Source organism: Helianthus annuus, chromosome 16 (genome assembly GCF_002127325.2).
Source record: "Helianthus annuus cultivar XRQ/B chromosome 16, HanXRQr2.0-SUNRISE, whole genome shotgun sequence".
Taxonomy (NCBI): Eukaryota; Viridiplantae; Streptophyta; class Magnoliopsida; order Asterales; family Asteraceae; genus Helianthus; species Helianthus annuus.
This window is the reverse complement of record NC_035448.2, coordinates 189,925,826-189,995,518: the sequence shown is the minus strand read 5'-3', so window position 1 is coordinate 189,995,518 and position 69,693 is coordinate 189,925,826. Positions and strand designations below refer to the sequence as shown.

The 69,693-nt window shown below is 37.9% G+C and overlaps 7 protein-coding genes and 2 long non-coding RNA genes across 16 annotated transcripts in view; 8 read left to right on the top strand and 1 right to left on the bottom strand.

Moving 5' to 3' along the window:
- LOC110920488 (F-box/FBD/LRR-repeat protein At1g13570) overlaps nucleotides 1-2,083 on the top strand; it is a 2,309-nt gene extending 226 nt beyond the window's left edge. The window contains exons 2-4 of one of the 3 annotated variants that reach the window (XM_022164711.2): nucleotides 169-937; nucleotides 1,040-1,204; nucleotides 1,669-2,083. In XM_022164711.2, coding sequence (XP_022020403.1) covers nucleotides 179-937; nucleotides 1,040-1,204; nucleotides 1,669-1,941 — 1,197 coding nt within the window. In that variant the 5' untranslated portion in view covers nucleotides 169-178 and the 3' untranslated portion in view covers nucleotides 1,942-2,083. Of the gene's footprint in view, nucleotides 938-1,039; nucleotides 1,205-1,668 lie in introns of all 3 variants that reach the window. The other 2 variants (XM_022164712.1, XM_022164710.2) reach the window with 2 other exon arrangements.
- A 7,067-nt stretch (nucleotides 2,084-9,150) lies between these two features.
- Nucleotides 9,151-12,108, top strand: LOC110920494 (F-box/FBD/LRR-repeat protein At1g13570). Of its 2 annotated transcripts, XM_022164721.2 has the most exons (5): nucleotides 9,151-9,539; nucleotides 9,965-10,302; nucleotides 10,564-11,385; nucleotides 11,500-11,664; nucleotides 11,734-12,108. In XM_022164721.2, exons 3-5 carry the CDS (start codon nucleotides 10,762-10,764, stop codon nucleotides 11,995-11,997), a joined length of 1,053 nt encoding a protein of 350 aa, XP_022020413.1. In that variant the 5' UTR covers nucleotides 9,151-9,539; nucleotides 9,965-10,302; nucleotides 10,564-10,761; the 3' UTR covers nucleotides 11,998-12,108. The 2 variants fall into 2 exon arrangements, with proteins under 2 accessions (XP_022020413.1, XP_022020414.1); XM_022164722.2 differs by lacking the exon at nucleotides 9,965-10,302.
- A 3,967-nt stretch (nucleotides 12,109-16,075) lies between these two features.
- On the top strand, nucleotides 16,076-19,168 carry LOC110920490 (F-box/FBD/LRR-repeat protein At1g13570). The gene is made up of 4 exons (XM_022164714.2): nucleotides 16,076-16,428; nucleotides 17,438-18,227; nucleotides 18,435-18,602; nucleotides 18,671-19,168. Exons 2-4 carry the CDS (start codon nucleotides 17,442-17,444, stop codon nucleotides 18,938-18,940), a joined length of 1,224 nt encoding a protein of 407 aa, XP_022020406.1. The 5' UTR covers nucleotides 16,076-16,428; nucleotides 17,438-17,441; the 3' UTR covers nucleotides 18,941-19,168.
- A 2,735-nt stretch (nucleotides 19,169-21,903) lies between these two features.
- Nucleotides 21,904-26,186, bottom strand: LOC110920495. 3 transcript variants are annotated; one of them, XR_004883268.1, is made up of 6 exons: nucleotides 26,009-26,186; nucleotides 25,298-25,465; nucleotides 25,120-25,191; nucleotides 23,647-24,198; nucleotides 23,001-23,255; nucleotides 21,904-22,113 (listed from the first exon to the last, which is right to left on the bottom strand). It is a non-coding gene; the product is annotated as an uncharacterized LOC110920495 (long non-coding RNA). The 3 variants fall into 3 exon arrangements; XR_004883269.1 differs by having other exon boundaries at nucleotides 23,668-24,198; XR_002581733.2 differs by having other exon boundaries at nucleotides 25,298-25,460.
- A 290-nt stretch (nucleotides 26,187-26,476) lies between these two features.
- Nucleotides 26,477-30,100, top strand: LOC110920492 (F-box/FBD/LRR-repeat protein At1g13570-like). 3 transcript variants are annotated; one of them, XM_022164719.2, is made up of 4 exons: nucleotides 26,477-26,663; nucleotides 27,671-27,851; nucleotides 29,436-29,606; nucleotides 29,683-30,100. In XM_022164719.2, the coding sequence occupies exons 2-4, from the start codon at nucleotides 27,675-27,677 to the stop codon at nucleotides 29,944-29,946; spliced, it is 612 nt and encodes a 203-aa protein (XP_022020411.1). In that variant the 5' UTR covers nucleotides 26,477-26,663; nucleotides 27,671-27,674; the 3' UTR covers nucleotides 29,947-30,100. The 3 variants fall into 3 exon arrangements, with proteins under 3 accessions (XP_022020411.1, XP_022020410.1, XP_022020408.1); XM_022164718.2 differs by having other exon boundaries at nucleotides 27,671-27,980; XM_022164716.2 differs by having other exon boundaries at nucleotides 27,671-28,454.
- Nucleotides 30,101-34,919: 4,819 nt separating this feature from the next.
- LOC110920226 (F-box/FBD/LRR-repeat protein At1g13570-like) lies at nucleotides 34,920-36,550 on the top strand. Its single transcript, XM_022164451.2, has 4 exons — nucleotides 34,920-35,023; nucleotides 35,182-35,944; nucleotides 36,022-36,177; nucleotides 36,263-36,550. Exons 2-4 carry the CDS (start codon nucleotides 35,186-35,188, stop codon nucleotides 36,527-36,529), a joined length of 1,182 nt encoding a protein of 393 aa, XP_022020143.1. The 5' UTR covers nucleotides 34,920-35,023; nucleotides 35,182-35,185; the 3' UTR covers nucleotides 36,530-36,550.
- A 3,691-nt stretch (nucleotides 36,551-40,241) lies between these two features.
- Nucleotides 40,242-41,786, top strand: LOC110920491 (F-box/FBD/LRR-repeat protein At1g13570-like). The gene is made up of 3 exons (XM_022164715.2): nucleotides 40,242-41,024; nucleotides 41,127-41,300; nucleotides 41,371-41,786. Exons 1-3 carry the CDS (start codon nucleotides 40,269-40,271, stop codon nucleotides 41,629-41,631), a joined length of 1,191 nt encoding a protein of 396 aa, XP_022020407.2. The 5' UTR covers nucleotides 40,242-40,268; the 3' UTR covers nucleotides 41,632-41,786.
- Nucleotides 41,787-64,128: 22,342 nt separating this feature from the next.
- LOC110920227 (F-box/FBD/LRR-repeat protein At1g13570) lies at nucleotides 64,129-64,914 on the top strand. The gene has a single exon (XM_022164452.1). The coding sequence runs from the start codon at nucleotides 64,129-64,131 to the stop codon at nucleotides 64,912-64,914; it is 786 nt and encodes a 261-aa protein (XP_022020144.1).
- Nucleotides 64,915-65,337: 423 nt separating this feature from the next.
- Nucleotides 65,338-67,645, top strand: LOC110920498. Its single transcript, XR_002581736.2, has 3 exons — nucleotides 65,338-66,306; nucleotides 67,022-67,189; nucleotides 67,260-67,645. It is a non-coding gene; the product is annotated as an uncharacterized LOC110920498 (long non-coding RNA).
- The last annotated feature ends 2,048 nt before the right edge of the window (nucleotides 67,646-69,693 follow it).

The following is a 69,693-nucleotide window of genomic DNA, read 5'->3' as shown; positions in this document are numbered from 1 at the left end:
AGATTTTGTAAATCTAGGTTTTGGAGACCATCCCCAAATGTCCATTAATTTTGTCTATCTTCATACTTCAATTATTTCCTTCGTAAACTGGGTTTCAAATCTGTTTAGAAGGTCAGATGGATAGTTTATATCATATATGTTTATTATTAACATATGCCTATTTGTTAGAATAATAATTATGGAACTCAGTCACTTTGCACCACAAGATTTTATTAGCCACATGCCTGATCATGTGATAACTAATATCCTGGATCTATTGCCGTTACAAGATGCGGTGAGGACTAGTATCTTGTCGAAAAGCTGGAGGTTTAAGTGGACTATGCTTAGCCAACTCATATTCGATGTCGACTTCTTTGAGTATTTATCAAAAACCCAAGGCGAGAATAATCATGTTAGAATTATAAGTAGGATTCTTCATCAGCTTAGAGGTTCCATCACAAAATTTTTCCTCGACGGAGGCATGTTGGATGCTAATCATATTAATCGCTGGATTTTGTTCTTGTCGCGAAAAGGAATTAAGGACCTCACTCTTATCAACTGGGGTCCAACACCACTTAACTTGCCTACCCATCTTTTCTTTTGTGTAGAGTTGAAACATTTGAAACTTTCTAACTGTTATTTCAACCCTCCACCTACTTTTCATGGTTTTCCAAACCTATTGAGTTTAGAGTTGTGTGTGGATTTTGAAGAGAACATTCAACTTAGCGAATTTTTTGCTCGGTGTGCCTTACTTGAGAATTTGACCATTGATAATCTCTTTGAACATGTCAAAGTTGTACAAGTAACTGAGATTGCAAAGATTGAAAATCTCAAAATATTATCTTTGGAATTATGTGATCTTGACAATATGAGCATCACAAGTTCCGGTACTATCTTTGAGCTTGTGGGTTCTCTTCCGAAACTTCAAGAGCTTCATTTGGGTTTCCATTACTGCACGGTAAGGTTAAGTTGGGTGTTTGAGGTTTACGGAAACATAGTCTTGTTTTATTCATTATATTGCAACAACGTTTTTTGAATTATCTTACCACATTTCTTGTAGTTGAGAGAAGGTGGTGCTAAAAAGACTTGCCCTACCGTCTTTCCCTGCCTCAAGGCTCTTAAATTATCATGTATATGTTTAGACAATGGTATGAAGTTATCATGTGCTTTTGAATTGATTAGGAGCTTTCCGAATCTGCAGATCCTTGAAATCGCACGTGAGTTGGTATGTATCACACTGCTCGTTTTAATGGTTGTAAAATCCTGACTAGCCTCCGATTAGTCAGTCGCCACTTATCGCTAGTCGGAGGTTCGCCGAGTAATTTTTTTATAATCGGCCAATTAATCAGTAGGTGGTCAACAATGGTCAAATTCAGTCCTAATTAGCCAAAAATCGGTGGCATTCTAGCGATTCCGGCCAGATTCTTGACCAACGAGATTCTTGACCAACACCTGTATCCTATCTGCTTGAAAATATTGGTCGAAGGTGTTAAAACATGTCTACTTAAAAAAATACATATAAAAATGTTTGTATATACATATAAAATTGAAAATTACATATAGAATCTCAATCTGATTAATCGCTAGTCAGTACCCCATCGGCCGATTAGTGCCTAGCGATTCTTACAACACTGCTCGTTTTATAATCTTGTATATAGTTTAGCTTTTGAATACTACTTATTGTTGCAGGATGATATCTCGACATCTGCAATTTGTTCCCCGGAGGTAGACTACAATACAACGACGTTGTTGCACCTTCGAAGTGTGATGTTTGAATGCTTGAAAGGTTCAGAGAATGAACTATGTTTGATAAAGTATTTACTTGCGTGCTCCCCTTTCTTAAAAAAGATTGTTATTCGCTGCTCGTTCATTGGGTCGGATGAAAAGTTTATGTTTGCTAAGAAGTTGTTGATGCTCCATCGAGCCTCGCCTGTAGCTGAAATCGATCTCTTTCGGTTTTAGTTGTTTTGAACCTCTCTTATACTTGATGCATAATTGTACGAATCTATGGCCCAATTGTGTAATATGCTCTAAATAGCGGCAAGGAGAAATGAAAGACGTTTTTGTTAGTCTACTATGAATTAAGCTGACGTTTGGTTTCTCACTTTGGGATGAATCACAATGGATATGAAATTGATACTTGGTAGCAAATGTTTTGGTCGGATGAACGGGTTGGATAGAAACCAAAAGTTATCGGGCTGCAATCTATTCGGCCTGATAGCAGGCGAGTCTTAGTCGGTGGCCGGGAGTTGTGGTAAATGATCCAATAATCATTGTCGTCTCACACTTCACATTGTTAAAAATTATAATAAACTAGAATTACAACCCGCCGCAATGCGGCGGGGATTCTTTAATTATAACTAAGTCGATTTAGGACGCGCACGTTATGTTGAACCTGTCAAACGGGAAAAAATAGACGATGTAAAAACGTTCACCCACACACGTACGTTGCGTCGTGTTAACTCGCAAAATTTAGAATGAAACGTAAAAACGCTAAACCAAAGACGCACGTTGCGATGTGTTAAGTCACAAAATTTTGAACGAAGCATAAAGCGAAAAAATTTGCGGAAAATGAAAACTATAAAGGACCAAAGTTGAAAGTAAAAAAAATTGTGAAGATAGATTGTAAAAGATAAAAAATTTTGTGTTAAAAGTAAAAAAAAAAAAAACAAATAGTTTTGGGTTAAAAGTAATTTATGAAACACTTTTGGGTGAAAAGTAAAAAAAGCAATTTTTTTTTTTTGAAAACCCTTAAAGCCAAGGTTACAACAACCATATGCATAACCATTTTTCTTTGAAAAAACCCCCCAAAGCCAAGATTACAACACATAAGTAAAAAAAATCAAAGTGGTTAACTTACCATATACTAAAACTTTAAACTTAAATTGTGAAAGAGTAAATCTTTAGGGTTAAAAAGGAAACAAATATTAAAAATTTTAAACTTAAATTGTCAAAGAATAAAACTTTAGGGTAAATTGTGAAAGATTAAAAGTTTAGAGTTAAAAAAGAAACAAAGATTAAAAGTTTATACTTAAATGATCAAACATTAAAACTTTAGGGTTAAAAATGAAGATTTCTATATTTTTTTTTGGAAAGCTCCCATAGCTAATGTTACAACACCTATATGCATAGTTATCTTGCTTCTTTATAAGTGTATAATATGCTTCACTCGTTGGTTGTTAAAGTAGGCCGTGTGACGTGTGTGGTGGGGTTGGGTCGTCAACTTTTTTTAGGCATTTGGATTAGGATTTAATGATGGGTTTAGTGGTGTTTATGTTGAGACTTAGACGGAAAAAATGTGCTTGCAAAAAGAAATTGCATAAAAAAGTTGATGCTAAGCACGAAAATAAAAGAATCACCAACATGATATATCCGTATTATAAATTTGATATACCTATATTAGAAATTATAGACTTTGAGAAAAATGCAATTTGCGTCCCTGTAGTATGTGTCAAACATCAACCTGAGCCCCTAAATGCAAATTTTGGTTTTTTAAGCCCCTAACCTTATAAATTCATAACAGTTTGAATCCTTCTGTCACACTGCCGTTTGTTTGACTGTTTGACCCAGGGGTAAGACCGTCTTTTTGCATATATTCATAACACTTTGAGTCCCTGTGGTATGAGTGAAACATCAACCTGAGCCCCTAAATTCTTTTCTTGCTTTTTTTCTCAAAATTTTTTTTTTACTAAATAATACAAACACCATGAAATAACCCATCTACTACTTCTCTCTCTCTCTCTCTAATTATCCTACCACCAGCAACTACCCCCATCACCAGCATAATCCACCTGCCACCACCACCTATCTGCCACCACCACCACTTCACCTAAACTTCATCGGATCACCTAAACTCCATGATCAGCCTCACTGTAAACAACATATGGCAGGTAAAATGGTCATGTACTAACAAAGGTTAAATACTAAAGTGATTCTAACAAAGATCAAGCTGTTGTCCATGATCAGCCTCACCGTGTAACATTCAAATTTCAACTCTTCTAAATGGTCCTAACACATGACGTTTGTAATTTGTGTTTGCTTATTTGGTATGTCATGAAAACAAAAATGTGTGTTTGCATTTGTGAAGTACACAATATACTGGATTGATATGATAACAAAATTACATCTACTACATATACCCATTAAAGAAAATTACACATGACATCAGGTATTTAAACTTAACATATTTCTCTGTTTGTTCTTTACACTTGTATTTGTTAATTGTTACTTTTCTTGTTTCCATCCAACACGTATTGATACAATACGGTTTAAAAAGGAAACAGAGCAAACAATAATCAAAACAGAGCAAACAATCTTAAAGTTGAAAAGGAAACTCTATAACAAGTTATTGCACCAACTAGCTACAATGAGCAATTATGCAATAATTGAATATTACACTTAATGAACTCATCAAAGTTCACACAGTAATCTACAATTATCTACAGCTCAAGAACAAAAAAACTGGAACCTAACAACTACACACCGACAGATGCCAAATCCAACTAATCAACAATAGATTTTCAACATCAGCATTATCATTATCATTAGCATTAGCAATAGCAATAGCAGTTAATATGTATACCTGTCCAGGTGTTAACGGTCCAGAAACCACCATTTTCGTTGCAGAAAACTAGATTCAAATTGAGAAATCGGCAATGGCAGTAACAGAGACTCGAATTCAAATCAAGTCAAGTGACGATGCATAAGCGCATCGATGATTGGATGGAGCAAGAGGCAGTGGTATAAATTTGAGTAACTGTATTAAAGGAAGTGTGGAGAGAGAGAGAGAAAGAGGATAATGAGACCCTAACTACTACTGCTGGTAGTAGAGAAAAAGGAGAGATGCAACAAGAGAAGAAAGATAGAAGAAATTGGGGGGTTTTACAAGGGAAGAGATGACAAAAGACGGTCTTACCCCTGGGTCAAACAATCAAACAAACGGTAGTGTGATAGAAGGACTCAAAGTGTTATGAATTTATAAGGTCAGGGGCTCAAAAAACCAAAATTTGCATTTAGGGACTCAGGTTGATGTTTGACACATACCACAGGGACGCAAATTGCATTTTTCTCTATAGTGTTTCAATCCAAAGTTATCCATATGGATAACAAAGATGGTCCATGAAATGAAACCATTAAGAGCATCATCTCTCAATAAGAGCATCATCAATAGCTAATTTTTTCTTGTTTTTAGAGGATGATGTGGCATTTATATCCATTTCTACTATTATGGGTTGTGTTTGTGAGTTCCATTTTTTATCATGCATTCTACTTCACATACAAGAAAAAATTGGAAGAAAGTGGCACTGGGTGGGGCCAAATGGGGTTGGGTGTCTTTCTCTCTCTATATATACACATATATATAAATATGTAATTAAAATTAAATGTAAAAGGTGGTGATGATGTGACAATGTTTTTAAGTGTTTTTGTGTTTTCTTATTGGGTGGGTTTTTGATGTTTTTGAACGGTGAGTGTTTTTCTGATGTGACAACTGACTGGACATGTTTTTGTTGTTTTTAATGGTTCCTATTGTGGATGCTCTAACTTTAGATTTTTACATATAATTAGAAAGGAAAATTATCAAAATTTCACTTGGCCAACTCAACTTATCAAAATGTCACCCTCATGCGTCCATGGGCGGACTTATCCGGTATGGGAAGCGTCTGACAGTAAAGTTGAAGAGTCTATGAATGAGGTGGTTACGTGTGTCCAACAAAGAAGAGTCCACATGTGTGTTTTCTCTATCTAGAATTATTTGTTATTATCTCTTCCGAAGCGTCAGTGGTTGACTCTTCTGCCCGAAGCGTCAGTGGACTCTTCCGCCCGAAGCGTCAGTGGACTCTTCCGAAGTTTCAGTGGACTCTTCCGAAGCGTCAGCCAAAATGGGAGGAGTCGGCCGAGCAATGGGAGGAGTCAGCCAACCTTTATGTCGGACATGTGTCAGCTCCTCATACATGGACTCTTCAAGTGACAAACGAACACCTCCCATAGTGCAGGAGTCCGTCCAAGGGAGCTTGAGGCTGACAATTTGGTAATGTTGGTTGGTCAAGTGACAATTTGGTAATTTTCCCTAATTAAAATACCCTTTAACATCTAGGCTGACAATTTGATAATGTTGGTTGGTCAAGTAACAATTTAGTAATTTTCCATAATTAAAATACCCTTTAACATCACATGTATAATTTTAAGAACCGGTCATATATAATTTAATACGATTTTTACAACTTTGGAGTGGATGTATAATTTTACATAAAGTAGTAGAAAAAACAAATACATAATAAATACTCAATAAAATATAAAAATTAGTAAGTATATAACGTCATATTATTAGAAAACTAGAAAATCTGAAAAGCAACAGAGTTTTAGAGATAAGCAACAGAGTTTTAGAGATCTTTTGAGGTGCACAGATGAGGGGGAGCGGCTGAGGGTGAAGGAGATATACAAGAAGGCAAAAAGGGAAGCGAAAAAGGCGGTGACTGAGGCAAAAAACACAGCATATAAACAAATATATGAACGTTTGGAAACGAAAGAGGGGGACCTTGAAATGTTCAAGATTTCCAAAGCTAGGGAGCGAAGAAGACAAGATCTAGGAGTAGTAAAGTTCATCAAAGGAGAGGATGGACGTGTTTTGGTCAAGGCACATGACATTAAGTTGAGATGGCAAACCTACTTCCACAATCTTTTCAACGATGGAAGGGCATACCAACAAGATAGCGGCAATCCCATGACTCAAAGGCGACAACGGAATAATTGCTACTGTAGGAGGATCACACATGAAGAGGTGAGGATGGCACTTAGGAGGATGGGAAGAGGCAAGGCAGTGGGTCTGGATAACATACCGATTGAGGTGTGGAAGTGTTTGGGGGAAGAAGGAGTCCGATGGTTAACATTTTTGTTCAATCTTATCTTCAAGACTGGAAAAATGCCAGATCAATGGAGGAGTAGTGTCGTGGTGCCTTTATACAAGAATAAAGGAGACGTCCAATGTTGTGGGAACTACAGAGGAATCAAACTGCTAAGTCATACTATGAAGCTCTGGGAGAGGATAATTGAAACTAGAATTAGAAGAGAAACTCAGGTTTCAGTAAATCAATTTGGATTCATGAAAGGGAGGTCAACTACAGAAGCGATACATATTCTAAGAAGGTTGATGGAAAAATATAGAGCGAAGAAGCAAGATTTACATATGGTGTTTATCGACCTTGAAAAGGCATATGACACTGTCCCACGTCAACTGATTTGGGATACTTTGGAAGGTCGAGGGCTACCGGGGAAGTATATAGACATAATTAAGGATACATACGATAGAACAGAGACTAGTGTCCGCGCCCCTGTAGGAGATACAAACTCCTTTCCGGTGGAGGTAGGACTCCATCAAGGGTCTGCGTTGAGCCCTTTTCTTTTTGCGGTTGTCTTGGATGAGTTGTCCAAGTTGATCCAGGAGACAGTTCCGTGGTGCATGCTTTTTGCAGATGATATTGTGTTGATTGCAGAGTCTAAAAACTGCCTGAACGAGAGGGTAGAGGAGTGGCGAGTAGCTTTAGAGAGCAAGGGCCTAAGAATTAGTCGATCTAAGACTGAGTATCTACACTGCGATTTCAGTGGTCTAGCCGATGACGATAACACCCAAATCACCATTGAGGATCAGTTGGTCCCGCAGGCAACTAAATTTAAGTATCTGGGGTCATTTGTACAAAGAGATGGTGGCATAGATAGTGATGTAACCCATCGCATACAGGCTGGCTGGTGTAGATGGAGGGCAGCCAGAGGGGTATTATGCGATAGGAGGTTCCCAACTAAACTAAAGGGGAAATTTTACAGGGTAGCAATTAGGCCTGCTATGCTATATGGAACAGACTGTTGGGCTATTAAGAAGACACAAGCGCGCAAAATGGAGGTGGCAGAGATGAGGATGCTGAGGTGGATGTGTGGAAACACGAGGTTAGATCGAATAAGAAATGTAGTTTTTAGGGAAAGGTTAGGAGTGGCTAGTATATCAGATAAGATTAAGGAGGGGAGATTGAGATGGTTTGGGCATGTGAAGCGGAGGGAAACGACGGCACCAGTTAGAGTAGTGGAAAATCTCACTGTGGAGGGGAAGAGAGGAAGAGGTAGACCCAAACTGACATGGGATGAGCAAATTAGGCATGATTTATTAGAGTTGCACCTTTCTGAGGACATGACCCAAGATAAGACTTCGTGGAGGCGTAGAATTAGGGTTAAAGACTTCTAGAAGATATCGCAGTAGGGTCTTAGGTCTATTTAGGGACGTAGATTCTTCTTATCTTTTAAGTGACTTTACAGGTGATTGTCGTCTTGTGTTTATACCCATATGATGTTGTATGCTACAATACATGTCTAACACTATATTGTGTCACTCTCTGATCACTTTCTTGATATGTTGGTTTGTTGTGTGTTGGTATACTCTCTGACTTCTTATTTATATATTTTATATATATAAATATATATATATATATATATATAAATATATATATATATATATATATATATATATATATATATTTTGACTTGGTGCGCTGGTAGGTTAATGATTTTCGAGCCGGGGGTCTCTCTGGAAGCAGCCTCTCTATCTTTAGGGATGGAGGCAAGGTCTGTCTACATCCCACCCTTCCCAGACCCTATAAGTAGCTTTGCTATTTGTGGGATATACTGGGTATGGTTGTTGTTGTTGTAGAAAATCTGAAAAATTATATAAAAATTGAAAAACCTGAACCAAAAAGATTTGTTAGCTCAGACTAGTGGGTATGGGGAGGCTTATCCCCATAAGGATAGGCCGCCACGTCAGCGCCACGTAGGAGAGGCTTGCAGAGAATGAACCTAAGGGGTGGAGGATGGAGCCCCACACAATATAAGTTATTTGTTGTTTTAGAGAGAGACAGGATAGAGAAAGAAGAGAGAGAGAGAGATGAAGGCCCGTCATCTTCGTCTTGCTGCAGCCGGTTATCACAAGCCGGGCCAAGGGGGGCGGTGTGGGGGACCGGCGCCAGGCCTAAACCGGCCCCCATACCCCTTGGTCTCATGCAAGTTTAAACACCATTTCTTCTCGTTTTCTCTCTCCACCTCAACTTCTCTAAACTAAACCACTCTCTCTCTCCACCTAAGTTAAATTTCTCTCTCCACCTCAACTTCTCTAAAAAACCTCTTCGAAAGGTCTTCCTCATACAGATGTCGCCTTGCCTCTTCAAAACTCTTCAAGCTCCACTTCTCAACCTGCACATCTTCAAACCTCAGAAACACTAGCCCCATCTCCACTTCTCCAGCAGAGATCTCACCTCCTCAGCTTCCCCCTCCACCTCCGCCACACCTCCGCCTCCCCTCCGCTACCCCCTCCACCTCCGCCACACCTCCGCTACCACCTCCACCTCCGCTACCCCCTCCACCCCGCCGCACCTCCGCTACCCCTTCCACCTCCGCCGCACCTCCACTACCCCCTCCACCTCCGTCGTTCACCCATCTCCACCTCTGCCGTCGCGTTTTCCCCTCAACTGCTGCCGTCGTTCACCCATCTCCACCTCTGCCATCTCCGTCGACAAACTCCTCAGGTATGTTTTTTTTTTTTCAGAATTGAAGTTATTTTTTGTTTCAGATTATAAGTTCTATGTTTCTTTTTAGATTATAAGTTATATGTTTTTTTTCTGATCATATGTGGTTTAGGTTTAATTTCAAGGTTATTTGTTTGCATTTTTTCAGATTATATGTTTTTTTTTTTCAGATTATATGCTAAAATTTGGTGCTAGTTTGCTTAATTTTGGTGTTAGTTTGCAGAATTTTGATGTTAGTTTGCTGAATTTTGGTGTTAGTTTGTAGAATTTTGATGTTAATTTGCTGAATTTTGGTGTTACTTTGCTGAATTTTTGATGTTACTTTGCTAAATTTTGGTGTTAGTTTGCTGATTTTTTATTGTTATTCATGCCTACTATTTGAGTAGTTTGCAGAAGTTAAAAACCAAACATTCTTCTTCTTGCAGAATGTAGAGGTTTGGTCCACCTCTTCTGGTTCAGATGTCTGTAGATGTGGTCCGCAAACTGCAGACATTTTACCTCTGAAAAAACAAACAGCACCTAAACTAAACCCCCCTCTCTCTCTCTCTCTCCTCCACCTTAGTTAAATACACCTCAAGTTTGGTCTCATTTAAAAGCAGTTTACTTTTACTTTCATCCAGTATGATCTATCTACCCTCCTTCCTTTTTAGTTTCTCTGCATAGTTTCAATATTTCAAATTCCTGAACCGGTTCAACCAACCGCCATAACCAGCCGACTATCTGGAAGCTGATGATTGATGAACCGGACTGCCAGTGACTCTTGGTTTGTGAATCTTGTGTTTTGGATATACATTTCTCTGTTGAAACACAACCGTCTTTTAAACAAATCAATCCCTTTAACCTTTCATGATCAACTTTTTGTTATATATTTTACCCTTAATTTCGTTCAAATATGAAACTTAAGTATTTATTTTGTAAACTCAATTATATTATATTTCTCTTGCATAACATATGTTTTGACTCATTATCATGGCTATTTATTCCATCTATTAATGTCTGTCATTAATACAAGTCTTTTTCTTAGAATAATGGAACTGTATCACAAGAGACATAAAACATCCAAGTTTGCACCACAAGACTTTATCAGCGACATGCCAGATATTGTGAGGACCGGTGTTTTGTCAAGAAACTGGAGGTTTAAGTGGACTATGCTTAGATATTGCCGTTACAAGATGCTGTGAGGACCGGTGTTTTGTCAAGAAACTGGAGGTTTAAGTGGACTATGCTTAGCCAACTTGTATTTGATGACGACTTCTTTAAGTATTTATCAAAAACACAAGGCAAGAACAATCATGTTAGAATTATAAGTAGGATTCTTCATCATCTTAGAGGTTCCATCACAAAATTTGTCCTCTTCTTAGACGACGTGTTGGTTTTGGATGCTAAACATATTAGACGTTGGATTAGGTTCTTGTCACCAAAAGGGATTAAGGACCTCTCTATTAATAATTCGGATGTAACACTACTTAACTTGCCTACCCATCTTTTCTCTTGTTTAGAATTGGAACATTTGAAACTTTATAATTGTTATTTCAATCCTCCACCTACTTTTCATGGTTTTCCAAACCTATTGAGCTTAGACTTGTTTGTGGAAATTGAAGAGGACTTTGAAGTTGGGAAGTTTTTGACGGGGTGTCCGTTACTTGAGGATTTGACCATGGATGGTCTGTTTGAAGTAGGCAAAGTAAAGGTAGTTGAGATTGCAAAACTTGAAAATCTCAAAATATTATCTTTGAAATTTTATGATCTTGACGATACAAGCGTCATGAGTTCCAGTACTATCTTTGAACTTTTGGGATCTCTTCCAAAACTTCAAGAACTTGATTTGGATTTTCAAGACTGCCAAGTAAGGATAAGTTGTGTCTTTAAAGTTTACTTTACAGAAAAATTGTCTCATTTTACGGCATATTCATTATATTGCGAAAAGGCTTTATGAATTATCAGACCACTTTTCTTGTAGTTGAGAGAAGGTGGTGCTAAAAAGAGGTTCTCTACCGTCTTTCCCTGCCTCAAGGCTCTTAAGTTATCTATATATTTAGACAACGGTATGAATCTATCACGTGCTTTTGAATTGATTAGGAGCTTTCCAAATCTGCAAACACTTGAAATCACAACAACTGATTTGGTATGTATCATATTGCTTGTCTTGTTAGCTTTATAAAGTTTTGCATTTTAATACTAGTTATTCTTGCAGTATGATGTGCAGACACATGCAATTTGTTCTCAAGAGGTAGAATACAACACGATGGAGTTGTTACGAAGTGTGACGTTTGAATATTTGAAAGGTTCTGAGAATGAAGTGTGTTTGATAAAGTATTTACTTGCGTGTTCACCTTTCCTAAAAAGTATTGTTATTCGTCCCTACTCGTACCTTGCGTATGGTAAGAAGTTGATGTTTGCTACGAAGTTGTTGAACCTCTATCGAGCCTCTCCTGTAGTTGAAATCAGTATCTCTTAATTCTAGTTGTTTTGAATCAACTAACTTCTTAGTCTATTAGATGCATATTTGTATGAATTTATGGCCCGATTTTGTAATATGCTTTTACTAGTGGCAACAAGAATTCAATAATCCTAGAAATAAATTTAGAGATAATAATTTTACAAATATAAGTTTAATGCTGAATTAATCTTATAATAATCCTAGACATAAATTTAGAGATAATAATTTTACAAATATAAGTTTAATGCTGAATTAATCATTTCAACAGAATTAGGGTGACACTTGGTTTCTTACTTTGGAATAGATTGATAGTTAAGGTTTTGATCATGTTAATGGGTTGGACCGAAACCAAAAGTGATCTGGCTGAATCTGGGCTATGTTACACACAACAATTATGACTTATTCAACAAAAATGGGTTGATTTGGGTAAAGGAATTTGGTCATGGGTCAACTTGGGTTTACTCAAATGATACAACGGTTCAATTTGGGTTCTTATATCATGCAACAGATCAAAACAGGTGGATCTTAGGTTGAAGGGTGTGGGGGCATGGGTTGGGTCATTAATCGCCACACAGGACTATTAATGGATTGTTATATCACCCTCTTGCCTCATCCAACTTGGTTGGTATGGATTATTAGGCTATAGGGTGTAGTCATGACCACCGTGACTCTCCACGTCAGTGCCATGTCACCCACCTCTAACCCACCATCTAAAACCAATACCCCAAGGGTGTAATCATGACCCAAACCACTATCCCCTTATTTATTTTAATTTATCTTTGTCTAAAGAAAAAAGAAATGATTTCTTGAAAAATGAAAGGAGGACCATAGTTGCCATGGTTTAATCCATGCAAACCATGGTGGATCATGCAAGGGGATAGTGTAGTCTTCCATTCATGTTCACGTATGTCCCAACCATGACCACCACACCCTTTAGCCTTAAACCATGGCAACCATGACCCCCATTTCCTTTTTCAATATTTCCTTTTCCTTTTTCACAAAAATAAATTAAAATAAGACAATGGTAGTTTGTGCCATGACCACACCCTTAAAGTAGTGGTTTTGGATGATGGATTGGAAGTAGGTGACATGACGCTAATGTGGAGGGTCATGATGACCATGAGAGTTATGACCACATCCTATAGCCTTATAAGACTTGTTAGGGGTGAGCGCCACCCATCACCCCTATGAGTCACTGCACCGCCTCCAGCTCCTAAATTGATGGTTTAAATAAGGGGGTGTTTGTTTTTTCTTCAAACATCTTCAAGGGGGCTCATGTCTGCAGGCGCACAGACGTTACACTTGAAGACTGTTTGTTTTTTTTTTTCTTTTAAATAGATCTGAACTCAGCTTTTTTTCATCTTAAAAAATAAGCTATGCACCTCCTTCTTAAAACATCTTCACACCTCCCTCTTCTCCCCCCTCATCAGCCCCTCCCACCGCCGCTCCTCCTCCTTCTTCGACCTCCCTCTTATCCTCCGGCGACCTACCTCCTCCTCCGACGACCTCCCTCTTCTCCTCCGGCGACCTACCTCTTCTCCGACCTCCCTCCTCCTCTGGCGACCTACCTCCTTCTCCGGTGACCAGCTCCTTCTCCGACCTCCCTCTTCTCCTCCGCTGGATCGAAGCGGAATGTGAATGTTTCGTCATTGTTTGATGCGCTTCAGACCTGTATCAACTTATAAAAACAAACAGTATTATATTTTCAGCTTGCAGATCTTCGGACCACATCTTCAGTTGCAGACATAAAAACAGATGAAATCAGCTTGCAGACAATTTATGTCTGCAAAAACAAACAGCACCTAAGTTTCCAACACTTGTGTAAATCAAACTTAATAATGTAACTAGATTTGTTCATGTCGCATGTTGTAGCGAAACAGAGCAAATGATAAGGTAAAACAAACGTTATTTGAAAAGAAACATCTTGTTTAGAAAGCTAAACTGTCAAAAAATCGATTCAGTTTATTATCGTACTGTTTTATGATACCAAATAAATACTCTATTTTGAGTACGTGTTTGTTTTTAACAAAACTTATACGGGAATATCAAGGGAAAAAAATAACGAATCTAAGTTATTAATAAAATATCTAATTAACTAAAAAGGAAATATGATTTAGAAAAGAAAAAATAATTACTAAAAATAGAAAATAAGTAATAGAGGAAATATGGTTTAAGAAAAAAAAATATGTTAAAAAGTGAAAAGCAAATATAATAATAAAGTATTACACTATTAAATTAATAAATAATTAAAAAAATATAGATTATTATAAAATTAAAATTACCATTCATGTACCTTCGTTAACAATATATATATAATATATAATTTTCACACTACCCATTCACATAATAGTGAGCTTTACTATTAATCAAAGTTCAAAAATATTCAAATTGATGGATTAAAAAAGTTTCAAGTTTCAACATATGTTGTGAAGCCGTGACTAGCGTTCAGATGGAGAGCTGTGACCGGCAATAGATGAGGAGGAGTCGGCGGCAGGTAGTTCGCGGTGATAGTCTTACGTTTGTCTGGTGAGCCCAATCGATGAATTTCAATTGCTACTATTTCTTTTTCCAAAAATACTTGAAAATTTGTGAGCCTTAGGCGAATTGAAAATACGGGCCTTAAAATTTAAAAGTTTTCAAAGAATATAAAAAACCTTAAAATATATGAAAATGAATTAAAAACTAGTGAGAATCACCCGCATTTGCGACGGGCCTGTGTAAACCAAAGGATTTTGGAATCTCAGGGAGGACGGGGTGTCTTCGGGGACTCACCTCGGGGATCCCTTTTGCCGATTAGGTGGGTACCGCCGTTAAGGCGGGGGAGTGAATCGGGGAAGAGAGAGGTAGGCAAAGGGGTGGCGGCTCACCGAAGGAGAGAGGGGAAAGGTGGTGGGGCCAGCCCACTTTCAACCAATCAAATGCTTTCCTTTTTTTTTTTTTTTTTTTTTAAAAAAAAAAAACCCAATTCACCTAATAGGGGAGTGGCGCCATCAAATGGGGGTGTTAGGGGAGTTTAAGAGGGGAGTTGACGTGGCACACGGGGATTGGTTTGACGTAAGAGAGGGGACTCACCTATTAGGTGAGCACCCCCTTCACCCTTAAAAATAACACCTCAAACCCGTGTTTGCACATAAATACGGAAAAGTTACTTCGTAATTTAAAAAACAGTGTGCCGCCTGTATTTGTGCACCAGTACATGAACCAATGAACTTATTTTTTTAAACCACCTTATTGGACCACAAATTCTCTTTAATATGGTAGGGCTTGAGTTGATAGCATGAGTTGACACGTGGAGTTGGAGCCTCCTACCGGTGAGTGACGTGTTCGTAGAGTATGACGGGGCTTAGATTGAAGGCATGGCTTGACAGTTTATTAAAAAAAAGAAATTAAAAAAAATTAAAAAAATACATACAACATTAAAAAAAACCTAAAATTTTTTAATTACAAAATAAAAAAAAAAACTAAAAACGATTACAAAATAAAAAAAAAAACCTAAAAATTACAAAATAAACCAAAAAATGATTACAGAATAAAAAAAACCTAGAGCGTTAGCCGTTAGGTAAATTTCAAAAAGCGCGAGCTTGTCGAACGGCCTTCGCTCCTTGCCCCGAAACTCAATGTTCGCCACCGCCACCCGGTTCTCGTGGCTTAACTCGCCACTCGGAACGGTTGGAATTTAAAATTCAAACACCCGCTATGACATGGCAGTGGACAGCGAATAGGAGACCGCCACATCGGATCTCAAGCCCGCCCCACGCCCGACTTCAAACTCAAGCACCAAGAGCCACGCCCCAACCCAAATACACCCGGGATGATGGCTTAAAGATTTTCCCCCAAGCCACATACCCCAGTCTTACACATGCAAAGAGTGTGCCACCTGGATGATCTTTAAATGTTCGAATGAGTCATCAAAGCAATCTGTTATTATATTTTTATTTAATCGGGCTGATCACCTTTATCGAAGAATGATAATTGAAGGTAATTGGGCCGCTACACTTTACATTAAATGTAATTGATTGTCATTGGACCAAATATTCCACTGATATTTCAAACATATCAAATTCACTCCGTTAATTGTTCCGATGGACTTTAGGTAATTCTTTGGAAAAGTGCGTTTTATAACTTTCTAAACTTAAATAATTAAACTTTTAATTTTTTTACCTAAACATTTAATTTACAATTTCAAAACTTAATAATCTAAAAATCTCCTTCAAAACTCAACCCAAACACCCCTAAATCCGCCATTAAACCCAATTACATTGATCCCCAAACACCCCCTAAGTCCGCCATTTTACACACCAACTAAAATAAGCCTTATAAAGCAACGGTCTCACCATTTTACACACCAAAACCCATAATAAACTCAAAACGACCCTTGAAGTTCAAATAATCATCATTCCGGCAGCAATCACTATTCACTCGTCGGAGTCGACGGTTTCAACTTTCCAGGTTAGAATATTGTTGCTTTTTTTAGTTTATGCAAATTCTTTATTTTCTTTTTTATAAGTTGCATGCATTGTTTGCTAGTGAAAGATGACCCCGAATCATTAGTTTTATCATGTAATGATGATTACTGCATCTTTTCACTCATTTTTGCTAAGGATTCTAGAGCCTGTGTTCAGACTTCAAAAATTTTGGTCCCATAGAATATGTTTCAATTAAAAGGCAAATATTGCGTACGGTATATGCACATGCAGGGCGGACTCAGCTCACATTGAACGGATCGGGTCCCCGGACCCCAATGTTTTAAAAAAATTAGTAGATCCGGTATATTAAATTTTAGAGTAAACTGCCATTTTGGTCCCTGTGGTTTGGGCATTTTTGCCATTTTAGTTCAAATCTCAAACTTTTTAAATCTGGGTCCCTGTGGTTTCATCTTTATTGTCATTTTAGTCCAAAATTCAAAAACCCTCTTTTTTTGACTGTTCCAAAAAGTTTGAGATTTGGACTAAAATGGTAATAAAAGTGAAACCACATGGACCAAAATGGCAATTTACTCTTAATTTTGGACTAAAATGGCAATAAAAGTGAAACCACATGGACCCAGATTTAAAAAGTTTGAGATTTGGACTAAAATGGCAAAAGTGCCCAAACCACAGGGATCAAAATGGCAGTTTACTCTAAATTTTGTAAGGACCCCATAAATACAATTAGGCAGACACGTAGAAAGAAAAGAAAAACTGGTGTAGTGGTAAACTTCCGTCTTTAACAACAAGAGGTCATGTGTTCAATCCTTGTATAGCCTGTTTTTCTGTTTTTCTTTAATTTAGTTCAAACCTTGCTCTGACCCGACCCGAAAATTTTAACGTTTTGTTATAAAAATTTTGAACACCGGAAAAATGGACCCCATTGGAAAAAAAATCCTGGGTCCGTCACTATGCATATGAATGATTTATGAATGTCATGAATATTTATTTTATTAATTTATGTTAACAATTAATATATGTCTTCATGTTAGAATAATGGAAGTCGATCACGGGGCACATAAAGCAGCCAGGTTAGCACTACAAGATGTTATTAGTAGCATGCCGGATAAGGTGATAACTAATATTCTTGATCGATTGCCATTACAAGATGCAGTCAGGACTGATGTCTTGTCGAAAAACTGGAGGTTTAAGTGGACTATGCTTAGCCAACTCGTATTTGATGACAACTTCTTTGAGTATTTATCAAAAACAGAAGGCAAAGACAATCATTTGAGAATTATAAGTAGGTTTCTTCTTCATCTTAAAGGTGCCATAACAAAGTTTGTTCTCTACATAGAAAAGATGCGTAAATTCGATGATGACGATATTAACCACTGGATTTTGTTCTTGTCCAAAAACGGAATTGAGGACCTCACTTTTAAGCTGCTGGATAAAACACCATTTAAGCTGTCTACCCATCTTTTCTCTTGTTTACAATTAAAACATTTGAAAATTTATAATTGTATTTTCAATCCTCCACCCGGTTTTCATGGTTTTCCAAACCTATTGAGCTTGGAGTTGTATCCGAATGCTGAAAAAAGCAGTGACGTTGGGGACTTCGCTATTAAGTGTCGCTTGCTTGAGATTTTGAAACTGCGTTATATCTTAAAAGCAGGCAGAGTGAAACTAGTTGAGATTGCAAAACTTAAAAATCTTAAAACATTGGCTTTATCATTGTATGATCTTGACAATAAGATGATCACAAGTTCCGATACCATCTTTGAGCTTCTGGATTCTCTTCCAAAACTTCAAGAGCTTTATTTGAATTTTCAAGTCTGCAAGGTACGGCTAAGATGCGCTGTTGAAGTTTACTTTTCAGAAACACGGTCTTAGTTTTACATAATCAAATAGTTAATAAGTGATAATATTCGGTATAATCTAATATGCACGTAATTCAATTGTATGTCTATTTTACAACATATTCGTTATATCGTAAGTTTGCAACAAGTCCTTATCATTTCTCTAACCGCTTTTGACCTTTTGTTGTAGTTGACAGAAAGTGGTGCCAAAAAGAACTTCTCTACCGCCTTTCCCTGTCTCAAGGCTCTTAAATTGGCAATGTATTTAGACAATGCTATTAAGTTATCGTGTGCTTTTGAATTGATTAGGAGCTTCCCAAATATGGAGACTCTTGAAATCACAACATATGCAGGTTGGGTATGTATCATACAACTCGTCTTAGAATCTCAAATATAGTTGCATTTATATACTAGTTATTCTTGCAGTATGATTCGCTGGCACCTCCAATTTGTTCTCCAGAGGTAGAATACAACACTATCGGGTTATTGCAGCTACAGAGTGTTTTCTTTACGTATTGTTCAGGTTCGGAAAATGAAGTATGCTTGATAAAGTATTTACTCGCGTGTTCCCCTTCTCTAAAAAAGATTGTTATGCGTCCCCACTCGCAACTTGAGTACGGTAAAAAGTTGACGTTTGCTATGAAGTTGTTGGAGCTCCATCGAGCCTCCCCCGTAGCTGAAATCAAACTCTTCTAGTGTTAGTTTGGGTGTTCTCTTCCTTTCTTGGCTGTGGTCTAGGTGTTTCCCTTTAAGAATGTTTATTTGTAGGTGTTCTTTGTTTTAGGCTAGGGTTGGTTTTGCTAAGTAAACTCTAGTTTCTAGCTTGTTGCAAAGAGAAATCACTATAATGGGTTATTTGACCAATCGTGTATAACCAAATATCCGTTTGATCAATGTTTGTCCGCCACGTTATTTAATAAGGCAGTGTATGGCTGTGTCGAGTGGTTAGTGGTGTTTACGTTGAGACTTTGTCCAAAACAAAAATGTGAACCATGAACCGCACACGGAAATATGGAATGTCGCCAATGGTCTTTTAGATTGAACTGGTTTTTGGTCAACTCATACAAACTCGTCATCTTTAGATGTTTTCTCTTGGTCATTGTAATTAGGCTAGCGAGTGCAAAGCTTTTGCAAAACAATTTCAAATTCATTCGTGGATGTAGCCCAACTACACTTATCGATTTTCGAATTCAGTTGAAGATCCCCAGTTACATTGATCGAGTGAACCATGTTATCTTGAATTTGGACCCGATCCACCAGGACACATTTTTATGCGATTCTAAATTGGAGATCAAAGGGAATAAACTATTCAAAACTCATATGCGACTAAATTGGGTAGTGTGTGAGATAAACTCAAAATAAAAGAAAATATATTACAAGAGCATTTTACTTATTTCATAAAAATCAACAGAGAATTTTTAACGGAGTTATTCGGTTAGATTGAAATTAATAAAATTGAAATAAAAAAGCTCAATATATTATTAAAAAATTGAAAATTCAATTTAGAGGGTGTTTGTGATTATAAAAAGTAGAATTTAGGTTTTTTCAAATGATTGATTGGTTTTAATAAGTTAAGAGTAAAGTAAATAAATGGTACATGTAGTTTACCAAAATTTTTGATTTGGTCCATAGCTTTTCAAAATTTTACGGATGGTTCCTTTGGTTTGCACTTTATAACGCATTTTGTCCCCAATCAACAAATCTAAAGGTTTAGCATCTCCAAGTTACTAAAATTTTGGATTTGGTCCATAACTTTCTAAAAGTACACGGATGGTGCCTGTGGTTTAACTTTGTAACACATTTTGTTCCCAACCAACAAATCTAAAGGATTAGCATGTCCAAGTTAGGGACTAAATACGATACAAAGTGCAAACCACAAAGACCATCAATATACTTTTGGATAGTGCAAACCACAAGAACCATCTGTGTAGTTTTGAAAAGCTATAAACCAAATTTTGGTAAACCATTAGGAAAATATGTGAATTTTACACATGAGTTAATAAGCCATTTCCAAATCTTAACTAGATAAGCCCAAGGTTTTGCCCGTTTGTTGGGTAGATTGGTGTAAATGCTCTCTGTACATGTTGTAATTGTCTTGTCCTTTCTCCGTTTGGGTCGGGGTTGTATATTGTAATGGTTTTTTCCCGTTTGTGTTGAAGACGTTTGTTAATGAAGTTAATTAAAAAAATAGAAAAAAAGATAAAACCAAGCTTTTGGGACCCAAAAGTTATCTACTTTATAAAATCACTAGCCTATATCCCGTGTGACACACGGGTTTAAAAAATACAATTAATAACTTATTATTTAATATGATCTTTTATATCTTAACAATCAAAATAACATCTAAGAGCATTGACATTCGTGCCTTTATATTCATTTAGATAATTTAATATAAAATTTATTTTTCTCTAAATTATCTTTAGTTTTAAATAACGTATCACGTCCATCTCTATATCTATATCTTGATCTAACTCACAAACACTAATTTTATTATTTATTTCTCTTTCCTACAGACTCACAATCTAAAATATAGTTTATTATATACCCGTGAGCTTCACGGGTTATGGGTTGTGTTAAAAAAATTATATATACAAAAGAAATTTTTATATATGATTTCTTTTAAGTGGATAACCATTCATGTTTGGCAAACATTACCAACAAAAAAAGTACCATAACATAAACACATAGGATTAAATTAAATGGGGGCTTGTGAGATTGAATAACTTGCACACATTGACTATGTGGGTCATCCGAACTGAAGCAACTAATTCAACCCATAGAAGAAAAAATACACACATTACACCTACCGATGTACCCAAACAGTGATGAAACTATCATATATACACCATTTATTTATACGCAAACCAAGACTTACACCAGGAAACCCACCCCATTACTTATCCGAACACACACCCACCAAGTAGACATTCCCTTATATTTCTAGTTTTTCACACAAGCCCTGGTATCCACAGATACCTAACTGTATGTGCTTCAAACAGAGAACAAACGTGAAAGTTCACAGGCCGAACAAATATATTTGGTATAGAGTTATAGACCCAACAAATATATTTTTCCAAATTCCTTTATCAACACCAATGAAAAGTGTATACTCCAAATTAGTTATCAACCGGACCAGTTAAAAAAATAACCAAATAAAGTAATCATCGGTTAAAGTCAAAAGGTCAAATTAACCGGTTATTGAAATTAACCGGTTTATGCACCTCTAGCTGTAAGCCTGCAAATTATGCACAGCGGCCAGCGCAGCGAGAAAGGCAGACTCCATAACCGGAGCTCCTAACCTCCATTACGGAGAAGATAAAAGATACGTTCATACGATCGTACATCAACGTCTTCAAAATCACTTCCAAATTCATGGATTTCAGTAGACAAGTAACGGCCGATTGTGACACATTAAGATTCATTAATCTAGCATTATATCGATCTATCGTTTCTGGTAATTGACAACGTTTGTATAATGTGTAGTTCAAAAATATAACTTTTTGTCATTAAAGTAGTTAAGGATATAAGAGGAACACGAAAAATGGTATAAATAAAGTCTAAACAAATATCGGGACAAATTTTAAACCCGAATTCTAAGTTCTCACTGCCTATATATCATGGAAACTTGATTATAGAAACAAATATTCCACAGCATTGTATCCGAACCCCTCTAAACGTATCTACACCTTATCTTGTGTATAATCAAAACGAACCTGACGGTGCGTGTGCATGACCATGTGTTCATGAACCTAAACCAAGTTCTTTTGTACTCCCACATTATTTTTTTCTTGCTTGGTTGTTCATGATCATTCTTCTTGTTCATCTTTGGTTGCGCTTTTGTTTTCTGTGGTACACGTGGCGGCTTTTTCCTGCCAAGTAGAATCGGCCCGTCGTTAGAAATCCGTATAAGCAAATATTTATTAGTTCATATGGTACAAAACTAAAACAAAAGCTGCAATAAAATGAACTTCACCACATGCAACATTTTGCAAAATTTAGTTGGTTTCAGACAAGAAAACGCCATGAATGGAGGTTACTTTTGAGTCTATATTTCTACAATGTGTGCAATAACTATCTTTTTTTTAAAACCACAACATTCCTATGGCAGTTACACAAGAATGCATGTTGAGTTTAATTAAAAATAACATAAGATGCTGGTTCCACTCGTTTGTCAAATAACTAAATAACCTTTAATTACACACATACCATGCTTGTCCAAATAAAGGTATAACACTATAACTCTATCTTAAACACTTCGAAAAGGGACGCTGAAAACCCCGTAAATAAGGTATTGCAATTTTATGAGCATGGTGGCAATTTCAAACCCATTTACTTGTTAATGAGTTGATTTGGGCAATGTGTCGAAAAAGAAATGGGTCGAACAGATCATATAAAAAATTAGCTAAAAAACAAATAGGTCGAACAGGTCATTAGTCGCACAAAGTCTATTTTTCATGACATAAACCACATAAACCGTGTTATCTAAAAAACTTACATTATTATTGCAGTGATGCTACTTTTTAATCATATTCGGCGCACTACCTATTTATTAAACTTTTTGAATAATGCAACTTTTGCAACTACATTGCACATTGATTATATATAAAAAAAACTTTTGAACAAAAACTGTTATGTTTCAACCAGAACCTACGTGTTCCAACCTGTACAAAAAAATACCCGTTATCCAACCCACTCATTTTTGCCACTTCTCAATAATCGGAAATTTAAGACAATGTTAAAAAGTTTCAAAAGCCACCTTTTCAAGATTTTCATCAAGATGCTGTCGATCTCTTCTGCTATTATACAAAACCGAATCTTCGCCATTTTCCCTTTAGAAATCGAAGTTCTATCAACTTGACTGGAATCTGAAGATGAAGGACTTCCATTAGCAGAACTCATAGAATCGGCTTTAAGTTCATGGTCAACTTCATTTGTCAATGAAGCCTCTTTAGCTTTTTCTGCCTCTTTTTGTTGTTTCCTCCTTGCTTCTTGTTCTTTTAATTGTTTAAATCTGCAAGTCATCATCAAAATAATATAAGAAAAACACGAGACATTTGAACCATAATAATGTTCCAGCTGATATTTTGACCCTGACCCAGTTAATAATGAACCAGTCAATTCAAAATATGTTTTATCTCTGAAAAGTCAAAATGGTAAATAAAAATTAACATAAAAGAAAAACACGAGACATTTGAACCATAATAATGTTACAGCTGATATTTTTGACCCAGTTAATACTGGGACGAACGTGTTATGTGTTGATACATAAAACCTCCTAAATCATTTTATTCAAGAAATTATTTTAGTATTGAGATAAAAAAAGCCAGACCCCAATTAGGGTTTCGATTGGTAAAAAAAGAAGATATGCGCTAGCAACGACACCGATTATTTAAGTACCCTACCTCTGATTTCCAACAGTGTACCTTAGATATAGTATCTCCAAAGGGGTCACCCATTACCATTACTCTTAAAGCCTCTACAACCTACACAACTCAGTAGCAAAGGTTCCAATTTCCAAAAGACGCTAAAAAACACAGATAATGAAACTACATTGCTGAAACCGGAGAGGGCGACTCTTTGAGAAGTTCACAACCCAACCCACCAGCACCCACAACCAATATACACACTTAATCTTGAAGATCGTACCTCTGCTTCACAAAATCAGACCAAGTTAGCAGCAACTAAAATAATAATAATATTGGAACATAATATGTTATAGGAGTTACTTGGGTACCTGGTTCGAAAGCGGGTCCGACCAGATGCCCTGGCCTTAGGAGAAGCTTATGAAGGTCCCTTGTTCTTGATCATGACCTTGATCTGGCCCCTGCCATTCGATACCTCTTTCTGCCTCCCCTTCCCTTCCCTTCATCTCTTTCTGTATACTCTTTATTCTCTAACCCCTGTTCTTATATGAACACCACCCACAATACACTCCAAGGATCCAACATAACCACCTGCAACAAATACAAACATAGATCATAAGCACTATTAACAATAAAAAGATTAAATGATTAAAAAAAAAGATACACAAAACCAGAACAACAATGATAAAAATCATAACTTTACAACAGATCACATCAAGAACAGAACAACTTGCGGCAAAAACAAAGAATTTATGCATAAAGATCTAGTATATACTTGTATTTATTTTGATTCTTACTGGTGGAGAAAATGTGAAACAAAACCAAATCAAGATTACCGAATTCTGCTGAAAAAGCATCAGACATTCTTCTCTTGCCGGAGCCGGAGCTAAAAGTCATTGAACCATCTTCGTATATGTGTTAAGATGTGATACGCGTCACGCATTTCACTTTTCTCATTCATTCAATCAATCACTCTAAGCCAACACATAGGAAGTGTTCCTACTTTCACTTCAGATAGGTGGATCTTAATAAAAGCGTTCCCACTTTTACCAACTCTAATTTGGTAGAACTTACGGCTTACAACATTCTTAATAGCGTAACTTCACTATTATACTGCATATAGAACAGTAGCATTGGCCACAGGGGCATGTTTACTGGTAAGAACCTCATAGATACTTTGGTTCTATATAAAGCCACTAAGATGAATTCTCATTTGTCATTTCATAGAAAAATATGTTATCCAGTTGTTACATTAACTCCTAAGAAAGAGACGATAGTACATCACCCACACCATGTGTAAAAACTCCAACCAGTAATGGTTGCTTAAGTCTTCTATATCAAGTATTCAACTTGAATCACTATATCATTTTACTGCTAAAGAAATCTGTTGTACTATAAATCATAATCCATAGGTTCTCTATGTGTATTTGAGTACTTGTTTCATTCATGGTGGCAAGTGAAATATATAAGAATTTGCACGTATAAAAAACAGAGAAGGAGCAAGGTCCAAACCTGTTTCTTGGAAATCATAGGTCCATCACAAACACCAACAACAATTCGATCCCTAGCCAACTCTGCAGCTGCCTGTAACCAACAATCAAATCCACCACAACTCAAAAAATAACCAAAATCTCATCCTACGCTTATTATGTGTAGCACGAAATAACAAATACAGATCGTTGACAACAACCTTGAGGAAAAGTCGATGACCATCATGTAAGCGATCAAACGTGCCACCTAGAACAACAGATCCATATGAATTCGGCGGAGAAATAGTTGACAAATCAGACGAAAGCTCTGGAATCGGGTCCTCCACAATTGTCATTTTATCCCAGCTCTTTGATATCTGATTCCTGCTCTATCAAAAAACGAAACTTTTCAACGTATTGTCATTCACAACCGTCCAGTCACATTCATCAAATAAGCTAGAAAACTAATATCCCGCGATAAAATCGCCTAAAAAATTCAATCACTCAGCTGAAATAACTAAAACGCAGCACTTTAGAAGTATCAATAATAATTTTACATTTATCACAAATCTCTTACACAGATACAACTTCATTAACACAAAATAACAACATAAATACATTATTGGACGCAAAATAAATGTCATTTAACTGCATGTTGAGTACGAATTTGAACAAAGTGAGTGCAGCTGGTATCTATCATATGGACCACTACCTCTTCACCCTCATCGTACGATAATTAAGTGAAATTAAAGTACAGCAAAAAAAACCACATGCTAAAACAGAGAAATTAAAGTATAGCAAAAATCCAAGAAAAAAAAAACCTTACCAATAACGGCTATCGAATCAACATCAATTTCAAAGGAACTTTAAACCCAAATTCTATGTCAGGTTAACAAAAATCAAAGAAAAAAAACTAACAAACAAAACCTTACCAATAACGTCTAGTAGATCTAGGATAGCAGATTTCAAGTAAACCCTTAAATTAGAGTTCGAGCGGTTGTCTTTGCAGCTCTGTTACTGTCGTCGGATGGTGGTGATTCGCCTGAATCCCCTTCAACTCTTGTCTCTCTCTCTCTCTCTCTCAATGGGTTTTCGAATTTGTTTTGTGGATCTGGCTTGGGAAACAATGAATTTGAATTTTGAAGAAGAAAGGGAAAGATGGGTATGAGCTGGGTTTTTGACGTTTTGTGTGTACAGGGTGAAAGAGATGTTACAGAGAGAGTTGGGGACTGTGCTTTAGTTAAACATAAAAAAGTAAAAAATCTCACAAAATTACACATAAGATTATACTAACGTGGAGGGGCTAGAATTTTGACAAGTGTGTTGGTTTAATGAGGTGATGCCAAGTGGCAGAACCTTGTTGTTTTATTAGGTATAGAGATTTACTTTTTTCACTTTCATCTTCTTTCTACCCTTTTACTGCGGATATTATTAACTAACCGTCGCTGCTCCCCTCAGATCCCGACCAAACGCCGCCGCTCTTGTCCAAATCACCGCCGACTGACGCCCTCCATCCGGTTCAACAACCAACCTATAACCGGCCGGCTATTTTGAAAAGGGTTCAAAGGTGTTCAACGGTGACTCTCGGTATGTGAATCTAGGGTTTTGGACATGCATTTTCCAGTTGATTTATATGTTAAACAAACCTTTCATGATGAGCTTTTTGTTACATATTTTACCCTTAATTTTGTTCAAATAAGAAATTTAAGGTTTTGAGTATAGGCAGATAGTTGGTTTATGCCTATTTATTCCATCCATTTATGTTTATGATTGATAAAGCATCCAATGTTTTGACCAGAAGACGTTATTAGCACAGTTACTAAAGGCGTTGGGCGCACTCAAGGAGCATAGAGGGCCTCGTAAAAGAAAAGCGCTCAATAAAAAAAATTAAAGCATTTTAGGGTGTAAGGGGTGCTCACCTAAGAGGTGAGTCCCCCCTCTTACGCCCAACCAATCCTCATGTGCCACGTCAACTCCCCTCTTAAACTCCCCTAACACCCTAAATTGATGGCGGCACTCCCCTCTTAACTCCCCTTGTTTTTTTATTCAAAAAAAAAAATAAATAAATAAATAAATAAAAAGTTTGATTGGTTGAAAGTGAGCTGGCCCACCATCTTTCCCCTCTCCTCCATCGGTGAATCCATGCCTAATTCACCCACCGATTCGGGTCACCGCATTGATGGCGGCGGTGTTCCCGATCGGGGACTACCATCACCGCAACCACTCCCCGCGTACACCCCGTCCACCCTTATGTATTAGAAGATTATTACTATTCTTCAAATAAAATAGACTAGAGCTATTATATAACATTTGATACCATCTATTTAGTACCAAGAGTTTAAAACAATAGTGTATTAGTGTAAAAAAATAGGTTCCGTTCAATAAAAGTAGAAATTTAGCTGGAATTTTGCCAGAATTTAGAGAATTTTGCTTGAAACATGTCTTCTTGTATGTTGTATAGTTATGTAACGTCTGTTTTTGTCCATTATAATAGTTTTTAAGAAAAATGAATTGTTGAGTGTATGCATGTAAATGGTGATTTATGAATCTCATGGCTATTTATGTTTATGATTAATACATGTCTTCTTAATTAGAATAATGGAACTCATTCACGGGACGCATAAAGCATCCAAGTTTGCATCACAAGATTTTATTACCAACTTGCCTGATAACGTGGTAACAAACATCCTCGATCGATTGCTGTTACGGGATGCGGTGAGGACTAGTATCTTGTCGAAAAGCTGGAGATTTAAGTGGACTATGCTTAGCCAACTCGTAATTGATCCTAACTTCTTTGGGTATTTATCAGTAACAAAATACAGAAATCATCATGTGAGAATTATAAATAGGATTCTTCTTCATCTTAGAGGTGCAATTACAAAGTTTTTCCTCTCTATAGACGAGGTAATTGATATTGAAGATATTAATCACTGGATTTTGTTCTTGTCGAGAAAAGGAATTAAGGACCTCACTATTAGGAATTCGTATGCAACACCACTCAAGTTGCATGCCCATCTTTTCTCTTGTTTAGAGTTGAAACATTTGTCACTTTCGAACTGTTATTTCAATCCTCCACCTACTTTTTATGGTTTTCCAAACCTCTTGAGCTTAAACTTGTCTGTGGTATTTGAAGAAAACACCAAACTTGGGCCATTTTTTACTGGGTGTCCTTTGCTTGAGAGTTTGACCATCAATGATCGCCGTAAAGTAGGCAAAGTAAAACTAGTTGAGATTGCAAAACTCGAAAATCTCAAAATATTACTTTTGCGATTGTATGATCTTGACATTAAGATGATCAAAAGTTCCAGTACTATCTTTGAGCTTCTGGGTTCTCTTCCAAAACTTCTAGATCTTCATTTGAATTTTCAAGACTGCCATGTAAGGCTAAAATGTTAAAAGTTTATTATGACTCTTTTGCTGTTTGCATCATATTCATTAGAGTAAATTGCATTTTACGTTCTTTAAGTTTGAGCCAAATTGCAGGCGTTGTCCGTTAACTAACGAAATTACATTGGATGTCCTTTATGTTACTATTTCTCATCAGACGGTGTCCTTTTGGCCTAACCCAGTTAATTGTTTCTGTTAACTATTAACATGTGTTACTCACATGAGGGCATAATGGTCATTATCACTTATTTTGTTGTTAATATGTATTATTTAATTTAATTTAATTTTGTTTTAGTTATTAAGTAAAAATGATCATTATGCCCTCATGTGAGTGGCTCGTGTTACGAGTTATCAGAAAAAATTAAATGGGTTAAGGCAAAAGGACATTGCCTGATGAGAAACATTAACATAAAGGACATCCCATAGTTATTAAAGGCACTAGGCGCACTCAAGGCGTATAGGTCTCGCCTGGGGCCTAGGCGCAAAGCGCAAATATAGCGCGGGCCTGAGAAAAATAAAGCGCATAATGAAAAAATTAAAAAATATATTAGGTATTAGAAAAAGAATACTATTCATCAAATAAAATAAACAAAGTCTATTATGTAACACTTCATATCATCTAATTAGTACCAAAATATTAGTGTATTAGTGTAGAAAAGTAAGTTTCCTTGATTAAAAGTAGAAATTTGGCTAGAATCTTGTCGGAATTTAGCCGGAAACTCTCCGGAATCTAGGAATCTTGCCGGAATGTGCGCCTGAACCATCACCTGGAGAGTTAAAGCGCAATTTCCTCGACTTAAAGCGCAACTGCCTCGCCTCGCCCGAAAAATGGGCCTAGGCGCAAGAGGCGATGGCTTTTAACAACTATGGGACATCCAACGTAATTTCGTTAGTTAAAGGACAACACCTGTAATTTGGCTCAAAGTAATATTGCAACAAGGCTTTATAATTTCTCTTACCGTTTTCTTGTAGTTGACAGAAAGTGATGCTAAAAAGAGGTTCTCTACTGCGTTTCCCAGCCTCAAGGCTCTTAGATTATCTAAAATATGTTTAGATGACGGTAATATGTTATCATGTGCTTTTGATATGATTAGGAGCTTCCCGAATCTGCAGACTCTCGTAATCACAGCATGTGACCAGTGGGTCTGTACTCTGTATCATACTGCTTGTATTATAATATTATATGTATTTGGCATATAAATACTAGTGATTCTTGCAGTATGCTGGTCCGCCTGCACCTGTAGAAGACTACAATACAGCGGGGCTGTTGCAGCTTCGAAGTGTGGTATTTCACTATATGAAAGGTTCAGAGAATGAAGTATGTTTCTTAAGGTATTTGCTAGCGTGTTCCCCTTTCCTCAAACAGATCGTTATTCATCACCACTGGTACATTAAGATTTCGTCGGATGAAAAGTTGACGTTTGCTAGGAAGCTGTTGATGCTCCATCGAGCCTCACCCGTAGCTGAAATCGAGTTCTTATAGTTTTAGTTGTTTTGAATTTTCTATATATTTGATGCTCTAAATAGCGGCAATGAGAAATGAAAGACGTTTTTGTTATTCTGCTATGAATTATGGTGACGTTTTGTTTCATACTTTGGAATGTATCACAATGAATAGGAGATTGATAGTTAAGGTTTCGGTCAGGAGAACGGGCTGGAAGGAAACCAATTGTTATCGGGCTGCAATTTGGGCTATGTTGGACAACTATACTTTGATGGGCTGCAATCTAGTGGGTTGTAAGCTGTAGTTTGGGCCATGTTGGACAGCATTACTTTGATGGGCTGCAATCCATTGGGTTGTAAGTTGCGGCTCACAAAAATAATGTAATTGCTAATTATATAAAAAAATGACGGGTTAACAAATTTTCAACACTAAATCAAACTTGATAAAGTAATTTTCACACTATCCGTTCACAAAAGGTTATGAATGTTTGGAACCTGAACAATGTTCAGTGGATGAATTACGATACTACCGATGTAGCCCCAAATGGATAAGCCTTTTTGTATGATTTTCAACAGACTGTAGTGGTGGTGTGGTCTCATATGTGGTATTCTAGCTGCGGGTGAGTATGGGAGATTGATTTATAGTTGGGTCGGGATCGGGATCATCTTCACACAATATATGGAAAACCATTCAAGTGTTACCCCACTGGTAACACGAATTCTTTGCAAATGTTGTGTTGGTTTGGGTGGTTTGGTTTGGGTCTTTTTCCTTTACTGCAAGGCTTGGGTGTGTGTCTTATGGCAGGTTTCCTCGTTTTTACACTGAACATGCTTTTGTAACTGGGTCGCTGGGCTTCTTATTTTGATGCAGTTGGATCTTGGGTTCATCTTGCGAGCGGATGTACTGTGTGAAAGCTTGGATATGGGCTTCCCTCAATAAAGCCCAGCTTTGATCGTATTTGCTGATGGTCCACACTGTTGTCTTTTGGCTGAAGGCCCACCTGTGGGTTAGGCTAGTGAAGGCCTGTTGGTGGGTTAGTTTTTTGAAGGTCGGTGCTCTATCCATTCAGACGGGGCCTGGTTTTTTTGTTGCGGTTTAAAGCCCACGTTTGGGGCTGCCGTATTCACCTTCGTATGGCAAAGGCCAAGGCAAATAACAATCACTAGGGCCCTGGTTTTGCCTCTCTGCTGCAAGCCCAAGTTCGAAGTAGGCTGCTCAAGTTGTAGGCCCGATACAGGGTTAGTGGTCTGAATTGAAAGTCCATGTTGTGAAGGCTGGGGCTTTCTATGTGGGTCGGGGGCTGCAAGTTTGGTATCACAACATGGTCACCTTACTAGCCAGTAGTTTGAGGATTACACATTTGGTGTTGAAGATCAAGTTTTTCGGGTATTTAAATCGGGGTTGGGGTCCCACTAGACACTTGTGGTTTTGGTATTTTTGGGACATTCCATCTCATATTGGTATTTTGGGGACATTCCGCCTTGTTTATTTGGTTAGGCGTATGCTTTTGCTAATCATATTTGGTTAGGGGTTGCTATTAGTATTAATACGAGTTGTATTAGATTCTTTTGTATCCCTGGGGGCTGGGGTAGGTTGGATGATTTTTTACTTTTGGTCCTCGAAGCATGTTTTGGGGATGATACGGGGGTATGCCCCTTTGATGGTGTATTCTTTGTTTGTTATTTATATAGTTTGTCGGGTTTTGCCCTTTATCCAAAAAAATGGTAAAATATAAGTCAAAATAAAAAATATCAATGGTTAATTATCTAAATTCACAATAAGCACTTATAAAATAATGTAAACTTTTATACAGAACAAACCTATAAAAGTTGCAAACGGTCATCGATTGAATCAGTTGGACCGATACCGAAAGTTATTGGACTGCATATTTGGCTATGTTGGACAGTTGACAAAAATGTAATGGGCTGCAAGATAATAAGGGGCGTTAGGAGTGTAGTTGGGATTGTTGAGATGGCATCGGGGTACCACACGGATTAAATGTTAATGTTTGCTAAGAAGTTGTTGAACCCGATCTATTCTAGTTTTAGTTGTTTGAACTCTCTTATACTTGATGCGTATTTGTATGAATTTATGGCCTCATTGTGTAATATGTTCTAAATGGCGGCAAGGGAAAACGAAAGACGTTTGTGTTAGTCTGGCCTTTGGTTTCTTACTTTGGTACAAGGTCGGCTAAGGGTGTTCGGTGTGGCTTTCGGTAAACCCACTTTACCGATTCGGTAAAGTGTGGCAAACCATTGCCAACCTTTTGCCACATGAAGTGTTTGACGAAATGGGTTTAAAATCGGTGAGGCTTTACCAATGCGGGAAAGGAGAAAGGAAAGAGAGAGGGGGGTGTGGGGTGGGGTCCATTCCAATCTCAACCAATCACATTTTTTTTCTTTTTTTTTTATTTAAAAAGTTTACCACTTCACCAAATGTTTAAACCATTGCCAACACTTTTCAGCAAAGTTTAAACATTTTTGACTGATTGACATGGCGCACTCTAATTGGTCGGTTTTTTGGTTTACCACTCCAAAGTGTTTAACCACTCCTTACACCCTAAGGGGTTTATCAGTGTTTGACGTTTACACTTTGAAATTTCCGATTTGGTCAGTTCATATGCACTTATCATCTTTGGATATTTTCTCTTGGTTATCTCAATTGGGCTAGTGAGTGCAAAGCATATGCAGGGCTGGCCCGTTAGGCTTACCAATCTAGGCACAGGCCTAGGGCCACAAAAATCAAGGGCCTCCAATTTTTAGTAAAGTTATATATATTATATATGTATCAGGCTCAAATAAAAAGCAAAACTAAACATTGTTTTGTTTATAAAGTTACACAAATAAAAAATGTTTAGGAAAAAAGGCCCACATGCAAGACACAGTTTTGAAATTAAACCCGAGACATAACTGCAGTATGTAGCAACCATCTACCACTCGACCTCATCCGAATTCCGTGAATCAGCGCCAAAAATCCCTAAAATTGAGCCGCGATCATCGTTTCTACCTCCTATCGCAACCTGCTCTTTCGATTTTCTAGGTTATCGGATATCACTAACGGTAATCACTCATGGCGTCGGGTCTGTCGAGATTAGAGGAGAATTTATGGGCAAAACTAGGGCTAATTACTAAATGTAGGTTAACTTTAGCAGCTAATTTTTCTATTAATCTCTATATGTTTTGCAAAAGGGCCTCCACTTCGTAGTCCGCTTAGGGTCTACAAAAACGTTGGAACGGCTCTGAGCATATGTAAGATATTTTTCACTTGATACTATCATATACAGAAATCTAATTTTGAATATCTCTTGGATTTGAATTTTGAAATAAAATATGATAAAAGCTTATCAAATTCGGTTATGGATGTAGCTCTTTTACGTTGATCACTCTTCAAATTCAGTTGAATATGTAGCCCAATTACACTGATAGAGTAAACCATGTTTTACTCATAAGTCATAACATGTTTTACTCCAATCGGAAAAGAGTCGATTCTCCATTTCCTGCATTACCTTTCCCTTGGATTTCAATACTCCATGTTTGCAAGTCACCAGCCACCTTATTCCTTCTACCCAAATGTTCGGCGATAGCGGTTAATGATCTTAACACATAAAACAACTAGTTCCATTTTGTATCTCCAAAACTAGTTTGTCAACATGGCCAAATTAATGAATTACTACCAATCCCTAACGCCCCTATGTTCTTTCGGTGCCAACCATTTTTCCCACACGATCCAAGGAATCCTATATGATTGACATGAACTACCTCGAAGGAATCCTCGCGAATACTCTCGAGTTTGTCAATAACCTGCAATGGTTCTTTACACAAAGATAGGAAATGAATAGGCCAATGCCCAACCTTTTGAGGCCCAAAGAGTTATTTTATGAAATTCATGAACTTGTACCCTAAAATTTTCAATGTGTTAACAACCCTAAAGGAACGGGAAGATCTTCTCCCATGGTGCCCCGACGTCTGAAGAGGTTATTGGAGATATTAAAGCGGTTAGTTTCTTATGTTTGAAAAGTAGATCTAAGATAGGTAACGTTGTTTGGAGGGAATGGTGTAATTGGCCCTTGTATATGTTGTAATTTAGTTGTTTGGTGCGGTTCTGCTTTTTTTTGGCAGTCCGGCCGTGTTAATGAAGTTTACCTTTCAAAAAAAAAAAAAAAAAAAAAAAAAAAAAAAAACCCTCTATGAGGCTTAATCATATCGTTATTTATATTATCTCGTGTGAACTCACATATGCATCATATTCTATTTATTTTCGAATCTTAATACGCAAATATAAGGGAAAATTACGGAAATGTCAGTTGACCAACCATGTTTTCGAATTTGTCACGCTCCTGCGTCCGTGGACGGACCTCTGAGCATGGGATGAGTCGGTGTATCATGTTGAAGAGTCTATGTATCACGCTCCTTCGGAAGAGTCCACCGACGCTTCGGAAGAGTCACTGACGCTTCGGAAGAGTCCACCGACGCTTCGGAAGAGTCACTGACGCTTCGGAAGAGTCCGCTGACGCTTCGGATGGACATGGACTCTTCAACATGATACGCCGACTCATCCCATGCTCAGAGGTCCGTCCACGGACGCATGAACGTGACAAATTTGAAAACACGGTTGGTCAACTGACGATTTTGTAAATAAATTCAAATATAAATGTATATATTCTACTATTTATATTTTTCGTCGTATATAATATATTGCATAAACAAGCCTTCTTTGACAGTAACGTAATGATATTGACTACTCGATATTGATACCCTACAATTACTAGATACACCAATCATCAACTAATACATTTAACGTTTCCTATCAACCCAATCCATCAAACTTACCGTCACCACCAATTATACATAACTATATATTAATTATACAAAGGAAAAGGACAATATATTTAACTATATATTTGATACAAGAAGTAAACCTTCGATAATTATAAGAGCACAAGTACTTTAAATACATCGAGAATACCACTGTCATGTTCTTGGTTAAAACAGACGTTTATTATTATAGTGTATAAAAAAATCAAAGCTTCAAGTTTTCTAAATTCTCCATCGCAAAGCTAAACAATTATTAGAGCATCTCAAGTTACAGTCACTCATCGGAGTTGCTTAATTTCAAGGTTAGGATTTATTCGAATATATATGCTATATAAGTTGTTAAAATTTAACTATTGTTTTTGTGAAGATTTCCCTTTGCAAATAAAAGCTTATATATGTTCTACTCCATTGATTTATACTTTTAAGTTTCAACTTACGAACAATTTTTTTTTGTTGTTAGAATAATGGAAGAGGTTGAACGAACGCATAAGAAAGCGTCTAAATTTGCATCAGAAGATGTTATTTGCAACATGCCCGAGAATGTGATAACTAATATTCTTAATCATTTACCAATACGAGATGCGGTGAGAACTAGCGTCTTGGCAAGAAACTGGAGGTTTAAGTGGACTATGCTTACCCAACTGGTAATTAAATGCCGGTTCTCTAAGTACGGGAGGGATTTAAGTAGACTTCTTCTTCATCTTAAAGGTCCCATAACAAAGTTTGTGCTCTATATACCAGATTACATGGTACTGGATGGTGAGGATATTAATCATTGGATTGCGTTCTTGTCCCGAAAAGGAATTGAGAAATTCACTCTTTTGAATTTTCGTCGAACTCAATTTAAGTTGCATACCCATCTTTTCTCTTGTCTAGACTTGAAACATTTGAGGCTTCAAAATTGTTGTTTTCATGTGCCACCTAGCTTTCATGGCTTTCCAAATCTATTGAGCTTAAATTTATATGATGTAAGATTCGAAAGCGGCGATTATGGGGAATTTATCACTTCGTGTCCCTTACTTGAGGTTCTAGGTATTGGTAACGATGAGGATCCTATGAGAAAAATGAGACTCGTTGAGATTGCAGAACTTAAAAATCTCAAAACGTTATCTTTGTCATTGTGTAATCTTTACAATTTAACGATCACAAGTTATACCATCTTTAAGCTTGCAGGCTATTTTTCGAAGCTTCAAGAGCTTTATTTGAACTTTTCAAAGTGCAATGTAAGGCTACTTTGGGTCTCTGAAATTTAACTTACATCAAACAACCACATGACTTTATTATGTCATTTTTCTTATAGTTCATAAGAGAACAAGGAGCTAGAAAGTTTTCTATCGCCTTTCCACACCTCAAGACTCTTGAATTATACGAGATAGATTTGAGCAGTGGTGATATGTTATCATGTGCTATCGAAATGATGCGGGGCTCACCAAATTTGAAGTCCCTTAAGATCGAAGTGAGTGAAATATACATGTATCATATTTCTTGTCTTAGAGTCTAATAAATATAGCCATGCTTCAAAATAGTATTTGATCTTGTAGGCTCCATACGAGGATGATGTCCCAACCCATGCGCTTGATACTTCGGAGATAGACTACAACACAGTGGGACAACTGCAACTACGAAGTGTGGTGTTTGAATGCTTTAATGGTTCAGAGAATGAAATGTGTTTGATAAAGTATTTACTTGCTAGTTCCCCCTTTCTTGAGTACATAACTGTTGAAACCAATATTGGTAAGTTGCCATTTGCTAAGAAGTTGTTGGAGCTCCATCGAGCCTCCCCGGTTGCTGAAGTCTATATTTTCTAATTAGTTTTAAAGTTTTGAACCTATAATGTTGTAGTGTTTCCCATAGGTTTTTGAGTGCAGTTGGTTATCCGTATGCTTTTGGCACCACTCTTAGCTTACTTAGTTAGGCAAAAGATCAAATACAAATAATCTTAACATACTAAACATACAAATTGAAGGAAAACCCAAAAAGACAAGGTGACATTTTTGTAATTACCACCAACTATCAAAGTTACAACCAAAAATACCTAAAAAAACACAAATTTTTTTTTAACATTTTTTATTAAAAAATCGCTACATTTCGTTAGCAAAAAAAAAAAATGTTAAAAAAATAAAATAAAATAATTTGTGTGTTAAAAAAATAAAATGTTAAAAAAAAATGTTAAAAATGTTAACATTTTTTAACATTTTTTTTTGCTGCTACTAAAAGAAGCGGTTTTTTAATAAAAAATGTTAAAAAAATAAAATAAAATAATTTGTGTGTTTTTTTTTATTTTTTTAGATTTTTTTAGGTTTTTTGGGGGGTTTAGTTTTTAGCATTTTAGCTTGGGTGGGGGGGGGGGGGGGGGAGGGTTAGGTTTTTTTTAGGTTTTTGGGGGTGGGGGGTGGGGGGGGGTTAGTTTTTTTTTTAGGTTTTTGGGGGTGGGGGGGGGGGGGTTAGGTTTTTTTTTAGGTTTTTGGGGGGGTGGGGGGGTAGGTTTTTTTTAGGTTTTTTGGGGGTGGGGGGTTTAGGTTTTTTTTTGGGGGTGGGGGGAGTGGTTAGGTTTTTTTAGGTATATTTGTAGAGTAACTTTGATAGTTATTGATAATTACAAAAATGCCACCTTGTCTTTTTGAGTTTTCCTTCAATTTGTATGTTTAGTATGTTAAGATTATTTGTACAAGAACTTTACCCTATTTATTTAATCCTAGTGAAATTTGTGCTTTGATTATAGTGATGTTTCTTCTTTCTTTCCTATGAGAAACCATTATTAAAAATGTACACTCACGAGACTTTTACAGTTTTACCGTATGGGTCATCAATCATGTATCACGTAAAACATATTGCACTCACACCTCTGCTGGAGAGAGTCAAGCAATTATCATGCATTTTTGTTGTAACTAGACCCTTTGTTTTGAAATATGAGAAATCTTAACTGAATACGAATTATCCTGCTATCGTTTTAACATGTCCGTTAGCTTAAAGCCACTAGGAATTGCTTGTTGTTGGCCCTTCCCCAAAAACACAAGGAAACCATAAAAAACCAACGTACTTTTGTTTTTGTTTTAAAAGTCCCTCTACTTTTTTTTGGCAAACTAAATTCCCTATACTTATATTTTTTAACATAATTGTGAGATTTTTCTTAAGAAAAAAAAACTAGTTACACGGTTGGTCCCTTTAGCATGTCAATATTAGAGGATTAGTTTCTAAATGATCCTTTTGTAAGAAAAATAAACAAATTTTAATAAGAGTAAACTGCAGTTTTACCCCTTGAGGTTTACAGGCAGAATCATGTTTACGCCCTAAAATGAAAATCTTGCTACTTTACGCCCCGCGTCCGGCTTATTTAATCAATCTTGGACTTTTTGTCATCTTGTAGTCTAAATCAGCGTTACTAGCCAGGGTATTTTGGTACTTTCACCACGAACACAACATTACATCCCGGTTTTTCCTCTTTTGAAAAGATGCGGGATGAATTTAGACCCCACTCTTTGGTTCATTCCCAACCCGCAACTACTTTACAAGAATGGAGTGTTAACTTAATGTATTGGTCATATATATAAGTATTAATTTGGGGAAAAATGATACTCAAGGTATGTTAATTTTGTTTATGGTAAGACAAAGTTGGTGCCCAAAAACCTACGTGTTTAGGTTTACAATGAAAAAGATAATTGGCTTGAGTGAGAAGCCCTGCAATGAACAACATAGTTGGCTTATGTGTGAAGTCCTACGATGAAGAATTCAACTTTTTAAGGCAAAGAGGCGTGACAGGGAAACTAATGAAATTTAAGATCCCCAACCGAATTTTTGTGTACCGCGAATTAGCTTTTGGTGGCAGTGCATAAAACCCAGTCGAGAGATAGTGGTGGTACACAAAAACTCGGTTGACAGTCTTAGATTTAATTAAAAAAAGAAGGCGTATGGTTAGAATAAGTAAGCGGTGTATGTTAGGCCTAATTGAATGTTAACATAGTTTATTACTAAGCCAAAAATTTTATACGGACATTAAAGTTTTGTATCGATTTACATACCAATCAGTTTAATATGTGTTATACATTTTCGTATGCATGTTTCTATGTTTTTGTACATGGTTGTTTGATATATCATCGAGAACAATGTATGTTGATATTCGGTCAAATAAGGTTAGCGCCTTATTCTTTGTATGTTCGCTTTTTTATTCCTATAAGTGTAATGGTTCTTAACGATTTGTTTCATTTATGAGTAACATTTGTAAACCTATTTCTTACATTCTTGAGAGTCGTACTGTAACGTGGTCGGGTCTAAATACTTGTTATATTTTAATTTTTAACAAAAGAATAACTTAAAAACTAAAATCCACTGACTTACTACAAGGACCAACTGTGTAACTAGCTCTTTTTAAAAAGGTTTCACTATTATGTTAAAAAAAATTACCGACTAAAATAACTTTAATCTGAAAAAAAAATAGGACATCTATGAGAAAAAAAAGTTTCTTTAAACCAGTGTTGTAAAAGTCGGATTCCAAGGCCGAGTACTCGGTCCTCGGAACCCCTCCGAGGCGACTTCCTCCTAGGCGGACTCAATTAGTCGGCCTCGGTCAAACTCGGCGCCCAGTCGGCGTCTAGTCGGACGTAGTCGGAAAGAGTCGGCCTAGTTGGTCTAGGCGGTCAACGTGGTTTGTTGACTTTTAATTAGTCAAAATCGGTCAAAATCGGTTAAAATCGGCCAACTCGGACTACTCGGACTTGTATTCAGAATATTTGAACTTTAAACATGTTTCATTTTAAATTATACTCAGTTGACATGAATTATGCTTATTTTAACATATGTATAATATATAACAATTAATTTTCTTTATAGTTACCATGTCCACGTACTCCCCAAGTACTCTCCGAGTACTCCGATTACTCCCAACTCCTCAGTCGGCCGACTAGAGACCGCCTAGCCACTTTTACAACACTGCTTTAAACAATAATGATCTTTTGGTCTAGTGGTCAAAAGGGAGGTGGGAAGCTTTGCTTAGAGGTCCTGGGTTCAAATTCAGACAATGGAGGATTTTAATAATAACTTGGTGATACTAACTACTAAACCGGTTAGCGACATACTAACCCCGTCCAAAAAAAAAAAAAAAGTTTTTGAGTTAAAAAAAGAAAATGTATTTAACATAAAAAGATGAAAAAAAAAGAGATATAAAGACAAAAAAATATATACGAAAAGAGAAAATAAACAGGCAAGTGTCCTTCAAATTCAAAACACACCATCCCCCCTCTGTAACTGCGAGTGAAATCGTTTTCAAATTCATCCACAGTAACTCGCAATCACTCATCGTGTTTGTTCGGTTCGTTTGCAGCCCTATTTTTATGCAAATGAATTGAAGTTAATTCTAACACATGTGTTTTATTATAAGGTTTTTTTTTTTTTTTTTTTTTTTTTTTTTTTTTTTTAATAAAAAAGCAAATATGAGGTTTTGAGTATATGCTGATAGATGGACTATGAATGTCAATTTGCCAATCGCTATAGCTATTTATTCCATCGATTTATGTATATTTTATGATTAACATCTTTATTCTTGTTAGAGTAATGGAATTCATTCACGGGACACATAAAGCACCACAAGATTTTATTACCAACATGCCTGATAACGTGGTAACAAATATCCTGGATCGATTGCCGGTGCAACATGCAGTGAGGACCAGTATCTTGTCGAGAAGCTGGAGGTTTAAGTGGACTATGCTTAGCCAACTTGTGTTTGATAGGATGTTCTTTAAGTATTTAAGAAAATCGAAAGGTAAAAATAATCATGGGGGAGTTATAAGTAGGCTTCTTCTTCATCTTAGTGGTGCCATTACTAAGTTTGTCCTCTGCATAAATGACGTGTTGGATGCTGAAGATATTAATCACTGGATTTTATTCTTGTCAAGAAAAGGAATTAAGGACCTCACTATTAGGAATGGGGATGACACACCACTTATGTTGCCTACCCATCTCTTCTCTTGTTTAGAGTTGAAACATGTGCATCTTTTTAACTGTTGTTTCAATCCTCCACCTACTTTTCATGGTTTTCCAAACCTGTTGAGCTTAGACTTGGGCATGGATTTTGAAGAGAACGTTCAACTTGGGGAATTTTTTACCAAGTGTCCCTTGCTTGAGATTTTGACCATGGAAGAATGCAATGTAAAAGCTGTTGAGATTGCAAAAATTAAAAATCTAAAAATATTGTCTTTGTACCTTTGTGATCTTGACAATATTAGCATCAAAAGTTCCAGTAGCATCTTTGAGCTTGTGGATTCTCTTCCGAAACTTCAAGAGCTTCATTTGAATTTTGAAAACTGTGATGTAAGGCTAAGTTGTGTCTTTGATACAAGTTTATAGCTATCTTACAGCATATTCTTTATGCTGCAACAAGCCTTTATGATTCTCTAACCATTTTACTTGTAGTTGACAGAAGGTGGTGATAGAAAGAGGTTCTCTGCCGCCTTTCCTTGCCTCAAGGTTCTTAAATTATCAAGTCTAATTTTAGACAATGGTATGGAACTATTGTGTGCTTTTGAATTGATTAGGAGTTTCACGAATCTGCAGACTCTTGAAATCACAGCAGTAACTAATGATTGGGTATGTATCATACTGCTCGTCTTATACTCTCATATGTTGTTTTGCGTTGAAATACTAGTGATTCTTGCAGTATTTTGGCCCGCCTCCACATATAAACTACGATGCCACGGGGCTGTTGCAGCTTCGAAGTGTGAAGTTTGAATGTTTGAAAGGTTCAGAGAATGAACTGTGTTTGATAAAGTTTTTACTTGCGTGCTCCCCTTTCCTAAAAAAGATTGTTATTCATCGCCGCTCGTACATTGAGTCAGATGAAAGAATGATGTTTGCCAAGAAGTTGTTGATGCTCCATCGAGCCTCTCCCGCAGCTGAAATCGATCTCTTTCAGTTTTAGTTTGCTTGAACTTGTCTTATATTTGATGCATATCGGTATGTATGAATTTATGGCCCCATTTTGTAATATGCTCTAAATAGCGACAGGGAGAAATGAAAGACGTCTTTGTTGGTCGGTCTACTATGAATTTATTAAGGTGACGTTTGTTTTTTCTTTATTCTGAAATGAAACACAATGAATATGAGATTGACAATAAAGGTTTCGGTTAGGTGAACGAGCTAGACCGAAACTAAAAAGTTATCGGGCTGCAATCCGGGTTATATGTTGGACAGCAATACGGCTGCAATTGTAAATTGCGCTTCTAAAAAAAATAATGTAATTATGACCTATTCAAAGAAATGGGCTAACAAATCAAACTTAATAATGTAATTTTCCCGCTATCCATTAGGAAAATAGTAAACTTTAATATAAATCAAAGTTAAAAAAAAATCATACCTAAACACGTAAATTTACACAGCAAGCAATTAAGCTTTCAAGGTTATAAGATTTCCACTATATTATATACTAGTATTAAGTGTAAGTCCTTGCGTTGCAGCGGTTGTCATAAAACTGTGTTAAGTAGTAGCAATACTATACCATTGTCAGTGACCACCAACACCAAAAAAGCTCGTAATATCAAAATAAATAAAAACGAGAAAAAAATAACATCGAGCGAAAAGCAGACGTAAGATCTTTGAATCACGCACGCTCGTTGCTGAGAAATTAAACTGAAACGTAAAACATAGAAAAAATAACTAAGTCCATCCAGGACCTGTGTGTTAGACGAACTTGTTAAACGCAGAAAAATAGACGTGACGCGATGGGCCAGTCAAACGGGAAAAAAATATACGAAAAATGTTGAACCTCACACGCACGTTGCGTTGGTTAACTCACAAAATTTAGAACGAAACGAAAACTTGAGAAAGATGAAAAGTATGGTGGACCAAAATTGAAAATAAAAAAGAGTTGGGATTAAATTGGAAAAGATGAAAAATTTTGGGTTAAAAGTAAAAAAACAAAGGGTCTAAATTGCAAAATTGAAATTATTTATTAATTTTAGATAAAGATAAGGATAAAAATATGTGATATCTATATATTGGTTATTTATTAATATTAACAAATAACTAAAACTAGGATTGCGACCCGCCGCAATGCGGCGGAGATTCTTTAGTTATAACTAAGTCAATCTAGGACCCGTATGTTATGTTAAACCTGTCAAACGGGGAAAAGTAGACGATGTAAAAACGTTCACCCACACACGCACGTTGCGTCGTATTGACTCGTAAAATTTAGAACGAAACGTAAAAACGTTGAACCAAAGACGCACGTTGCGATGTGTTAAGTCACAAAATTTAGAACCAAGCATAAAGCAAAAATTTGCGGAACATGAGGATAGATTGCAAAAGATAAAAAGTTTTGGGTTAAAAGTAAAAAAAAAACAAATAGTTTTGAGTTAAAAATAATTTATGAAATACTTTTGGGTGAAAAGTATAAAAAAAATCAATTTTTTTGGAAAACCCCCAAAGCCAACATTACGACAACCATATGCATAACCATCTTTTCTTTGAAAACCCCACAAAGCACACCCCGCGTTGCGGCGGGCGTAAAATGTTGTCAAATAGTATTAATGTCACACAACCGTTGTCACACCCCAACCAATGGCGGAAACATCGGGATGAGACGAAGTGTGAAGATTGCTAGAGACATCATAACGCTATTTGTGACAATATTTAGAAATTCCAAATTTCATTTCATTTCATAACTTCAAATAGTCAACATTACAAGAAATTCAAATACAACAAGTTTAACATAACAACATGATAACATAACAAAATTTGATACAACATATTAAACCCTAACGTCTATATGTGTATCTAGGCATCAACGCTACTTCTTTTCTTAGCATCGTCCTCATCAACCTGTAACATGTTTAAAATAAAGTTCAATGCAAAAGCAAAGGCGAGTATACAAGTTTGATACGTACATAGCAAAAGATAAGTTTGAACAATTCCTCATAGCAAGCATGTGATTCAAGATAAACATTTAAACATGGCATGTGTCTAACATATCAAACCAAGAAAACGCAATATGCTCAAGACATAACCTCAAGTTTACGGGCGGGTCGTTAATCCTATAGCGCTACATATGTCAAGGTTTGGCTCGTACGAAGTTAATGATAAGTTCAACACATAAGAATAACCCAAGTTTAAAGTATCAAGTCATCACGTATACAAGCATGTTATAGGAACGTTCGTGTGTTTAACAAAGTGTTCATGTGTAAGTTAATAGGTAAACATGTTACACCCCAAAAGTGGTAAAAGTAAAAAGGGGGAAATACGAGTATACTCACAAAGTTTGCATATGTTTTCCGATTATCCAATTGTTGACGAGTAGAGATTTAGAGTCCGAATGTATAAGGGTTAAGGTTCAAGTATGTTTAGAGTCGAGATTCGGTGTTTAAAACAACATAAAAATAAGATATGAGAATAACATGGAAAATAATCATTTAGTACATATGATGCTTGTTCTTGACACTAGGAAACTCGAAGGAGTTTAGATGTTTTCATGGAACAAGGTTCCATTAGAATCGTGACAAGTTATCATAGTCTAGGATGATGTAATCTAGTACCCCGACATATGAACACTAGTTCATCATCAAAGATTCGATTATTCGAATAATATATTTAGGTTATATAATATATGTCCAATAGTTCAAGCATGAGGTAGAAGATTAAAATCTTCATTTTGGTACCTCTAAATGTCATAGAAGTCATGTAGGAGGTAGGAAGATCAAGTCTTCCATTTAGGCACCTCTATGTGTTCACCACTACACTTGATGTAAAAAAAACAACCAAGGAGGGTCATGAACATACAATAAAGAATAAGAAATATACACACTAACTAAGAGAAATCATCAAATCATGTGAGGATTGTATGTTTGGACAACCCAAGTTGTTCCATAATCACTCATGTATCAAAGACAAAGTTTGACATGACTTGTGGGTTAAAAACCCTAAACAAAACACCAAGTTTATGAGGTTTAATCCTCTGATTTTAAATGTCTCAACCTTGTTTTTAAGCTTAACCAACCATGGGATAAGTTGTAAGCATTAGGACATAGGTATGAGATGTGTTAGACACAAGTTGCATAGGTTTAAACAAGTTTTTGATGAACATAAAAACAAACAGAAAGTTTATGGACTATTTCGGGGCATTTCCAGGTCTGATTTCTCCAAGGAGAAGTCTAGGAATCGAACCCCATGATTATACAAGCAAGTAGGAAAAAGAATCGAGTGAATCGGATAAGAATTGAGTGAGTTATGCTCATTTTCGTGAAGGGGTGTCAATCTACTCGAACCCTTGCTTTCAGCTACGGTTTGGTGGATGTTTTGTGAGTTTTTAGGGTTGCAAAAGTGGTAGGGAGGCTGGTTATAAGTGGTATTTATAGGGGGAAGGATTAGGGTTTCAATGGGTTGGGCTTTGGAAGTGTTTAGAAGGGGTTACACCTTGAAACTAGCCCACAAAACCCAACTATATGGGGCTGAATTTTGTTGAATTGGGGCTGCCATATTTCTTTATTTTTTTTATTTTTTTAAAACATTATAATGAGTAATTTTGTTAGTTAAGTTGTGTAATAATATGCCACAATGTTTCCCCTAACTTGTAACAAGGTGAAATATGAAATAAAACATGATTTAACTAGGTAAAAAGTGTAATGTACAAGTTTTATTTACGAAGCAAGTTCCGTATTTTACAACGATTACGATGAAAGAATGGTTATAAGAACACAAGATTTCCAAAGATAGAATTTCACGTAAGGTTTCTAAATGTTGGAAGTTTGAAAACGCAGGGCGTTACAGTCTCCCATCCTTTAGGAAATTTCGTCCCGAAATTTATTCAAGAGGAAGGCTTGAAAGAGTTTTTGGCATAAAGGTGATCATTAAGAATTGAAACTTGGGAAGTTTGAAAGTTTTGAAAAGTACCAAATTTTGGAGAACGTCAAGGTAGATTTGCAAGGGGAAGTTTTTAAGGATAGTGTAAAAAAAATCATACTTTCGTAAAACCTGTTTATTGAGAGGAACGAAAAGGTTTGTTACTTTAAATAAAGCAATAGAGGTATACTAAGTATAGTTTCACAAGAATCAAGAATAGGGAGGCTATTTTATAGGTAACGAGGTAAGTTAGGACTCAAATGTTTAAACAAGCTGGATTGCGAACGAGTTTTGTATAAAATAATACGAGTATAGAATGAACGAATGACTCTTAAAGAGTACAAGTATGTGAATAGCATAAGTGTTGGATAGATGAACGTAGTGTGTTAAGGATGAAGTCTCGTCATGAATAATCGGATATAATGCGTTTGTGAGTTGCGTGAAGTTGTATTAGGTCCAAAAGGTCTGCAACACACTGAATTTTTCATGGCACGTTTTACGAAAGTTTGGTAACATGGTGAAAACACTTATATATAGGAAGTACCAGCGGCGTATCCACCATGTTTTAACCACATTACGTCCGTTTCGTTACTCGGGGTCATGTTACGTTCCGTGTCTTACCATACACAGTAGTACACTCTATGGTTCTCATACGCCTATCACTATAATCCCGTGTGCACCCGCGATTATACTGATTATCGCATGATCCACATAGCTTGTACTAGTTATGTATGAATCAAGGTATACATGAATTTGAAAATAAGAATGTGTACATAGAAGAATGTCGTATGTAAGCATGTTTATGTTTAAGCATGTATGGGACCCACGTAAGCGAATCCCTCGGATTACGCTCGCGTATAGGTACGAATGTACGAATCATGAGTAAGGATGAAAGTATGAGCATAAGTTTAAGTATGAATACGCATGTATGTATGAGCATAAACATAAAACGTGTAAGTAGTATGTGTACAAGCAGAAGCGTAAAACGTATAAGTAGTATGTGTATGAGTACAAGCATAAAACGTATGAACATAGGTGTAGGTATGAAAAATAAATATTGCGTATATGGTGTACGTTGAGACATTGCGGAGAAAAAAAAAGGTTAACTATGTAGATACGAATGATATAACTGATGTTATCGCGAGATATCGACTAAAATGTGTATGATGATGTGCATGTATAGTTGTTTAAACAAAACGTTGAGTTTGTCGAATCAAAATTAGATTGAGCTTGGTTTGAAAGGTAGAATATAGTTTGTATATGCAAAGGAACATAAAGTACTCATTGGTCATGCTTAACGTATTTTGTAATGATTGAAATGCTACTTTTGTTTAAAAAAAAGGAGTTCACGTATGTTGAAAATTGTCGGTCCCCATGAAGTCTTCTAGCCCACGTGTTTTGAAATTTGGATGACGAGTTAAGCGTTGTAGAGAAGGTTTTTTTTTTTTTTTTTTTTTTTTTTTTTTTTTTTAATAACGGGTTTGTTTCATTTGCATCAAAACATGAAAATTTTGGACTTTGAAAGTTCTTGTGAAAACGTCGACCCTTAGAAAAGAAAAGAAATTTAGTAAAAGAACTTAGTGATTGTTTAAAAATAATTTTAACAAAGGATTTATTGATGTTGGAAAGAGTATTTGGTAAACGGTCATATAACATCTATGAGGTCTTATAAGTAATTGAGAAAGGTTAGTTTAATTTCGATTAAGAGTGGAAGTCTCTAGTATGATGATATAATGTGAACGTGTTTCAGTTAATAAATCAGATGTGAAGTTCATGGGCAAGAGATTCATTAGACCGATTAAATTAATAGGTAGCATTTCGTAAGGTTTGGAAATTCGTGTAGTAAAACGGTAAAGACATGATTAAGAATCTCGTGTATATGATTTGAGTGAAAATGGATGGTAGAATAAGAAGTACGTTTGATAAACAATGTATTTTAAAATCGGTATAAGTAGGTATTTTGAATAATGATAAATGATTTAGGTATAAAACATGGTCGGGTTTGCATAATAAAATATTTTGAAAGAGAAGTTTTGGGTAACGGTCACCTAAGTAAGGGAATCACCCCTAACTCGTTGGTGAGGTCGTTTTAAGGGAAGAGGGGTGGAGTCAATCGTCAAGGTAAGGAAGTCACTCCAATCTCGATGATACCTCTCCACTAGTTGTTACAAGGAATATGAATTTAAATTATATGAAAATCATGCATATATAAATGTATCGAAAAGGTTCGATATGTTGTGCGTGTGAAAAGAGAAATCAAAGGTAAACTCGAGGTTGAAAGATTGCATCGTATAAAATGAACAATAGAAACACATGTTTGACCAAAGTTTGGAGTGTTCCAAACGGAACTTTGACTAACCAAAGTGGTCGAAAAGTCTTTTGGATTTGAGGAGCATGCTTTGGCCTAATAGGTAAAATACTCTCGCCGACAAGTCGGTTAACGGTATTTACCCTTCCGGTTACTACATGTCCCAAATCAATCGAAATTTCGAGACTTGGCGGGATTTATGAAAAAATCAAGGAGTGGAACTAGTCGACAAGGTGCGGGTTTCACCCCTATCTTGACGATTTCGTATCCTAAGTGTGGTTGGTACTCGTCGGGTCAAAATTTAAATTTCGACATGTTGACGAGGGTCCACTAGAATTTGAAATTTGAGATTTGCCATTTAGATGTGGATTTCACTCCTAGCTCAATGGCGATATCTCGTGTAAAAAGAAGAATAGATAGATTGAGAGTCGTTCACTAAATTGTGGGTTTCACGCCTATTTTGGTGAATTCGTCTCATTTGTACAATATGAGTGTTGTCGGATTTAGAATAATCGAGTAAAATGCATGAGGGAAGTGTATGTCGAAGGAGATACACAAACAAGTATAAACACATAAGAAAGCATATCAAGGATGATACTTAAATAATGAAATAAAACAAGTATTAACACATAGAGAAATATGTCAAGAATAACACATAAAGAATCGAACAACGAAACAAATGTTAACACATAATAAAACAAGCATTAATGCGTAAGAATAACATGTCGAATATTACACATGAGTAACATACATGTTTAAAAGAGCATAAATAAGTAACAAATAAAGTATCATGTAGTAGTCCAAGCAAAGCATACGAATAAGGTTCTAAAACTATAGACTAGGCTAAAGCATTCCTACTTTTCCTAATTCCCTATAGTTATGGCTCTGATACCAATCTGTCACACCCCAACCAATGGCGGAAACATCGGGATGAGACGAAGTGTGAAGATTGCTAGAGACATCATAACGCTATTTGTGACAATATTTAGAAATTCCAAATTTCATTTCATTTCATAACTTCAAATAGTCAACATTACAAGAAATTCAAATACAACAAGTTTAACATAACAACATGATAACATAACAAAATTTGATACAACATATTAAACCCTAACGTCTATATGTGTATCTAGGCATCAACGCTACTTCTTTTCTTAGCATCGTCCTCATCAACCTGTAACATGTTTAAAATAAAGTTCAATGCAAAAGCAAAGGCGAGTATACAAGTTTGATACGTACATAGCAAAAGATAAGTTTGAACAATTCCTCATAGCAAGCATGTGATTCAAGATAAACATTTAAACATGGCATGTGTCTAACATATCAAACCAAGAAAACGCAATATGCTCAAGACATAACCTCAAGTTTACGGGCGGGTCGTTAATCCTATAGCGCTACATATGTCAAGGTTTGGCTCGTACGAAGTTAATGATAAGTTCAACACATAAGAATAACCCAAGTTTAAAGTATCAAGTCACCACGTATACAAGCATGTTATAGGAACGTTCATGTGTTTAACAAAGTGTTCATGTGTAAGTTAATAGGTAAACATGTTACACCCCAAAAGTGGTAAAAGTAAAAAGGGGGAAATACGAGTATACTCACAAAGTTTGCATATGTTTTCCGATTATCCAATTGTTGACGAGTAGAGATTTAGAGTCCGAATGTATAAGGGTTAAGGTTCAAGTATGTTTAGAGTCGAGATTCGGTGTTTAAAACAACATAAAAATAAGATATGAGAATAACATGGAAAATAATCATTTAGTACATATGATGCTTGTTCTTGACACTAGGAAACTCGAAGGAGTTTAGATGTTTTCATGGAACAAGGTTCCATTAGAATCGTGACAAGTTATCATAGTCTAGGATGATGTAATCTAGTACCCCGACATATGAACACTAGTTCATCATCAAAGATTCGATTATTCGAATAATATATTTAGGTTATATAATATATGTCCAATAGTTCAAGCATGAGGTAGAAGATTAAAATCTTCATTTTGGTACCTCTAAATGTCATAGAAGTCATGTAGGAGGTAGGAAGATCAAGTCTTCCATTTAGGCACCTCTATGTGTTCACCACTACACTTGATGTAAAAAAAACAACCAAGGAGGGTCATGAACATACAATAAAGAATAAGAAATATACACACTAACTAAGAGAAATCATCAAATCATGTGAGGATTGTATGTTTGGACAACCCAAGTTGTTCCATAATCACTCATGTATCAAAGACAAAGTTTGACATGACTTGTGGGTTAAAAACCCTAAACAAAACACCAAGTTTATGAGGTTTAATCCTCTGATTTTAAATGTCTCAACCTTGTTTTTAAGCTTAACCAACCATGGGATAAGTTGTAAGCATTAGGACATAGGTATGAGATGTGTTAGACACAAGTTGCATAGGTTTAAACAAGTTTTTGATGAACATAAAAACAAACAGAAAGTTTATGGACTATTTCGGGGCATTTCCAGGTCTGATTTCTCCAAGGAGAAGTCTAGGAATCGAACCCCATGATTATACAAGCAAGTAGGAAAAAGAATCGAGTGAATCGGATAAGAATTGAGTGAGTTATGCTCATTTTCGTGAAGGGGTGTCAATCTACTCGAACCCTTGCTTTCAGCTACGGTTTGGTGGATGTTTTGTGAGTTTTTAGGGTTGCAAAAGTGGTAGGGAGGCTGGTTATAAGTGGTATTTATAGGGGGAAGGATTAGGGTTTCAATGGGTTGGGCTTTGGAAGTGTTTAGAAGGGGTTACACCTTGAAACTAGCCCACAAAACCCAACTATATGGGGCTGAATTTTGTTGAATTGGGGCTGCCATATTTCTTTATTTTTTTTATTTTTTTAAAACATTATAATGAGTAATTTTGTTAGTTAAGTTGTGTAATAATATGCCACAATGTTTCCCCTAACTTGTAACAAGGTGAAATATGAAATAAAACATGATTTAACTAGGTAAAAAGTGTAATGTACAAGTTTTATTTACGAAGCAAGTTCCGTATTTTACAACGATTACGATGAAAGAATGGTTATAAGAACACAAGATTTCCAAAGATAGAATTTCACGTAAGGTTTCTAAATGTTGGAAGTTTGAAAACGCAGGGCGTTACAACCGTAATCGACCACCAACACTGACTCGACCTAGGATATGCGTGTTGCGACGAACCTGTCAAACATGGAAAAATAGAGGTAAAAACGTTGAACCACACATGCACGTTGCGTCGTATTAACTCGGAAAATTTAGAACTATACGTAAAACGAAAATTTGCGAAAGATGAAAAGTATAAGTGAGAAAAGTTGTGAAGTTAAATTGCAAATAATGAAAAGTTTTGGGTTAAAGTTAAAACAACAAATTATGTAGTGTTAAAATTGTAAAAAGTAAAACCTTTGGGTTGAAAATAAAAAATCGAACTTTTTTTTTGAAAAACACCCAAAGCATAATGTACAAATGGTAATGCATAAAGAAGTTGCAAAGTTATATATGGAATAATTTATGAAATTGAAGGAGAGAATGTCACGTGGTATTATTTGGAGTCTTTTATTTACACCATATAAATACGTAACATGTTGATGCATGGAGGTGTTGTACATCATGCTTAGGGGGCTTTTCAAAAAAAAAGTTGATATTACATTTTTAATCCACAACTATTTGAATTTTTACCTTTATCCCAAAAGTTTCATCTTTTCAATTTAACCTCACAACATTTTACTTTCAACTTTGGTGCCCTACACTTTTCATATGTGGCAAATTTTTCGTTTTACGTTTTATTCTAAATTTTGCGAGTTAACATTGTGCAACGTGCGTGTGTGGTTCAACGTTTTTACGTTTCGTTTTACGCTTCTTTCTAGATTTTGCGAGTTAACATGGCTTAACATGCGTGCATGGTTCAACGTTTTTACGTTTCGTTTTACACTTCGTTCTAAATTTTGCGAGTTAACATGGCGCAACGTGCGTGTATGGTTCAACATTTTTACATCGTCTATTTTTTCCCACTTGACAGGTTTGCCACAACATGCAGGTCCTAAATGGACTTAGTTATTATTTTCTATATTTTACATTTCGGTCGAATTTCTTCGCAATAACACACCCCAACTTTAATGTTGGTGGTTGCTGACGATGGTATGACATTAGCGCTATTTGTCACGGTTTTACGCCCCCGCCGCAACGCGAGGGCCTTAATTCTAGTTATAAGTTAGATTAGATTAGATTAGATTATATATATTATATAATTATATTACATAATTGTATAATTTGCAACATTTTGTTGCATTAGAAGTTGTACCCTATGCATGTATATGTATTTATATATTAAAAGAGTAACTAGGTAATAGACACGTGTTCTAGAACTGTGTTACCAGCTTTCCCCAATCCATTGCTTCCCACTATCCCCAACAGTTCTTCACTTCTTGTCACACCCCCAAAATCCACCCGCGGAGTACCACCGCTTGGGAGCGTGACTGACCAGGACCAAGCCATCAATCATATCAAACATAGCATTTAATATAAAAGTAATTAACGTAAATCACCATGACATGATTGATGTTTCAAAACCAATTACTGTTTTAAGTAGCGGAAGCATAGTAAAGTAAATCCAAATAGTTATACGAGTTATGAGTTCAACATCATTAACGATCCATCTGCCCACAACGACCTGCTCCTTCCTTGTGCAAGCTCCATAAATTACCTAAGGTCCTGCAAGGCATGCAGCAAATAATCAACAAACTAGTTGAGCGAGTTCACAGAAAGTAAGTTCATAACGTAATGCATAAGTATAGCTAGTGGGGGCTTCCCATACTAGTGTGTAATAAAGGTGGGGGCTTCCCATGTATTTCCTGGCTAATGAGGGCTTCTCATTAACGGTACTTACTAGACTAACTTCCGACCATGTGTTCTTCTTTACCGAGAACAGGAATACGTACAGGGTCACGTAGGCTTTACGTGACGTGCCCTTCCCCGAGGACAGTGGTACGCGTGGGGGCTACGTAGGCTTTACGCAGCGTGGCCTTCCGACCTGGAAGCCAGTAGATGGTATTGGGTTACGTAGGCTTTACGTAACGTGTCCTCCCGACCCGGGAGACATATGGCAAGTATACTGGGTTACGTAGGCTTTACGTAACGTGTCCTGACTAACCTGAGGACGATGGTCTATAGTCTGGTATATGCGTAAGTACGAGTAACTCCTTTTACAATATCATATCCAACCCAATTCCCAACCCGGGAATCCCATGCCTTGGCTGTGTGAACTCACCTTGGTTTGCTCGGCAGATACACAGAAAGTACAAGTAGCAAGTAAATGGTCACTCACGTCCTATCATAGTTATTATACGAGTCAGGTTCGTATATAGCGCGTATATAGCAATCACGTAAAATCTTGGCAAACATGTACGCACGTAAGCAGATAAGACGTAGCATGTGTGGATCCAATTGTCTAAGTCCACCAATACCCGGCCCAATAACATAAGCAGTCCAATAACAAAACCATCCAGATTCTCAATCGGCCCAAATAGCAATCACATACAAGTCCATTAGCAAAACAGTCCACAATTTAAATCGTTGGGCTCAATAGATTGGGCCCGTGACAGTGAAAGCCCAACAGTGTGCGTGTAAACGATGGTCTCGAGTCGCAACGGAGATCTCGAGTCGCAACCGGAGATTACGAGTCGCAACAGCTGGTTGCGAGTCGCAATGGAGATCTCGGTTCATCATGGTCTGGTTACGACTGGTCATGTGCTGGTTACGAGTCGCAACGAGACTCGCAACCGTGGTTTCGGCTGGTGCTGTTTGTGGTCTCGAGTCGAGACGGGGAGGTTTCGACTCGCAATCTGAGTCGCAACCGGCTGTGTAACTGATTTCCATAATTTTAGTCAATTAAATCCCATGATTTCAGTTAACAGTTTTGGTCAGTTTCGAATTCAGATCAAACATGACAATTATCATCAATTACCAACCTTTATCAGTTTCATAACATGGTAATTATCGATCAAACAAGGGAAAACAACATCAATTTTCATGAACCCTAATACCAACATAATCAAGAACACTTGTCCCAAACTATACATAACAGCCGATTCTTATGAACATCATGGTTATAATTCGAACTAACTAATCATCACGGCAGTTTAGCAAGCATCATCAAATCAATTTCCAAGTTATTGACATGCAAACCGATTCACAAGATCGTCTATATACGGTTCATATTGTTTGACATAACAATCAATCATACTCGTTCAAACCAAAGCATGTAATAATAACTACAACATTCAATTACTAAAACTCAATCAAACACTAACCGATTGGATTGAAGGTAGAGGATCGATTCGTTTCAAAAGCTTCAAAGTGTGTGTGTGTGCCGTCGGGTTCCAAGCAAGCCGAGAGAGAGGAAGCTTCTAGGGTGTGTGTGTGTGTGTTTGTGAATTGCAAAAGTGGTAAAACAAAACCCCTAACTCGGTTTTGTGTGTTGCGAGTGGGGAGTGGGCCGAGCCCACTCGGTTGTCTAATGGACCCGAGAACAAGGAGTGGCCCAAAGGGCTTGTGCGAGTGGTGTTGTGCGGTTCAAGTTGTGTAGCCTTGTGCGGTTTGGCTCGTTTACATACATACACATATTATATGCACAACACACGTAATAACAAAATCACATAATTATTCAATAAACAACGTTCTCATAACCACGTATCGTTACACAAAGTGAGTCTAAAGTTCGAGTTGTCACATTATCCCCAACTAATTGGAAATTTCGTCCCGAAATTTGGTATGCACTCACTGAGGAAGCTAGGTAAACTGTACCGTTCACTGATTTTCCTGGGGTGTCACATCCTCCCCCCGTTGATCTGGAATTTCGTCCCGAAATTCCGAAGTAGTAGCTTCAGCCTCAGTAGTGGTTGCCTGGTTCCCGAATAACTGGGGGTACTTTTCTGTCATCCTGTCTTCGCGTTCCCAGGTGTACTCTGGGCCACGTTTGGAGTTCCAACGAACTCGGACAAGAGGGATTCTCTTGTGTTTGAGGACCTTCACATCCCGGTCCGTGATTTCGACTGGTTCCTCAACGAACTGCAACCGCTCGTCGATAGTGAGTTCCTTAAAAGGAATGATGAGGTTTTCATCTGATAGGCACTTCTTTAAGTTCGATACATGAAAGACATTGTGAACTGCCCCGAGTTCAGCTGGTAGGTTCAACTTGTAGGCTACCTTGCCAATCTTTTCTATGATTTCAAATGGTCCGACGTACCGCGGATTCAATTTACCCCGTTTGCCAAAACGAACCACACCCTTCCAGGGTGAAACTTTCAATAAAACCCGGTCCCCGACCTCAAATTCCAATGGCTTTCTACGCTTGTCCGCGTAGGCTTTCTGACGGTCGCGTGCTGCCGCCATGCGTTGTCGTATCTGTGCAATCTTTTCTGTGGCGTCCACTACAATCTCTGGACCCGTGATCTGACTATCCCCCACCTCTGCCCAACAGAGAGGTGACCGGCATTTACGCCCGTACAATGCCTCGAATGGAGCGGCTTGGATGCTGGTGTGATAACTATTATTGTATGAGAACTCCACTAAAGGGAGATGCTTTTCCCAGCCGTTGCCGAAATCGATAACGCATGCCCGAAGCATGTCTTCAAGCGTTTGGATCGTTCGCTCAGACTGCCCATCCGTCTGAGGGTGGTATGCTGTGCTCATGTCTAATCGTGAGCCAAAGGATTTATGCATTGCTTGCCAAAGTTCTGACGTGAATCGTGCATCGCGATCCGAAATGATAGATGTGGGCACCCCGTGCCTCGAGACAACTTCTTTAAGATATACGTCTGCGAGAGTGGAGAACTTATCCGTTTCCTTAATCGGCAGGAAGTGTGCAGACTTGGTGAGTCGATCAACTATGACCCATATTGTATCGTTCCCACGCTGGGATCTAGGTAAACCCGTAACAAAATCCATGGAAATTTCTTCCCATTTCCACTGAGGTATCTTAGGCTGCTGCAGTAGGCCAGCTGGTTTCTGATATTCGACCTTGACTCTTGCACAGGTCAAGCACTTTCCAACGTACGTAGCGATGTGGGCCTTCATACTAGGCCACCAATAAGTAGTGCTGATATCGTGGTACATTTTATCCGACCCTGGATGTACCGAATAGCGAGACTTGTGTGCTTCATCCATCACAAGTTTGCGTAAACCGCCATAAAGAGGGACCCAAATCCGGCCCGTTACATAGTAGGCGCCGTCTGCCTTCTGTTCCATCTGCTGTCGTGAGCCGCGTAAGGCTTCAGCTTTGACGTTTTCGGGCTTCAGTGCTTCTGTCTGAGCATTTCGTATCTGTGCAGGAAGGCTAGACTGAATCGTAAGCTGTAGCGCTCGCACGCGCTTCGGTAAAGTGTCTTTCCGACTGAGGGCATCAGCCACAACATTGGCTTTGCCTGGATGATACTTGATAGCGCATTCGTAGTCGTTAAGTAACTCGACCCATCGTCGTTGACGCATATTCAAATCCTTCTGCTTAAGGATATGCTCGAGACTCCTGTGATCGGTGTAAATCGTGCACCTGGTACCGTACAGGTAGTGTCGCCATATCTTAAGCGCGAAAACAACAGCTCCCAGCTCTAAATCGTGCGTCGTGTAGTTGCGTTCATGAACCTTGAGTTGACGAGAGGCGTAAGCGATAACCTTGTCGCGCTGCATTAACACACATCCAAGTCCCCGAATGGATGCATCACAATAAACCACGAAGTCATCTGTGCCCTCTGGCAATGAGAGAATAGGTGCGCTGCAAAGCCTATCCTTTAGATACTGAAAGGCAGTTTCCTGCGTGTTGCCCCAACGGTAGGTGACACCCTTCTGTGTCAGTAGTGTAAGTGGTTGCGCGATCTTCGAAAAGTCCCTAATAAACCGTCTGTAGTAACCTGCCAGACCCAAGAATTGGCGTATCTCTGTCGGTGTACGCGGTGCAGGCCAGTTTCTGATCGAATCTACCTTGGATGGATCAACATGTATCCCATCCTTGTTCACTACGTGGCCTAAGAAGTGGACTTCACGAAGCCAGAAGTCGCATTTAGAAAACTTGGCGTACAGCTGTTCCTTCCGAAGGAGTTCCAAAATAAGACGAAGATGCTGCTCGTGTTCCTCCCGACTCTTGGAGTAAATCAGAATGTCGTCGATAAATACTATGACGAACTTGTCGAGATAGGGTTTGCACACCCTGTTCATAAGATCCATAAATACAGCAGGCGCGTTCGTTAACCCGAATGGCATGACGAGAAACTCGTAGTGACCGTAACGAGTTCTGAAGGCTGTCTTGGAGACGTCCTCATCCCGGACTCTCAGCTGATGGTACCCTGACCTTAAGTCTATCTTCGAATAGTAACACGACCCTTGCAACTGGTCGAATAAGTCGTCGATGCGCGGAAGAGGATAACGGTTCTTCACCGTCACCTTGTTGAGTTCACGGTAGTCGATGCACATCCTGAACGTACCGTCTTTCTTCTTCACGAAAAGCACTGGAGCTCCCCAAGGCGAAGAGCTTGGACGAATAAAGCCCTTTTCCAAGAGCTCTTGTAATTGCTTTGACAATTCCTCCAATTCCGATGGAGCTAGGCGATATGGTGCGCGAGCTATGGGTGCTGCTCCTGGAGCGAGCTCAATCTGAAATTCGACCTGACGATGAGGCGGTAAGCCAGGTAAGTCTTCAGGAAACACCTGAGGGTAATCACGTACAATTGGAATATCTTCCAATTTCTTTTCCTTTGCTGATGCGTCTGTAACGAGAGCCAGAATGGCTGTGTGCCCCTTTCGTAAACATTTCTGAGCCTTCAAGAAAGAGATGATGCCAACCACTGCACCACTCTTGTCGCCTTGAACTTCTAGAGGTTCCTGATCCAAACGAGGAATGCGAATAACCTTTTCGCTGCATAAGATTTCTGCCTGGTGTTGGGATAACCAATCCATCCCAATCACGACGTCGAAACTACCCAAAACTATGGGAATGAGGTCGATAGTGAAAGCTTGACCAGCTAAGATAAGATTACAACCCTGAACTACGTGCGTGGCTTCTAAACTTTTACCGTTAGCTAACTCGACTACATGTTTGGTGGGTAAAAGTGTTGGTGCACGTTTTAGCAGTTGACACATTTTCACAGACATATAGCTTGTATCCGCACCCGAATCAAATAAAACAGTAACGTAAATATTGTCGAGGAGAAACTTACCCATAACAACGTTGGGATCGTTCACTGCGTCGCCTCGACCTAGCACAAAAGCACGACCACGAGCTTCATTGCCGTTGTTGTTGTTGTTTCCACCGTTGTTGTTCCCGTTGCCCTGGTTATTATTGTTGTTGCGGTTCTGGTTCAATTGAGGGCAATCGCGTTTGAAGTGACCTTCAGCCCCACACTGGAAACACCCCCGGTTTCCACGCTGTGGCTGCTGCTGCTGCTGGTTCTGGTTCTGTGGAGCTGGTTGCTGAGGCTGCTGATTCTGATTTGCAGGACGAGGGCTCCTACAGTCTTTAGCCTCGTGACCCATCTTAAGACACCTTTGGCAACGACCCTTGTTACATGGGCCGTGGTGATGCCTGTTGCAGTTGTGGCACCTGGGTTGACTACCCTGATATCTCCTCTGTCTGTGACCACTAGAGGATTGCTGACTGGGACTCTGATAGGGATCGATCTTCTGCTGCTGAGCTTGTGGCTGAACAGATGCTGAACCTTTGCTGGAATCCCCATCCCATTTTCTTTTACTGTCACCAGATGTAGCAGGAGTAACTGAGGTGGTGACATTTGCAGTAGCATTAACACGCTTGGGCAATCTATTCTGATCCACTGCTTGATCAGTGATGCGATGAGCAAGGCGCTGGATTTCCTGAATGTTTTCGAGGTTAGCCGACGTCACGTGGCTCTGAATTTCTGGCGCCAATCCCTTGAGATACAACTCAATGCGCTTGTATGGAGGGTCCACCATAGTAGGACACAGAACGGCCAGCTCATTAGACCGTTTAGTATACGCCTCGATTTCCGATCCAACCATTTTCAAGTTATACAGCTCGTCTTCTAGCTTGTGAATATCCTCACGTGTGCAATACTCACGCTTGATGAGTTCCTTGAAATCGTTCCATGGGGTGGCGTTAGCAGCTGCCAACCCTAAGATCTGGACTTGGGCGTTCCACCAAGTCAGTGCTATTCCTTCCAAGGTGCCAGTAGCAAACTTGACCTTGCGAGCCTCAGGGCACTCGCACATTTCGAATACCGATTCTAACTTTTCAAACCAATGGAGGAGTCCCACTGCCCCCTCTGTGCCGCTGAAAGAGTTTGGACGACAGTCCATGAAGTTCTTGAACGTGCAGACAGGCTGCTGCGCGTGTTGACCTATTGTGTACGAGTAGGGCAAGTTTAAATACAAAAGCTAGTTTAGGAGTGTAGGATCTAAAGATCCTAGCGTAAGTTATAACTACAGGTTATCCTACCTGCTTGAGCAGCTGCAAATGCCGCTGTGACTTGGGCTTGAACGAGAGCCTCTAGCTGGGCTTGTGTCATGTTGATTCTTCCAGACATGATCTTCATAGTAACAAGTAGCATACATAAGAATGGTTCGCGAGTAGGGCGATGACAGAAAAGCGTAGGCATATAGGTGTTCTCATGAAATCAAAGCATGTGTATCTAAGCGTAATGCGAGCAAAGTTCTAAGCAGTTCTAGCAAACAGGCAATAATCATAAACCTTATTACCTAGGATGTCGAGTCTTGCACGTGGAGCGAAGCGTCGTTGTGGATCGTTGAGAGCACTGTTCTGGTTATAGTCCGGTTTTAAAAACGTTTTCCCATATTAAAACCAAGTTCTCTATAACCAATGGCTCTGATACCAATCTGTCACACCCCCAAAATCCACCCGCGGAGTACCACCGCTTGGGAGCGTGACTGACCAGGACCAAGCCATCAATCATATCAAACATAGCATTTAATATAAAAGTAATTAACGTAAATCACCATGACATGATTGATGTTTCAAAACCAATTACTGTTTTAAGTAGCGGAAGCATAGTAAAGTAAATCCAAATAGTTATACGAGTTATGAGTTCAACATCATTAACGATCCATCTGCCCACAACGACCTGCTCCTTCCTTGTGCAAGCTCCATAAATTACCTAAGGTCCTGCAAGGCATGCAGCAAATAATCAACAAACTAGTTGAGCGAGTTCACAGAAAGTAAGTTCATAACGTAATGCATAAGTATAGCTAGTGGGGGCTTCCCATACTAGTGTGTAATAAAGGTGGGGGCTTCCCATGTATTTCCTGGCTAATGAGGGCTTCTCATTAACGGTACTTACTAGACTAACTTCCGACCATGTGTTCTTCTTTACCGAGAACAGGAATACGTACAGGGTCACGTAGGCTTTACGTGACGTGCCCTTCCCCGAGGACAGTGGTACGCGTGGGGGCTACGTAGGCTTTACGCAGCGTGGCCTTCCGACCTGGAAGCCAGTAGATGGTATTGGGTTACGTAGGCTTTACGTAACGTGTCCTCCCGACCCGGGAGACATATGGCAAGTATACTGGGTTACGTAGGCTTTACGTAACGTGTCCTGACTAACCTGAGGACGATGGTCTATAGTCTGGTATATGCGTAAGTACGAGTAACTCCTTTTACAATATCATATCCAACCCAATTCCCAACCCGGGAATCCCATGCCTTGGCTGTGTGAACTCACCTTGGTTTGCTCGGCAGATACACAGAAAGTACAAGTAGCAAGTAAATGGTCACTCACGTCCTATCATAGTTATTATACGAGTCAGGTTCGTATATAGCGCGTATATAGCAATCACGTAAAATCTTGGCAAACATGTACGCACGTAAGCAGATAAGACGTAGCATGTGTGGATCCAATTGTCTAAGTCCACCAATACCCGGCCCAATAACATAAGCAGTCCAATAACAAAACCATCCAGATTCTCAATCGGCCCAAATAGCAATCACATACAAGTCCATTAGCAAAACAGTCCACAATTTAAATCGTTGGGCTCAATAGATTGGGCCCGTGACAGTGAAAGCCCAACAGTGTGCGTGTAAACGATGGTCTCGAGTCGCAACGGAGATCTCGAGTCGCAACCGGAGATTACGAGTCGCAACAGCTGGTTGCGAGTCGCAATGGAGATCTCGGTTCATCATGGTCTGGTTACGACTGGTCATGTGCTGGTTACGAGTCGCAACGAGACTCGCAACCGTGGTTTCGGCTGGTGCTGTTTGTGGTCTCGAGTCGAGACGGGGAGGTTTCGACTCGCAATCTGAGTCGCAACCGGCTGTGTAACTGATTTCCATAATTTTAGTCAATTAAATCCCATGATTTCAGTTAACAGTTTTGGTCAGTTTCGAATTCAGATCAAACATGACAATTATCATCAATTACCAACCTTTATCAGTTTCATAACATGGTAATTATCGATCAAACAAGGGAAAACAACATCAATTTTCATGAACCCTAATACCAACATAATCAAGAACACTTGTCCCAAACTATACATAACAGCCGATTCTTATGAACATCATGGTTATAATTCGAACTAACTAATCATCACGGCAGTTTAGCAAGCATCATCAAATCAATTTCCAAGTTATTGACATGCAAACCGATTCACAAGATCGTCTATATACGGTTCATATTGTTTGACATAACAATCAATCATACTCGTTCAAACCAAAGCATGTAATAATAACTACAACATTCAATTACTAAAACTCAATCAAACACTAACCGATTGGATTGAAGGTAGAGGATCGATTCGTTTCAAAAGCTTCAAAGTGTGTGTGTGTGCCGTCGGGTTCCAAGCAAGCCGAGAGAGAGGAAGCTTCTAGGGTGTGTGTGTGTGTGTTTGTGAATTGCAAAAGTGGTAAAACAAAACCCCTAACTCGGTTTTGTGTGTTGCGAGTGGGGAGTGGGCCGAGCCCACTCGGTTGTCTAATGGACCCGAGAACAAGGAGTGGCCCAAAGGGCTTGTGCGAGTGGTGTTGTGCGGTTCAAGTTGTGTAGCCTTGTGCGGTTTGGCTCGTTTACATACATACACATATTATATGCACAACACACGTAATAACAAAATCACATAATTATTCAATAAACAACGTTCTCATAACCACGTATCGTTACACAAAGTGAGTCTAAAGTTCGAGTTGTCACATTTCTTCCTTTTCACACACAAAGATAGAAAGAATCAAAGAAAGAGTGGCTGGCGGCCCGGCACCACGACAACCACCGCACAAGAGCGAAACTGGTGATGGTGGTTCGCAGTGGTCAGCAGCCGCAATTTGGGTGACGGCTAGGGTTTCGAACAAGGGTTTGGGGCGGCAGCGATGTCTACAAAGGTTAGGATTCCGGTGGCATCGGGTAAGTTCTGAGTGCATCCAGTTCCCTGTATGATCCGGCTGTCAACTCTCTCTCTCTCTCTTCGATCTCACGCTCTGTCTACTTTCCCTCTCTCCCTCTTTCTCAAAACATTGATAGATGGAATCACTTCATAAATCGAAAGAAATAATAACAAGTTAAAGCATACAATTACCGATCTACAGATCACCAATCGATTTGCTGTTATTCGTTTGAGAAGGAGGATTGTTCTTCAATTTGTTGTTCTTTAGTGCATCCAACCGTTTCCAATATTGAAAAGCCTCCTTCAATTGAGAGGGCTTTCCAGTTTCCAGTATTAAAAACCTAAACCTCTTCTAGTTGAAGGCCAAAAAGGGTTAGAGTAGAGGTGAAATCCCTGAATTGCCCTTTAGGCGTCTTAAAACTTTGAAGACTGTCCCATTTCATCCCCCTAACATAGCTTCTTTATCTTGTACCCAATGCTTTAAAATTTATATGTATGGCAAATTACCAAAAGGGCAAAAAACACAGTTTACTTAATAAGGTAGTATAGATTAGTGTTATTGATCTTAAAAAGAGAAAACAATTTTTTTTAAATATACGCCGCGTGCAGGGCAAGACTGGCGTCTAGTGTGGCCCAAAAGACCATTTTAGCCTTGTGATGCCCCTAGTCTAACCCTAACTCAGGGTGTATAATAGTCTTTTAAACAACCCTAAACGCCTAGTCTTGCCCTGTACGCCCAGTCTTGATAATATGAGTTTTTTTTTATAATTAATATTAGTGTTTTTTTATAATTAATATTCGTGTTATTGATCTTGAAAAGAGAAAACAAAAAATATATATATACGCCGCGTACAGGGCAAGACTGAGCGTCTAATGTGGTCCAAAAGACCATTTTAACCCTGTGTTGCCCCTAGTCTAGCCCTAACTCAGGGGTAATTTGCCATTTATAAAAGTGTTTAAAAAAAACCTTTATGTACATACGCCTCGTATAGGCCTATACTAAGCATATAAGAGAGGCAAAAAAAGACCAATTTACCCATGCGTACAACCCCAAATCAGGGGTAAAATGGTTTTTTTCGTCTATACGCCCCGTATAGGTCTAGACGAGGTTTGTAAGACAAAATACAACATAATCAGAGATTCTCCTAGAAATTGATAAAGGCTATACGCGACGTATAGATATATACGAAGCGTATACGAGGGTGTGTGAATAGACACTTGAGTGTGTGAATATGTAGATCATGTAGTAATTTAGCATTTAAAATCATTTTATTTTTTCACTTTCTTCTTCTGTCCACCCTTCTTTCCCCCCATCCCTATATTTTGAACCCTTCTTCCTTTTAGGTTTTATCCCTGAGCTCCTTCCGCCCATATAACTAACCGTCGCTGCTCCCTCAGATTCCGACCAAACGTCGCCGCCCTTGTCCAAATCACCACCCATTGACGCGGTCCAACCTCTAACCGCCATAACCGTCCGGCCATTTTAAAAACGTTACTAAGGTGACTCTCGGTATGTGAATCTAGGGTTTTGTACATGCATTTAATTTTGTTCAAGTATGAAAGGTATTTATTTTGTAAATTGAATTTTAACTCTCATGTGTTTTTACCCATTACTATAAGGCTTTATTAATTAAAAAAAAATATGAAATTTAAGTTTATGAGTATAGGCAGATAGATGGTTTATGCCTATTTATTCCATTCATTTATGTTTCTGATTCATACATGTCTTGTTGCACTAGAATATGTCATTAGCTAATGTGGTGGATAGATTGATATTACAAGATGGATTTAGGCTGTGTGTAATGGTTATGTAACATTTGATTTGGTCCATTATAATATGTTTTAAGAAAAAGGAAATATTGAGTGTATGCATACTACATATAGATGGTTTATGAGTGTCATGGCTATTTATGTTAATGATCAATACATGTCTTCTTATTAGAATAATGGAACTCATTCACGGGACACATAAAGCATCCAAGTTTGCACCACAAGATTTTATTACCAACATGCCTGATAACGTGGTAACAAATATCCTGGGTCGATTGCCATTACGAGATGCAGTGAGGACTAGTATCTTGTCGAGAAACTGGAGGTTTAAGTGGACTATGCTTAGCCAAATCGTAATTGCTGCTAGCTTCTTTGGATATTTATCACAAACATCATACAGAAATAATCGTGTGAGAGTTATAGATAGGATTCTTCTTCATGTTAGAGGTGCAATTACAAAGTTTTTCCTCTCCATAGACGAGGTAATTGATGATGAAGATATCAATCACTGGATTTTGTTCTTGTCGAGAAAAGGAATTAAGGACCTCACTATTAAGAATTGGTATGTAACACCACTCAAGTTGCATACCCATCTTTTCTCTTGTTTAGAGTTGAAACATTTGACACTTTCGAACTGTTATTTCAATCCTCCACCTACTTTTCATGGTTTCCCAAACCTATTGAGCTTAAACTTGTCTGTGGTATTTGAAGAAAACACCGAACTTGGGCCATTTTTTACTAGGTGTCCTTTACTTGAGAGTTTGACCATCAATGATTGCCGTAAAGTAGGCAAAGTAAAACTAATTGAGATTGCAAAACTTGAAAATCTCAAAATGTTATCTTTGATATTGCATGATCCTGACTTTGAGATGATCAAAAGTTCCGGTACTATTCTGGGTTCTCTAGCAAAACTTCAAGAGCTTTATTTGGATTTTAAAGACTGCCATGTAAGGCTAAAATGATCGCATTCATAGTTGTCAATAGCGGATAGCGGACGATAGCAACAAGCTACCTATACGCTACATAGCGGTGATGAGATAGCGGGCACTGTTTCATGTTTAGCGATACACTAGAAGAAAAATTTAGAAATATTATATATGTATAGTTTACCAAAAAGTTAAAAAAAAAAACTAAAAAGAGTAAACTGCCATTTTGGTCCCTGTGGTTTGGCTAGTTTTGTCACTCTAGTCCAAATCTTAAACTTATTACATCTGGGTCCCTGTGGTTTGCATTTTGTTGCCATTTTAGTCCAAATCTCAAATCAGGTCAGATTTAAAAAAAAACCTGGTTTTTGTCCTTTTCCTCAGGGGCATTTTGGTATTTTTAGATTTTATTTAAAGATCTTTATCCTCCTCTCTCTCTCCATCTGCTCTCTCTCTAAACATCTGCTCTCTCTCTAAACAACCCCTCTCTCTCTCTTCTCCCCCTCTCTCTCTGAACTACGTACACCAAACCACCACCACCCCCACATCATCCCCAACCTCCGCCACCGTCGCCGCCAACACCACCGATTTCCGGCCACCGCAACCACCATCACTCTCCACTCCTCCATCTCTTACACACACATAGAGACACCCACATCCTTCCTCTTCGATTCAGCCGGCAACGACACCATCAAACAACCTCATTCGCCTCGTTTTTTCGGCGACTGGTTATCCGGTGAACCACCACACGGCAGCAGCACCACCACCACTTGGTGGTGGCGGGCGGTACGACATCAGCAGAGCCGCCATGAGCGGCGGAGAGAGAGAGAGATGCATGAGAGAGAGGGAGATCAAAGAGACGGAGCCGCGTTTCAGCGGCAGCGGCGGCGGAGCCGCGTATCAGCAGCGGCGGCGGCAAGAGAGAGATGCATGAGAGAGAGGGAGATCAAAGAGACGGAGCCGCGTTTCAGCGGCAGCGGCGGCGGAGCCGCGTATCAGCAGCGGCGGCGGCAACCCTGTTCCGTTCGGGTTGTTTCTATTTGGTTAAAAGCACTGTTATTTTTTTATGATAATAACTTTAGTGGCTGAAACTAATTATTTGACCCCTAAACCATAACATTATTTTTTTTATGTGTAGGTTCCCTAAGCACTGTTGGAGGAAGCAAAAGCAGCTGCTCAAGCAGCATTGGAAGAAATGGATGCTGATTAATAATAATATTAAAATCCTTTCACATTGTGTTTCAGCTTAAGATAATTATCTAAGATTTTAACATTTCTGTTTTATCATAACACAATTCAGATTTTCATTATGCTGACTGCCTTGTTGACTTTTGCTTATACCCAAAATTCAGGTTTGTTTTCATTGATGAACTAAGACCAAAATTGGTTTTAACAGAGCAGTACTCAGCGTAAAATGAAGCCTAGAAAAAGGTGATATTTGTTCGAATCTTTTGAGGGTTTTATGAAGATGGGTTGTTTGTTCTTGTTCTTGAATTTGTGGGTTTAGGTTTTGGGTTTGGTTTGGAGTGATTGGAAGTAAAGGGATTTTGATTTGTGGGGATTCTTGGTTTGGATTCTTGTTTGATCTGACATTTGATTGGAACGACGGATGGCGGTTTCTGCTGCTGTGACGGTGGATGAACGGAGATGAGGTGGTGGTGGTGTTCTAGAGAGAGAAGAGAGAGAGGGGTTGTTTAGAGAGAGAGAGAGAGCAGAGATATGCGGTGTTTGGGATTTTGTTATATTTTTTTCATTTATAAAATATAAAATGATCAAAATGCCCCTGAGGAAAAGGACAAAAACCAGGTTTTTTTTTTGAAATCTGACCTGATTTGAGATTTGGACTAAAATGGCAACAAAATGCAAACCACAGGGACCCAGATGTAATAAGTTTGAGATTTGGACTAAAGTGACAAAACTGGCCAAACCACAGGGACCAAAATGGCAGTTTACTCAACTAAAAAAATACAATAATCTTGCTATTTACCGCTATTTGTGGCTACTAGCTATATAGCAACACATGAGTGCTACGCTATTCGCTATAGCGGGCGCTATGCTCGCTATTAACAACTATGACCGCATTACATCATATTCATTATATTGCAACAAGGCTTTATAAAAATATCCCTAACCACTTTTCTTGTAGTTGACAGAAGGTGATGCTAATAAGAGGTTCTCTACCTCTCTTTCCTGCCTCAATGCTCTTACATTATCTAGAATGTGTTTAGATGATGGTAAGAAGTTATCATGTGCTTTTGATTTGATTAGGAGCTCCCCGAATCTGCAGACTCTTGTAATCTTAGCATGTGACCAGGTCTATATCATACTGTTCGTATTATAGTCTCATATATAGTTTGGCATTTGAATACCAGTGATTCTTGCAGTATGCTGGTCCGCCTCCACCTGTAGAGGACTACAATAAAACTGGGCTGTTGCAGCTTCGAAGTGTTCATTTTGAATATTATACAGCTTCTGAGAATGAATTATGTTTGATAAAGTATTTACTGGCGTGTTCCCCTTTCCTACAAAAGATTGTTATTGCTGGCTATAACTTGGCCATTGCATCAGATGAAAAGTTGACGTTTGCTAGGAAGTTGTTGATGCTCCATCGAGCCTCCCCAGTAGCTGAAATAGAGCTCCTCTAGTTTTAGCTGTTTTGAACTTTCCGTGTGGATTTATGGCTCCATTTTGTAATATGCTCTAGATAGCGGCAAGGAGAAATGAAAGACGTTTTTGTTATTCATCTATGAATTATGGTGACGTTTGGTTCTTACTTTGGAATGAATCACATTGAATATGAGATTTTATAGTAAAGCTGTAAAGGTTTCGGTCAGGCGAGTGGGCTGGACGGAAACCAAAAGTTATTGGGCTGCAATCTGGGCTATGTTGGACAGCTATACATTGATGGGCTGCAATCCATTGGGTTGTAAGTTGTGGTTTACAAAAAATAATTTAGAGTTAAATGTCATTTTAGTCCCTTTGGTTTGGGCCATTTTGCCAGTTTAATCCAAATGTTTCATTTTTAACCTGTGGGTCCAAAAAGGTTTCACAGTTGCCATTTTAGTCTACTTGGTTAACTTCATCCATTATTTCTGTTAACGAGAAGACCAATTTGGTTATTTTGTATGTAATTCTGTTAACTAAAAGGGCAATTCAGCCATATAAAATGACCGAATTGGCCTTCTCGTTAACAGAAAAAATTGATAAAGTTAACCCAGTGGACTAAAATGGCAATTGTGAAACCTTTTTGGACCCACAGGTTAAAAATGAAACCTTTGGACTAAACTGGCAAAATGGTCCAAACCACAGGGACTAAAATGGCATTTAACTCAATAATTTAATTGCTAATTTATATAAAAAATTGATGTGTTAACAAATTTTCAACACGTGTAAATCAAACTTGATAATGTAATTTTCACACTACCCGTTATCAAAATAGTAAATATAAATCAAAATATAATCAAACTTCAAAATATCAATTGTTAATTATGTAATTTCACAATAGACACTTATAAAACAATGTGGTTGTGGGAGTGCCGTTGGGATGGTTGAGATGGCGCTGAGGTGGCAAGGGGGTACCACAAGGAATAGAAGTTGATGTTTGCTAAGAAGTTGAACCCGATCTATTATAATATTAGTTGTTTGAACCTCTCTTATACTTGATGCGTATTTGTATGAATTGATGGCTCCTATGTGTAATATGTTCTAAATAGTGGCAAGGAAAAACGAAAGACGTTTTTGTTAGTCTAGTATGAATTAAGGTGGCCTTAGGTTTCTTACTTTGGTAAAAGGTCGGCTAAGGGGTTAACCAGGGTTTGACGTTTACACTTAGAAATTTAAGCTTTGGTAGTTCATATGCACTTATCATCTTTGGATGTTTTCTCTTGTTCATCTTAACTGGGCTAGTGAGTGCAAAGCTTATGTAAAGATGTTTTCAACGCTGGATTACACTTGATGTTACCTACTATTATATATAGAAATCTCATTTTGAATATCTATTAGATTTAAATTATGATTATGATATAAAAATATAATAAAATCTTTTCAAATTCGGTCGTTTAGTATTCAGTTGAAGATGTAGCCCAATTACATTGATCGAGTGAACCATGTTATGGACCCGATCCACGACGGCAGGACCACACATTTTTTATGTGATTCTAAATTGGAGATCGAAGGGAATAAACTCTCCAAAACACCTTTGTGTAACTAAAAATGGGTAGAGTGGGTGAAATAAACTCATAATAAAAGAAAAATTGTATAACAAGGCATGCTAGTAACTTCATAAAATATAAATTTTAACAGGTTTAGTTATTTCAAATCGGTAAAACTAAAAACCCCTGAGTTTGAGATGGGAGGTTTGGGTTTAAATACCACACGACATAGATTTTTTTTGAATGGCCGACGAATACTATACAAACCCATTGGTTTAAGGTCACCCACACCTTACGTAGACAGATAACGCTGGTAACCAGGCCCACCCACCATTTTAGGGGAAACCCACCGTACGAAAGGCCCCACCTGAAACAAATTGCACCAAGTAAGTCATGGGGTTACCTCCTCTCAAACCAATTAATCTAAGACTCATTGACAGATGGATAAAACTAAAAAGAATTTCGTCGTTCAAAAATAAAATAATAATATAGTAATTTATTTTTTTAACTCCAAATTTCATTTTCTTTGCTTTTGTGAGACTTGTACTCAGTGTCTTTCCTTAGACCACCCGTCTTTCCTTAGACCACCCCCCGTGGAGGGTTTTTTGGAGTTTTTCCACAAAAAAGCCTAACCACGCCGCATGACCGCCCAAGAGGGCGTTTTTTT

What these genes read in the sequence shown, in the direction of transcription:
- LOC110920226 (XM_022164451.2), top strand. Translation starts at nt 35,186, where the DNA reads ATGGAAGAGGTTGAACGAACGCATAAGAAAGCGTCTAAATTTGCATCA. An exon ending in TGAACTTTTCAAAGTGCAAT is followed by an intron (nt 35,945 to 36,021) that starts GTAAGGCTACTT and finishes TTTTTCTTATAG; the next exon opens with TTCATAAGAGAACAAGGAGC. An exon ending in TGAAGTCCCTTAAGATCGAA is followed by an intron (nt 36,178 to 36,262) that starts GTGAGTGAAATA and finishes TTGATCTTGTAG; the next exon opens with GCTCCATACGAGGATGATGT.
- LOC110920227 (XM_022164452.1), top strand. Translation starts at nt 64,129, where the DNA reads ATGGAACTCATTCACGGGACACATAAAGCATCCAAGTTTGCACCACAA.
- LOC110920494 (XM_022164722.2), top strand. Translation starts at nt 10,762, where the DNA reads ATGCTTAGCCAACTTGTATTTGATGACGACTTCTTTAAGTATTTATCA. An exon ending in TGGATTTTCAAGACTGCCAA is followed by an intron (nt 11,386 to 11,499) that starts GTAAGGATAAGT and finishes CTTTTCTTGTAG; the next exon opens with TTGAGAGAAGGTGGTGCTAA. An exon ending in AAATCACAACAACTGATTTG is followed by an intron (nt 11,665 to 11,733) that starts GTATGTATCATA and finishes TTATTCTTGCAG; the next exon opens with TATGATGTGCAGACACATGC.
- LOC110920491 (XM_022164715.2), top strand. Translation starts at nt 40,269, where the DNA reads ATGGAATTCATTCACGGGACACATAAAGCACCACAAGATTTTATTACC. An exon ending in TGAATTTTGAAAACTGTGAT is followed by an intron (nt 41,025 to 41,126) that starts GTAAGGCTAAGT and finishes TTTTACTTGTAG; the next exon opens with TTGACAGAAGGTGGTGATAG. An exon ending in CAGCAGTAACTAATGATTGG is followed by an intron (nt 41,301 to 41,370) that starts GTATGTATCATA and finishes TGATTCTTGCAG; the next exon opens with TATTTTGGCCCGCCTCCACA.
- LOC110920492 (XM_022164716.2), top strand. Translation starts at nt 27,675, where the DNA reads ATGGAACTCATTCACGGGACGCATAAAGCATCCAAGTTTGCATCACAA. An exon ending in TGAATTTTCAAGACTGCCAT is followed by an intron (nt 28,455 to 29,435) that starts GTAAGGCTAAAA and finishes GTTTTCTTGTAG; the next exon opens with TTGACAGAAAGTGATGCTAA. An exon ending in TCACAGCATGTGACCAGTGG is followed by an intron (nt 29,607 to 29,682) that starts GTCTGTACTCTG and finishes TGATTCTTGCAG; the next exon opens with TATGCTGGTCCGCCTGCACC.
- LOC110920490 (XM_022164714.2), top strand. Translation starts at nt 17,442, where the DNA reads ATGGAAGTCGATCACGGGGCACATAAAGCAGCCAGGTTAGCACTACAA. An exon ending in TGAATTTTCAAGTCTGCAAG is followed by an intron (nt 18,228 to 18,434) that starts GTACGGCTAAGA and finishes CTTTTGTTGTAG; the next exon opens with TTGACAGAAAGTGGTGCCAA. An exon ending in TCACAACATATGCAGGTTGG is followed by an intron (nt 18,603 to 18,670) that starts GTATGTATCATA and finishes TTATTCTTGCAG; the next exon opens with TATGATTCGCTGGCACCTCC.